The 55,008-nt window shown below is 36.2% G+C and overlaps 2 protein-coding genes and 6 non-coding genes across 8 annotated transcripts; 6 read left to right on the forward strand and 2 right to left on the reverse strand.

The window, feature by feature from the left end:
• Window positions 1-967: 967 nt before the first annotated feature.
• Window positions 968-1,952, reverse strand: LOC112024909 (probable lipid phosphate phosphatase beta). Its single transcript, XM_024057558.2, has one exon. It carries the CDS (start codon window positions 1,921-1,923, stop codon window positions 1,189-1,191), a length of 735 nt encoding a protein of 244 aa, XP_023913326.1. The 5' UTR covers window positions 1,924-1,952; the 3' UTR covers window positions 968-1,188.
• A 6,771-nt stretch (window positions 1,953-8,723) lies between these two features.
• Window positions 8,724-8,795, forward strand: TRNAP-UGG (transfer RNA proline (anticodon UGG)). Its single transcript has one exon. It is a non-coding gene; the product is annotated as a tRNA-Pro (tRNA).
• A 17,529-nt stretch (window positions 8,796-26,324) lies between these two features.
• Window positions 26,325-26,396, forward strand: TRNAP-UGG (transfer RNA proline (anticodon UGG)). Its single transcript has one exon. It is a non-coding gene; the product is annotated as a tRNA-Pro (tRNA).
• Window positions 26,397-28,619: 2,223 nt separating this feature from the next.
• On the forward strand, window positions 28,620-28,691 carry TRNAP-UGG (transfer RNA proline (anticodon UGG)). The gene has a single exon. It is a non-coding gene; the product is annotated as a tRNA-Pro (tRNA).
• Window positions 28,692-30,098: 1,407 nt separating this feature from the next.
• On the forward strand, window positions 30,099-30,170 carry TRNAP-UGG (transfer RNA proline (anticodon UGG)). The gene has a single exon. It is a non-coding gene; the product is annotated as a tRNA-Pro (tRNA).
• A 1,037-nt stretch (window positions 30,171-31,207) lies between these two features.
• TRNAP-UGG (transfer RNA proline (anticodon UGG)) lies at window positions 31,208-31,279 on the forward strand. Its single transcript has one exon. It is a non-coding gene; the product is annotated as a tRNA-Pro (tRNA).
• An 11,967-nt stretch (window positions 31,280-43,246) lies between these two features.
• On the forward strand, window positions 43,247-43,318 carry TRNAP-UGG (transfer RNA proline (anticodon UGG)). Its single transcript has one exon. It is a non-coding gene; the product is annotated as a tRNA-Pro (tRNA).
• Window positions 43,319-53,992: 10,674 nt separating this feature from the next.
• Window positions 53,993-54,456, reverse strand: LOC136067188 (ADP-ribosylation factor-like protein 8b; the record flags this gene model as incomplete). The annotated part of the gene is given in 1 exon segment (XM_065772690.1): window positions 53,993-54,456. A coding segment is annotated over 1 exon segment (118 nt), but the record flags the coding sequence as incomplete, so codon positions are not given.
• Between the last annotated feature and the right edge of the window lie 552 nt (window positions 54,457-55,008).

Genomic DNA, 55,008 nt, shown 5'->3' on the forward strand with positions numbered 1-55,008 from the left:
GGGGGGGGGGGGGGGGGGGGGGGGGGGGGGGGGGGGGGGGGGGGGGGGGGGGGGGGGGGGGGGGGGGGGGGGGGGGGGGGGGGGGGGGGGGGGGGGGGGGGGGGGGGGGGGGGGGGGGGGGGGGGGGGGGGGGGGGGGGGGGGGAGGAGAGTGCAATGACCCCCCTGCCCTACTATAGGTCTGTCCCTACTCCACACCCTACAAACATTTATACTTATGGAGTAACTATCGCACAAAAAATGTGTGGTGGTAGAACCCAATGAAATTGATGCTTACTTCCAAGCAGAAGTGTGGATTCAATTTGGCAAAGAATCTTAAATCTCATGCTAATTGGAAAAAGATTTAAATTGTAATTACAAATTTCGTAGTTTGGTGACATTTTTAATGATTTTCATTAATAAAAGTCTAGTATTTAAATTATATTGTCGGTGGGTATTATAAAAATATTCTTAAAAAGCGGAAGTACCCCATTGCCATTAGCTTGTCTTCCGTCGGGCTTATTGTGATCAATTTTGACGTTCAGATTCTTCTTAAAAATAAATAAATAATTTGACATTCAGATCTATTGATATTACCTACCAACTCACCTACCTAACACGCAGACAATCTACAAGCTTTCTCTAAGAAGTTCCTAGTCTTCATGATATTGCACAGAAATGCAATTTGTTGACACAAATTCGTACAGCTGACAAAACCTTAGTAGTAATTACTCTATTTATTTTTTTCTTAGGTGGGTGGTAAACTTGAATCTTTACATTTTCTATAATAGGAGTCAGTGGCGATTATTCCCCATCATTATGTGTGAATTAATTGGTTTCAACTTTTTTGAGAGTTAATTGGTTTCAACTCTGTGCTAGTATAAATTTAGAATTAGAACCGTGTAATATATTTCACATCTAATCACTTGTTGAAGATAGTTTGTAACTTATTAACTTGTTACTGTCCTCGATTTGAAGTCTGAACTAAAACAAAGAAAGTGTTATGATTTGCATAAATTATATAAAGATATCAAAAAAGGAAATATTACAATTATTCCAACCTCACTAAGTACTGGAAGGCAATGAAATAAGAATGCAAGCACACAGATTCTAATGCAAAGTAGCACACGTTTATTGGTCATCACTTACACAACCGTATGTATGACCATTGCAGAGGACACTGCTAGCATTTCTATACCTCAATATAGTTTTAGAACCACAGAAAGTGAAACGCAAACAGAGCTTCAAGAACACCAAAGCACGCCCCGGCAAAAACATCGAAGAAAAAATGCCTCCCAAGCACAACCCTAGAGACCGAAGTGGCAAGTGCCCAAAACCAAGCAACCCCAACAATAAAATTCACTGCCTTATTCTCATCCCAGCTGATCATCTTAGCAACAAAGCCATTATTATTAGACCTCAGCTCCACCAGCGCTGTGATAATGGCTTCTGCAGAGAGGTGCAAAAGGGCAGCGACAATGAAAACCCTAGACGCATGGCCACTGGGGAAGGAGTCCTGTTTTCTGTAGGAGAAAGCTGGGTTGGTGTTTATGTTGTAGTGAGGGCGTGATCGGTGGACAAGAGCCTTGATGAATCGAATGAGAGCAAGGTCGAGGAGGAGGCCAAGTGGAAGAGGTGTGAAGAAAAGGTGGCGGAGAAAGTGGAGAAGAGCGAGGGAGGTGATGAACAAGGAGCTGAAATCAGCTGAGAGTTCAAGGAGGATGAGAAAGGAGTGGGGAAGGAGGGGTTGAGAAATGGTGTGGAGGTGGTAGGAGAGGGTGGTGTCTAGGGTTATTAGTTGGCTAAGGAAGGATGGCACGGTGGTGGATGAGGTTGTTTTGGTGGTTTTGTGGGGTGGTGGTGTTGAATGATTCATATGTAATGAGAGAGGGGGGTAGGATTGGTGGGGGTTTGCGGTGTTGTGATGACTTAAGGTTTTGCACATAGCTAGACTCTGAAAAAGTCTTCAACTTCTCATCCAAAAGAATATATATATATATATATATATATAACTTAAGAATGGTCACACATCAAGTGGACCTATTTAAAATTAAGGAATAATGTTATTTACAATTCACATCGTTCTAAAGTTAAAGAGCATGCTTATCATATTCTATAGTAGAATAAAGTCATATGAAAGATTGATTATGTTATGGAATACTTTGAAGAATGATGTCTGTAGGGATAAAGGGCCCAAAAATAGGTATTGGATCGTGGGTCATGTTCGAGAATAGGTAGATACTAACAAAGGTATACAAGTTAGTGGTCCATAAAAGAAGTCTGGTTATAAGGGATTGGAAGTGTAGTTCGAGGAGAAACATCTCTTCGGCTAAGCAGAGAAGAGGTCCAAGGTCTGACCCTTTGTTAAGAACAAGGCCATAAGCAATCATGCTGGCAAGGATAAGCATCAGATAGAGATAAGACAAAAGAGAGCTCGGAAATATCTGGAAAGAAGCTGCTACCACCGCATTGAATGCTCTACAACTAACTCGTTGGCCACATTAATGTAGAAATGATACCTGAACAGTATCATTCAGCCTTATAACTACTCACAAAGATTTCAAGAATGTGCTGATGGGACAAGTATCAAAGCTAGTAACATGATCTACACGTGGAGGGATGACATGGAGTGAAGAAGGGGAATTTAAAAAAGAAAAACCCCATTACAAGTGGATGATCAGATAATCTGTAGAAAAATGACTGTACACTCAAGAACTATAAGTTCATTTAAGTCCAAGAGAAATATAAAAACAACCTTCCTTGGACTTTGCCGAGGAGGATTTTCCGTGCACAAAACAATTTATTTATACTTTCTAGCAACACTTAGCCTACTGTGATTGTTGTCTAACTCATTAGAGTTCAATTTGTAGCTCACTCTCTACAAATTCATTATTTGGGGCTCTATGGACCTTTGTCCATTTTACTTAGGCTTTGGAGAGCAAAATGTGCCCGTACAATGTCATTAAAAAAAAAAAAGTTAATAAGAATGATATTATATGGCATTACTTTGGATTGGGTGGTTTTCTAAGTTTTTTAAAAGTTATATAAATTGAAAAACTCAAAATACACATCTCAATTTATTTTCTTTTGTTAGTTGAGGTGGTGTCATTATTTTATTGTATGTTTGGTTAGGGTGAAAACATAGAGGATGAAAAACAGGGTGAAAAAATGACATTTTTCATTGTTTGATTAAGGAGAGAAAACAAGAGAGACAGAAAATGGGAAGGAAATTTTTCCCTTTCGGCCCACATTTTTTTATCCTCCCAATTTAAGAGGAAAATGAGAAGGAAAAAGTGTTGAATGATGTACTTTACACAAATACCCTCACTTTATTCATCTCACTTACCCCTCACTTTTTTCATCACCTGTGAATGATAATTATTATTTTTTTCCATTATCACCAGAGGTCTTCACACAGCACGTATATAATATAACTAAACAATAGACACAAAAAGTGCAAGCCAATAATTGTTTGTTATGTCATTTCGTTGTTGTTGTTGTTGTTTTTTTTTTTTTTTTTTTTGGTTGAAATTGTCTTCCCAGGCAGTGAGCAGGAAGGGGGGGGGGGGGGGGGGGGGGGGGGGGGGGGGGGAAGAAAAAGCTCCTCGGCCACGGGCCGAGGAGCATCCCCCAGTTGTAAATTGGTATTAGTATCTTTCAATAAAAAAAGGAGTTCATGCCTGGTGAAGGCCGGCGAGCGCCTAAACCTTCGATCCACTCTCTACAAATTCATTGTTCTGGGTTCGTTGGGCCTTGGGAACCCATATTTTTTGGGCTACAAAAACGGACCTTACATGTCATAAATTATTTATTCTTAAAGAGTTTTATTTCATAATTTTAGAATAACATGTGAGACCATATCATAAATATTCATTCAAGTGAGTTATTATATATAAAAACCAAAGAGTCTAAAATAAATGAATCATAAAAAAAAAAAAAAAAGTACTTCACAATAAATTTTTTTTTAAAACATGGATAATTTACATTTTATACTTAATAATATCCTTACAAAATTTTTTGAAGAGTTAACAAAATATAAAAATGACTATCAATAATATTTAAATTATATATATATGAATTATATTGTGCATTTTATTGTATATTTTTAAGTGTATTTATGTATATGCATGGGGTTACAAGCTAGTTAATATAATGCATCTTATATATTTTTCTAAGTTTTCTTTGGTCTTAAGTTTATATATGTATAACATATAATCAAGCACAAATATGTATGTAAATGTTGCTCCCTTGAATCAAATCCTAACTCTGCCACTAGAACCATGCAATGATCTTATCCTCATTGCGCACAATTGCTAGAAGAAAAAGCTTAATGTCGTCCTTCAAAAGTCATTGTCGTGTCTAGCATAGTTCTCAGAACCAGACTGGACCGTGAGGTCGGACCGTGAAAACCGTGATGAAAACCGATTTTTTAAGCATAAAGAACCGGGCATATGTGGCAATTCCGTGAACCCCTAAAACAGGGGTTGGACCGTACGAACCGGTCAAGAACCGTGCGGTCCAACCCTTTAACAATTTTTTTTTTTTTTTTTTTATAAAAACAACTTAACACAATTTTATTCTACTTAATTAAATTATCCATCTCTTACAAGGAATAAAAAAAATTATAATTAAAATCCTTCAAAGATATTCAACTTTACTTCAAAAATTAATCATAAATTTTAATGTTTTCATGGTTATTATTTTATTTTATTAACTTTCTTATTTAATTATTAAATATATGCTTGAAAATCATTAAATTTCCTCACATATATAGATATATTAGTCATTTTGCTAGTTTTATAAATTTACTACCTATATTTAGGCTTTAATTAATTATTAAATTAATTATGACGTCATCACGGTTCGATCCCGGTTCGACCTCGGTTCAACCTCAAAACCTTGAACCTCTCCCTTTTACGGTTTAATGAACGGTCCGGGTCTGAAAACCTTGGTGTCTAGGTCCTCATCGAGGAAAATGATATCCTTTGCAACAATATGAGAGAGAGAGAGAGAGAGAGAAAGAGAGTACATTAAAAATGAAAAAGAAAAGAAAAGAAAAGAAAGTGATAGAGATTAGATTTCATATGAATAAGGTGCAATTCAATCTACCAATGTACATGTGTACAAAATTGTATGTATTTATTTTGGTCCTTTTTTCCCACTTAATTGCTTAACTAGATTGTTTCAAAATTTTACTCAAAAAAAAAAAAAAAAAGATTGTTTCAAAATAAATTTCGACGAGGCATCGTTCAAGTTGTAAAATTAAGCTAATTAATTTAGCCTTTTAGGAGTGGTTAACTGGTTATTCAAGACAACAAAGGGCGCGTGATTGCATCATTCATTATCAGAGAAAATTGCTCTACCTCATTCAAAAGGAAGCTCTAGTAGCTATGCAAGTTCTTTCTCAAAAAAAAAAAAAAAAAAAAGTAGCTATGCAAGCAATCAAATTCTCACTAGAAGTTGGATTTATTCAGATGTGCTTCAGGGAGATTCTGATATGATAATACACGCCCTGGTGGACGATAATGACTTTATGAAGAATTTGATCCTTTTGGTCACCTTATAAAAGACGCAAAATTTTTAGTAGCAGACTTCAGGAGCATCGGATTTTACAAGTTTGTTGTCAAGGTAATGTTGAAGCTCACAATCTTGTTGAACATGTTATACATGTCATAGGTTATTCTGTGTGGATGGAAGATGTCCCTTCACATCTCACAAATATAATTCAAGCCGTTATGACCATTCTTTCATAATGAAGTTTCACATCCTTCCTCCTAAAGAAAAAAAAAAAAAAAAAAAAAAATCTAGGGATGCTGATGAGAATGGAAATTGTCATATTTTTCTCCCTTAATGTTTAGTCTTTTATACTTATTTGGTGCTTAAATGTATTCATTATTCTTATATTTTGATTTAGGATGCAAATGGAGGCGTTAAGTGCAAAACGTAGCTAATTGGGCGATTATGGACAGTTTTGACATCGCTTCGTAATCTGAGTATAACTCTCTCATTAGAGCTTCGATTGAGATGATTCAAGATGATATGGAACGCCAAGACAAATATCTACAACTTCTATTTTTTGAGTTTTGAGAGATATGGGCTGCATCAAGGTCGAAATCGGGCTTGAAGTTGCTGCACTTGCACTTCTAACGTTCTAGAATGTTTCTTTGCCTGAAATTCTAATATTTGATGTGGTTTATTTTCAGAAGCTTCCAGATCTGACGCACAAAAATTTCAGCTGAAAAACATTACTTTCCTAGTTATATTAGGACTTTGTTTTATTTTTAATATTTTCCCTTAATTAGTCAGATTTGGATATAATTATTTAGAATATTTTTAGGAGATTTTGTAGGCTTGGGAAAGGGGGAATTAACATGTAAAAGGGGGAGGAAAAATCAGACTTCACACACGCCTCTCTCTCCCCTTGTCTCTAACTTTTCCTTTGAGTTTTCATCATGGCCTTGCGTGGCTAAACTTTTATACTTGGTCGAAGGAAACTGAAGTAGCGGAATCAATAAAATTGTGAGATCTAATTTGTTTTTATTGTTCAATTTTATGCTTTGAATATCGGAAGTTCTTCTGTGCCTATTTTCATGAATGTCTCATTTAATTACTAGGAGACCTACTAGTTTATTATTCATTGCAATCTAATGCTAGGTTAGATATCAAATTCATAATTGTTTGATCTCTTTGTGAAGCAACCAAGATTTAATGAATTGCTGCGTTAGAAATTATTAGATCTTAGAAAGAACGCTTGACTAAATTAAATACAACTGCTTCTACTTGTGTTGTTTAGCTTCATCGATCTAGTTCTTAAGGTTGCTACTAAATTAAACCTTTAGTGCTTGTCTTGGGTTGTTTAGTAGTTAGGGTTAATTAGATTGCTTGTTTTCTAATTAACTGCGACTAAGGAGAGATAGGAAAATAGTTCCAACGATGAATATTCAAATTGTGAATTGATATATACTTGCATCGATGATCAGTTATAAAATTCTGGTGGTGGATGTTGACTTAGACCAAGGTTTGTTCTCTTGATTGAATTTGATACTTTAATTTGAATTGTTCCTTAATTGTTTTTTTTCTTAAAATTGTTTTCATTATACTCAAACTCCCCCCCCCCCCTCCTTGTTCATTTAGCATAAAACTAGGCTAGATACTCTTCGTGGGAACGATCCTTACTCACACTACTACATATATTTTTAGGAGTAAATATTTTATTTTTGGTTGCCTGCGACAGCACACCAGATGCATAATCACCTCTAAAACATATAATAAATAACATTTGGTTAATATAAAATTCTGTTTGTGTGATAAGAATAAAAAGAAGGTAAAATCCAACTATAAAAGTTTTAAAATATTAATCTAATAAAAAATTATAAAAATAGAGTAACATTGATTAAACTGTTTTGTCATTTGAATTCTTGGACGTTGGATCTGATCTTAGTTTTCTGAATATCTAAGAAAACTTTTCATATTTATTTTATATATATATATATATATATAAAGAACTCCTTCAATACTAAAACTATTAGCTTTTCTTTTCTTGGTAAGATGAAACAAATGTGAACATACCCGTGTTCTAGCAAATGAGGAAATAAACTCCAAAATATGCCATTGTAGTATCAATGTAAGATTTACATTGTAAACTAAACAAATGTGGACAATATTGTATTTATAAGTGCTCTAAAAGTAGAGGCCTAAGCCTAATTAGAATAGTGTTGCCTTGTCCTTCAAATTCAAGCCCAACAATAGAATTTCTTTAGAGAGTGGGAAAACAATTCAAGTGCAATTCTAATATGAATTCAAGTCAAAGATTGAAGAGTCTAGAATAACAGAAAGGGTTAATGCAAGTATACGATAATAAAAATAGCCCTCCTCGGGCAAATCCAAGGATTAGCCTCTTGTATATAAGGTCTAAGTTTTACACCAAATAATGCACTGGATACTTTCTCTTTTTTCTAGTTTTCTCCACCAAGAAAGATCTCCCCCCTTTTGGGAGACTCCTCTCCTTTTATACCCCTTTTTCTTCATATCCTAGACCTCCATCTGTATGCCTTCAGGCGTTTCTAAGGACACTTGTCCCATCAACACTCTGTTGAAGGTGGTGGAAAGGGCTGCTAGCTGTGAAGATACTATTCATGAGTCATTCCCTCATTAAATGCAATTGATGTTCTAGGACATTTAATGTGGAGGGGGAAGGTAAACTTCTCCAAGAAGCTTCCTCCCACCGTCACTGCCCCCCTCATGGTCCTTTCTCTTCTACATGGGTTTCCATGAAGCGCTACTTCGTGTCCCCTCCCATGCTTGGGTCAATGAGGTCCTCGGGGTTGATGTATTTCTATGAGTGTGTTTGTGCAAAACATTTCATATTTTAAACCTCCTCGGTCCTTGGATCCCGCATAGTATTTATGCAGATGTGTACAATATTATTGTACACATTTGCATAAAAGTGCCAACTATCAAAGTAGGCTTGCTATAACCAGCTTAACCTCTTTAGCTTGACCAGTTAGTCACAATTTCAAGATCTAAAGATCCTACCTACCTGAAAACACCAAGACTGTTAGATAGCTCAATTTTACCTACATTTCCTGTAGCAAGCTGTAATCATTATTATTATTTGGTAATCCAGCAACCTTGCATTTTTACAAGTATTTTAAGTCCCAGCCTACAAGGTAGGGTGGGGGAGGGGATATTGACTTTAACGAAAACTGGTCCATTAAAACTTAAGCACAACAAGTACCAACAAATGGGCATTTGGTCTAGTGGTATGATTCTCGCTTTGGGTGCGAGAGGTCCCGAGTTCGATTCTCGGAATGCCCCATTCATTAAATTTTTTTTTACTAAAATTTTCAAAACAGATTTTAAGAATTAAGTTTTTAAGTTCAGTTTTTAATAATGCTTAAAATAAATTGAGCAAAGTCAAGTCAAGAACTGCAAAATAAGAACAATAAATCCAAATATATCTAAAATATGACAAGACTTTTCATTAATGAATAATGTAATAAATTAGGCTTTAGAAGATGGTAAATCAAGGAAGAGGAGCTACGAAACAACCCAATTTATCATAATTTATTTCCTGAGGTGGTTATTTACTAACAAAGGTCATGCAATTAACTCACTGCCTCCACATGCAAAAGATTCAGTTCTTTCTTGAATGATGGCATTTTGTGGTGATTGGCATTTCACATAATTGTTATCCCCCTCACCTCAATATTCTAGAATTAGTGAATTATTAACAAAAATCAATCACTCACCTGTCAAGACACTTCAATACTTCATCAATAGGTAAGCAGCCAGAAGCAAAAGGTTTCAAATTTTGTACATTATAGTGGACAAAACATAGGATTGTTGCACATCTTGATGTAAAGTATTTGGAACGGGCATCTTATGAGTTATAAGTTTAGAATTCAGACTTATAAAAAAAAAAAAAAAAAAACAGGTTTAGACTTCAGTAAATGAGAATATCAGAGATTAAAATTCTAGTGATTGCAGCAACTGCACTTGTGCCAAAACAAACATAATTAGTTTTTATGCTAGAATTCATCTTCAACATGAGTAGTGGTCTTATTTTATCAGAAACATCTTCTCCTCGGAAGGGATTGTGGGAATGATATGTCACGCAAGAAATAAATAATCAGCTTTTACAAAGCTATCAAGCAGCAAAGGTGGTTGCATCCTTTGAGGCTCCGGGTCCAAATGGCATGTCTTGTCTTGTTTCATCATTTGGCACATACTTTATTGGCACACAGGTAGTACTCTTATGTTTGAATTCAGGTATAGCACCTCGGAGAGACTCCTATGGGGGGATAATATAACATATATGTTTGAATTCGGGTATAGCACCTCTGAGAGACTCATATGGAGGGGATAATATAATATATAGAGAAATCACTTGACCAAAAAGCCTAAGTCCATTAAGTATTAACTACTCACTCTTGTTATTAGTATCCTATGTGGGACTTCAATACTTAACTAACTACACAACTCACACAAGAATATTCCAACAGGGTAATATTCTCCATTTGTCAAATTATTATCATGTTCAAATGTCATAGCTAACTATCAAACTAGGCTCACAGCTTACTATAACAAGTTAAGCTCATCTCTTTAATTTGAGCTATAGGTCACAATTCCAAGATCTATAGAACCCTTGATTAAAACACCAAATTGTCAGGTACTCGACATTTCCTGCAGCAAGCATTAGACATTAGTTTTTGGTAAACCAGCAACCTTCCATTTTTACAAGTCTTTTAAGTCTCAAGCTACAAGGTAGGGGGAAAAAAGATCAATTGACTTTAGTGTAAATGGTTGATTAAACTTAAACACAAGATAGTATCACCAAATGGGCATTTGGTCTAGTAGTATGATTCTTGCTTTGGGTGCGAGAGGTCTCGAGTTCGATTCTCGGAATGCCCCATTATTTAATGATAATTTATGATAATGTTTTTCAGTCCAGATTTTAATATAGCTGAAAAATAAATTGAGTAAAGTCAAGTCAAAAACTGCAAAATTTGGTCTCAATAGATCCAAACCCATCCAAATATATTTTAGATTTGACAAGACTCTTATTAATAAATAAAGTAATCAACTAGATTTCAATAGATCCAAATACATCCAAATATATCTTAGATCTGACAAGTCTCATTAATAAATAAAGCAATAAATTATGTTGCAATAGATCCAAATCCATCCAAATATAGCTTAGATCTGACACTATATTTGGTGAATGAATGCATCAATCATTATTGATTATTCCTTATCTTTGTGTTCTGTTGGAGTTGGATTCACGTATACATAATGCTCCTTTAGCAATACAATGGATTTCAATTTTTTGACATATGGTTTTTAATTTGTAATTGAACAATAAAAGTATGTTGGGAGTCAAACAAACAAACATCAAAAGCCTATGATGAAAGTGGTTAGCATAATAGATAGCCAAAACTATCAAACCAGGCTTATAGCTTACTATAACTATAACTAGCTAATTTCTCCACATGTATCTTAGATATGACAAGACAATTAGGTATCAGATTCAGAAGGAAGATAAATGAAAGCAGGAAGGAAGGAAGGAGAAACAATTAACAAACCCAAATTAATAATAATAATCCTTTAATTTTAATAATACCACCACCACAAGTATAAATTAAATAAAAGTCAACTACTTGACCTGCAAAAACACTTAAATATTCATCAATCAGCAAGAAGGCAAAAGGTTCTCAAATGCTGCTACCGAATGCACGTCCGCCCGAAAATTTGAGAACCTTACTAATAAATGCTTTTTTTTTTTTTTTTCAATCCTTATAATAAAAGTACGTCGTTTTGGATATGTCATAACGTTCTCTCTGTGACGGCGCTATTTTGGTATGTTCTTCTCTGAATCTTATTTTTACTTTAATTAATTGTGAGTGAGTTTGTTTGTTTGATTTTGAGTAAAATATTTATTTATTGTTGTGTTATGCTTGGTGCTTGGGCATTTGGCGTTTGGCAGCAAAGAAAGAAACACTCTGACTCAGTCTCAGTCTCAGTCTCAACAATTCAATGGCTAACGTAAGTAAGTTAATTGAACTCACACTCACATATTCCTTCCTCTGATCTGATGAAAAGTAGTAATACGGACTCGTCTCAGTCTCAGTCTCAACAATTCAATGGCTAACGTAAGTAAGTTAATTGAACTCACACTCACATATTCCTTACTCTGATATGATGAAAAGTAGTAATACGGACACCGACACCGACACCGACACCACCACCACCACCACCACCACCACCACCACCACCACCACCTAGGCTTCCAGTCAAAACAAAAGGTGACTACTACCACCTAGGCTTCCAGTCAAAACAAAAGGGCTGTGGTTGATTTTCCTTCACCCACTACCTAGGCTTCCAGTCAAAACAAAAGGGCTGTGGTTGATTTTCCTTCACCCAATATAACAAAAGAAATGCATGTATGTAGGCCATTTAAGATCTACCATTATTGGGGACGGGGACACGATAGCCCGTTTGCTTGAGTTGAGTTTTCACACGTCGGACTTCTTCGCCGAAACCATGATGGGCTGTTGTTTCAAAAAATTTCTATAACTATCATATTATATTCAAAATCTTTCCCTTTTTTTCATCGGTACCATTACCATAAGGCTGAAAATTTTCCTATGTCTGTTGCAGTTTGGCATGTTGAAAAGTTTTCAAACTGGGAAGATGTTAATGAAGCAGCAGCAGCTATTGGAGATCTACGTACAGGTAACTTTAAAGTTGTGTGGATTGTTATTGGATCTTTCCTTATTCTTTCACTTACCTCATATATATTGCTCAGATGGCATCTCCTCTCCTTATAAGAACAAGGTAGCTAGGTGGGGTGTCAAGACCCATTGGATGTGTGTATATTATAATTACCAATATTAGAATTATTTATTCTACTAGAAGGTGATATTAGGGAGATCAGACGGAATTATTTTTTTAGGAAATTTATCTCACCACCTTTCAGTTGCAGTTCCTACAAAATGAAACTTGGACTAAGATGTCGTCAAGAAAGAATTACCTTCATTTTAAGTAATATTTTATATTACTGTATTTTTCACTGTATGATTCTTATACTTTTGAGTTCTTTTACACGGGCATTTTATAATGAATGATTTTGTGACACATTACAAAAATGAAAAATTAAATGATGAAATGTGATTCTAACTTGAATGCTACTTGTTAGGAATTCTATAAAGAATAAAAAAAGAGGTTTGACAGTGATCCTGATTTTAAGGAGAGGGCACAAAGGTAGTGGTTCGGCTCCAGGTGATTTTTTTTTTTTTTTTTAGCTTATGGACTGAGGTTAATCTCTCAGATAATGCAAAATCTTAGGTCACTATTAAAATTTTGAATATCTAGGCTTTACATTATGTTTGTTGAGTTTCTCTTTTACTAATTTTTCTTGGCTTAACTTTCTACAGGGTGGGGATCAGAAATATCGTAAGGCATGGACACATACTTGTGAAATTAGTCAAAATGAGTTTAACAGGGTTTATCAATGCCTTAGACTTCAGTTAGAGGAAAAGGTATGTGAATTTCAATAATTCTATCCCAAAATATATATATATATATATTTTTTTTTTTTGGGGATAAAATTACCACTTAGTGTTAGTTTGGATAGTAATATGTTTGTGTTTGTGCTGGCGGCTGCGTTTTTTGGTTGGGACCTGTGCACTGTTCATAAGATCTACAAATATGAAAAAATGTAGATCTAACTTTAAAACTACGTTCAGCGGTACTATTCACACATTTAAAAATTATTTTGCTACAGTGTTTTTAGTTTTCAGTAATAAATGGTATCCAAACAGACACTTATAATATTTATTCAATAAATTGAAAATGAGGATATAATAGATTTCATTAAAGTTGCCTGAAATGCAGATGGTCCTTGCTGCATAAAGACTGCAAAGATCTTTGTTTATATGTAGTGAGGTTTCCAGAAAATTAGGCAACCAACTGACAGTTATACTTTTCTTGCTGACAGGGGGAAAGCTTCTACAATCCATATATTCCTGACGTTTTGAATGAATTGACTAGTAAAAATTTAGTTGAGGACAGTCAGGGGGCTCGTGTGATCTTTCTTGAAGGGTTTAATATACCGCTTATTGTTGGGAAGAGTGATGGTGGTTACAATTATGCTTCAACTGATCTAATAGCTATTTGGTTAGTAGTTTTTACTACTATTATCTTAGTTTTAATAAACTTTGAAGTTGGTGATGCCTTAGTTGTTAGTTTTATGATCATTTAGCTGTTCTCATATTTGCATCTGTTTCCTGTAGACTTTGATTTGCATAATTTACTAGGGCATCTTAAATGTTAGTACTGCCAAAAGAATAAAACTGACGTTATAGTTTCCATGATCATCCAATAATAATTAATACTTTAATGCATGAGTTTTGTTTTTATTATTATTTGTATGCAAGTATGTGTACCAATATAGCGGTAAGCTTTTATTTATCCAAACTTCTACTGTTTTGTTGGCTCAGTTCCTTTCGTTTCCTTCTCATACTTCTCATTTTATAAGTGCTATCAATCGGGCTAAAATAATTCCATCTTGTTTTACTGTTGTCTCAGGCCGCCCAATTGACCCATGTGGTGGAGGGTTGACAAAAGGGAGCACTGGAGGAGGCTGATAAAGAAAAGGTCATCAAGTAGGTAGCCGAGGCCATCCTGTGTGAGAAAACTTTGGGCTAAATGTGATGGAGCGGTAGGCAACTACTGCCGAGAAGGTGTTGGGGCTCGCCGAGACAGCTAGCCTCCTTTCTACTTGGGACAAGGAGCTCGCCGACCACAAAGGCACGAAGAAAACTCAGAAGCAGACCTACTACAACAAAAGTTTTAGGGATGCCAAGAATTTAGCTGGTCCCATGACCTTTTAGGCTCGAAAGTTCGGGTTCATGGAGGGCTGAATGGCTGCAATTAATGCCGTCGGCCTCCCCGAGGACTCTCCTTTCAGGAGTGTTGACCAAGTCCCGTTGCCAGAGGACCCTGAGGTCAAGACCCAGGCTACAGAGCAGGGCGAGGACAATAGCGATAAAGATGAGGGTACGGAGAGCCCAGAGACTAGGGAGCTATTAGAGTAGATTGACTCCACATGTAATGGTGCTCGATGATGACAACTCGAGAGCCGCTACTACCTTATCAAACCTGGACGCTACGCAACCCATAGTCACCTCAAATCCTCCGTTCACTAATCCTCCAGCCAGCCAGGAAGCACCCATAATAACTCCCATAGCCATATATATATATGTATATAATTTTTTTTTTCATTTTTTGGTGGATTTTTTTTCTTACATCTCTACTTTAGATTGATGATTTTTTTTTTTTTGGGAACTTTACTTTGAGTTGATGTGATTAAGTTGTGTTTTTAAGTTGTTATATATATTTTTTCTCTTTAATTTCAAAGATCTTATCCTATTGCATTATATATAAAGATAGTATAAAAGAATATAATGTTATTTTATTACATAACATAACATGACTTAGATAATTTGGTGTTTATTACAATATTTTTTAATTTTTACTTTTTTCTTCTCTTATTATTTTCTATAAATTTCTTATTATTCTCTCTCTCTCTCTCTCTCTCCTATTCTTTCTTGCAACTCTACTTTATGTTGACGAATCATTGTGATTTTTAAAAACTCTATTTTGGATTTATACATTTTGGTATTGTATTTTTTAGTTCCCCATTACAAGTAGTATATCTCTTTCGCTCTTATAGTTATGGTTGGTTTGATTTTGTTTGAGTTAATAATTGATTATTTTGGAAGTAAGAATTTGAGTTTATATCAAAACAAAATCTTGGCTATGCTAATAACAGATCGGTATTCGGTCCACTCCATCAATTCGGTCTATTTCAGTCCACTTCGGTCAATTTGGGTCCAATTCGATCTACATCAATCCACCTCAATTAAATTAGGTCCATTTTGTCTACTTCAGTCAATTCAGCCTATTTCAACCCATTCGGTCCAATCATTCTGCTTTGGTCCAATTTGGCCCATTTGGTCAATTCAATTAACTTCAATCTATTCGGTCCATATGATCCACTTAGGTCAATTCGGTCCATATGATCCACTTAGGTCAATTCGGTCCACTTAGGTCTATTTGGTCCATTTCAGATCACTTCAGTCCAATTCGGTGTACCTACTTAAGAATGGCAAAATACAAGTTTGGGCTGAGAGTACTATTAAGGGTCTATTTAGATACAGCTGAAAACTGAAAATACTGTAACAAAATAATTTTTAAATGTGTGAATAGTATCGTGGGACCGATTTTTAATGAAAAAGTTGCTGAAAAGTGATATTTGTGGGTCCATAAACAATGCATAAATGCACTATTGACGGTTGAAAAGTCAGCGTTTGCGGCTGAAAGCAAAAAAAAAATAAAAAATAAAAAGCTGAAACGCGTTTTGCACCCAGACGTGGATGCAAAATGCAGTACCCAAATGGGTACTAAGTATTAATTATTTGAGTATCAATTGTAATTACATAATAAGTTTTGATTATCATAGTAATCTCCTTAAGAGAATGAAAATTTGAATAAAACTTTGAAATTTAAAAATTTTAATTTTACCAAAAGAAATTAGGAAAACATAATTCATAATAAAAATAGTTAGAAGAATATGACAATTTCATAAAAGAATAACAATTAAAAACATCAAAAATGATAAAATTATATATTTGTAAAAATAGAGTGATGGAAATTACTTTTTGAAATTGTTTAATTTTTTGGAAGAACAAATTATCTACAATAAAATTTAGAAGAATAAATTATATATATTCAATATAAGTTTGTTATGAGTTTTGATTATCATAATAATCTCTTTTAAGAGAATAAAAAATTTGAATAATTTATTTAAATAAAAATTATACATACATACATTTATTTATTTTACTTAAAAGTATAATCAACCTTATGCAATTCATTTAAAAGTAATAACATTAAAACAAATGAGTAACTGCCCTAAATATTATATTTATATATTCATAACCTTAAGGTTTAGAAATACTTTCACTTAAATTTAATTGAACCGAAGTATACTGAGATGTTATATTAATGTGGCTCAACAAAAGTATAGCAACAATAAATGTTATGTAGGTGTCAATTCGGGTTAGCATGTTAGGTTTGTGTCGTGTTAAGGTAGGGGTATTCGACTAAATGGCTCAACCCAAACACAACCCATTTAATAATCGTGTCTTGATCCTTCAACCCTAACCTAACTTGTTAATAAGGCAGGTTAACTGAGGGGAACTATCGTTACACGGTGATGCCCTTGGGGATGAAGAACGCGAGGCCTATGTACCAACGAATGGTTATATGCATGTTAACGGAGCTGATCGATAAAAAAATGGAGGTCTATATCAATGATATGGTGGTGAAGACGAAGGAAGGAATGGTGCATGCCCGTGACCTGGTAGATGTCCTTGATATTTTGAGGCAACATAAGTTACACCTTAATGCGAAGAAATGTGCCTTCGAGTTAGGATCGGGCAAGTTCGTGGGATACATGATCACCACGCGCGGCATAGAGGTGAACCCCGACCAAATAACGGCCATCCAGCAATTACACCCGCCTATAAATCCAGAAAAGGTCTAAAAGCTTACTGGCATGATTGCCGCACTGAATAGATTTGTGTCAAGATCAGTGGACAAATGCCGAGCATTTTATCAGTTGTTGAAAAAGTGGAAGGTTTTCAATGGATAGAAGAGTGTGATTCGGCGTTCAAAGACTTAAAGTCCTATCTAGCCAACCCGCCTATTTTATCCCAACCTAAGCCAGAGGAGGATTCGTACATGTACTTGGCAGTCTCTAACCATGGCGTTAGTTCAGTGTTGATTAGATAGCATGAAGGGACTCAAAGGCCTGTGTATTACCTCAGCAACAATTGGGTGGATGTAGAGACTCGGTATTTGCCATTTGAGAAAATGGCCCTGGCCCTAGTACATGCCACAAGGAAATTATCGCACTACTTCCAAGCTCGCACAATATGGGTATTAATCGAGTACCCTTTTGCGGCCATTGTTAAGAAGGTCAGACTTCACAGGGAGGATAGCAAAATGGGGTATGAGACTGGAGACGTTTGACATACATACAAACCAAAGAATTCCATTAAGGGCCAAGTGCTTGCAGACTTTAAGCTAAGTTTACCCCTCCTCCACAGGGCTTTGTAGAAATATGTCAGGTCACAGTCAGATGTTGGAAAGTGTTCGTGGATGGAGTATCTAATGCAAGAGGGTCAGGGGTCGGGATAGTATTGGTGTCACTCGAAGGTGTAAAGTTGGAGAAGTCACTTAGGCTAGGCTTCCCGGCCTCAAACAACGAAGCCGAGTATGAAGCCTTCATCGCTAGGCTGCGAGCAACGAAGAAACTTAAAGCTAAGGAGGTGGAGATGTTCTCAAATTCAAGGTTGGTGGTAAGTCAAATAGATGGGAGTTTCAAGGCAAGGGATCATCGTATGTCACAATACTTAAAGTTGTTTGGGGATCTACAATCAAACCTCCAGAAAGTTAATGTGGCCAGAGTGTCAAGAAGTCAAAATTGTCATGCCGATTCTCTGGCTATGTTGGCATCCTCTTTAGATGCCTACATTCCCCGAATGATTATCGTAGAACTGTTGGAGCAACCGAGCATTGAGCAGCAGATGTTAGTAGCGGCTACGTCAAAGCTGGAGCCAAGTTGGTTGGATCCATATGTAGCCTTTTTATCCAACAGGTCCTTGTCGAGGGATGTCAAGGAAGCTAAGAAGGTACAGAGAACATCAACTCATTTCTAGCTATTCAAAGATAAGAGGTTGTACCAGCATTCGTTTAGAGGACCATACTTGCTGTGTCTTCATCCCAACAAAACCACCGAATTGTTAGCTGAGCTTCACGAGGGAATATGTGGTGGCCACTTAGGAGTTAGGTCACTCGCACACTGAGCTACAACTCAGGGATTCTGGTGGCTGAATATGCAACGAGAAGTGGTTGACTATGTTAAAAGATGTGATCAATGCCAAATACATGCACCTATCTTGCACCAACTAAGGGGAAATCAAAACACTATCCTTAATCCTTGGCCCTTTTCCCAATGGGGGCTAAATATAATCGGGTCGTTCCCTTGGGCTTCATAAAACAATAGATATGTGGTGGTANTTAATGAAATTTCCAATTCATAGGATGGGTAATGGCATAAACTCGGCCTTTAATCACCAAACGACCAAAGATGAACTTGTCCCCGAAAAGAAAAATCTATAGTAGGTTAGCAGCCTGATTAAGGAATATAAAGTGCATCTTCAGTATTACCTAGGACACCTGAGAACAGTGAACCATTGGCATCAAAATTACTTATTGTGTTACCGAACGCTAATACTTAAGCAATTTTCAGTGCTAATATCAAAATGTTGATGTCATTACCGAACGTCTAAATTATTGCGTTACCCAACTCTAACACTTCAGCAATTTTCAGTGTTAATATCAAAATGTTGATGTTGTTACCGAACGTCTAAATAATTGCATTACCGAACGCTGACACTAAAGCAATTTTCAGTGTTAATATCAAAATGTTGATGTTGTTACCAAACATCTAAATTATTGCGTTACCTAACATTAACACTTAAGCGATTTTTAGCATGAACGTCAAAATATTGATGCCATTATCGAATGATTAGAAACTCGAAGAAAGTAAATTGTTGGTATTAACCCTTCTCATACAATCAGGATAGGATTAAAAAAAAAGTGAAAGATGAAGCAAGAAAAAAAAATTAAATTAAAACCATCAATTTCACATAAACTTCAAAAAAAAAAAGGGGGGGGGTAGAGAAATAATACAAATATTCATAATAACAGAGTCTAGATGCTCGAGTTATCAGTATATATATAGAGAGAGAGAGAGAGAGAGAGAGAGAGAGAGAGAGAGAGAACCTTTTATGTGTAGAAAAACGATGTATAGAATGAAATGGAGATTTGTAAATTCATAGTAAGAGAAGGGGAATAAGAAAAGTCAAAAATAAAGGAAGATAAAGGTTCAAGAAAAGTAATATTAAGATAGATAATAGTGGGGATATGAAAAGGTAAAAGGGAGGGGAAAAGTTGGAGATATAATAACATTAAGTTGGAAAATTTATAAGAAAAAAGACAGTTAAAAAAGAGAGAGAGAATGTTGGAAATTGGTGGATAATGTGACCGCTAATGTAGTTCAACATGAGTGTAGTAACAATAAATGCTACGCTTCAAAATTTTTTTTTTTTTTGAAACTGGAAACAATTCATTCATTAAAGAGAAATATGACAAGAATCAGAGTACAAAGCATCTGTGGCCAGAGGTGGGTCTTCCTCCAACCAAACCATTTCACCCACTATCAACCCAGCATACTCAGCAAGTGAGTGTGCCACAGTATTGGCTGTCCTCTTCACATGGTTAGCATGAAAACTTCTAAAGCCCCTCCCCATGCATCTGATATCATCATACACAAACCCAAGCCAAGCTCTATTAATACAAGCTTAGGAAATTGAGTTCATAACAGAAATGTTATCTCCCTCAAGTGTGACATCCCTGAATCCCAAATCCATAGCAACTTCCACTGCCTTCCTGCAAGCCAAAGCTTCTGCCTCCTCGCTGTTCTGAACTGATGGCCCTCTTGCTGAGACAGCAGCCATAGTCTCTCCCCTTTCATTGCGAATCACAACCCCAAACCCCGACGACTTCTGCCTTGGGAATATTGCTGCATCGACATTTATTTTATAGTTCAGCCCCGTAGGTGGCTTCCATCTCTCCAACTGTTGCACCGATGAAGATGGCAGTGAAACAGAGAGATGAGACTGAGCATCACGATAATCATGTAGCATTGTTTCAGCTCTTTGAACCAGCACAGATGGATCCTGAATTGTACCTCCATGCAAAATAGCATTTCTTTGATTCCACAAAACCCAGCACTGAACTAAAATAGCTCCATATCTTCCTCAGCTAACCGATCTACTAACCACTCAAATAACTTCACCATATCACCCATTAACGGGGACACTTTTGCAAACTGATCCTACTTCCAGCCCAAACATCCTGGGTTACACCACACTCCGACATCACATGTATTACTGATTCCACCTCTTGCTTGCATGCCTCACACCCCCTATCCTCCACAACCTTTCGATTAAATAGGTTCTCCCTTGTAGGCAGAATATTTTGACACATTTTCCACCAAAATGCTTTTATTTTATTTGGCACCTTATAATTTTGGCCATACCATCATCTCACCCTTCTTCAAACCCGATCCTTCAAGTTCTCCATTCTCCTGCTGTTGCAAGCCACAAGCTATATAATATCCCGATCGCACTGAATAATATCCGTTTTTGGTATAGAGCCACATCAAGGTGTCCTGCACCTGCCTTCTACTCAATGGAATTCGTAAAATGGCCTCCATGTCATCTTGGTGAAAATTGGCAGCAATAAGTTCCCTGTTCCAGTCATGAGTACTCCAATCTATAAGATTTGCAACTCACCACTCCCATTCCTCATCAAGTGGTGGGTGCAAAACCTTATTTTTTGGATAGTTCGGGATCCACCTATCCTTAATCACCTTTATGCTAACTCAATTTCCCACCCTCCAACAACAACCTTTCTGCAAAATTGGTTGTGCTACTATCAAGCTTTTCCATACATATGAACTATTGGGAACATCAGTAGCCTCCAAGAATGTACTTCTAGGAAAATATCTAGCTTTAAAACATTCATATAACAAAGACCCATTCTCCTGCAATAATCTCCACCTTTGTTTTGCCAGCATAGTTAGATTGAAGCACCTTATGTCCTGAAAACCCATGCCACCTTCCTTTTTTGATTGAGATAGGGCCTTCCAACTTTTCCAATGTATTTTTCTTTCACTACACACCTGCCCCACCAAAATCTAGCACACATTGCATTTAAATCATCACAAAGCTTCTTAGGCAACTGAAATACTCCCATAGTATATGTAGGTATCGATTGTGCAACTGCTTGCCTGCTCTTGATAACAATTGGCCCTTCCAGCCTTGAATTTTCTTCCAAACTCTATCCTTAAGATAGGAAAAAGCTTGATTTTTAGATTTGCCAATCAAAGTAGGAAGCCCAAGGTATGACTCAAACTGGTCCACCTCTCTAATGCTCAGTGCTGCTTTAATTCTCTCCTTCTGATCCACATCAGTATTACTGCTGAAGAAGACAGAAGACTTTTCAAAATTAATGCCTTGACCTGAGGATGTTGCATAAACCTGTAACACATTAGAAATAGCTTGGACTTCCTCCTAGTTAGCACGACAAAATAATAACGAATCATCAGCAAACAAAAGATGGCTCATTGTAGGAGCTCTCCTACAAATAGACACCCCATGAATATGCCCCTTCCTTTCAGCCTTTGCAAGTAATGAGGAAAACCGTTTTGCACAAATCAAAAACAAGTAAGGCGACAAAGGATCACCCTGCTGGAGTCCTTTAGATGGTGTAATACTACCATAGGCTCTCCCATTAATCTACACTGAAAAAGATGGGATCATTACACAAGTCATAACTCTATCCACCCTAACATCAGGAAGACCTAGTCTAACCATCATACCCTTCAAAAAATCTCACTCTACCCTATCATATGCCTTACTAACATCCAATTTCAGGGCCATAGAACCCCTTTTTCTAGTCCTTTTACAATGCATGGAATGCAACAATTCATATGCAACCAAAATATTATCACTGATCAAATGACTAGGAACAAAAGCACTTTGAGTAGGTGATATGAGTTGAGGCAAAATAATTTTTAATCTGTTTGCCAACACCTTAGAAATAATTTTATAGATGACATTACTTAAACTAATGAGCCCATAATTAGACATTTTTTCAGGTGACTTGACCTTTGGAATCAGAACAATGTGTGTATAATTAATATTAGATGGCATGGTAGTAGAATGCATAAAATCTAATACAACAACAACCACATCAGTATCCACAATATGCCCAAATTTTTGATAAAAGAGAGCATTCATACCATCCGGTCTAGGAGCTTTTATTGGTCCCATCTAGAACAACACTGCTTTTGTCTCCTCTGTTGTATAATCTCTGGACAACTCCTCTAGCATCTTCGGAGTAACTCTGTGGTTTACTGTGTTAAGACAGTCATCCATCTACCCATTCTCCTCTGAATTAAACAATGTCTCAAAATAATCAGTCGCCACATCTGCAATGTCTTCAATTTCTTTAACCCATTGTTATTGATTATTGTGAAGGCCATGGATCAAATTTCTTCTTTACCGTTGAGTGGCCTTTGAAGGAAAAAATTTTGAATTCTTGTCACCATGTTTCAGCCATGATACTCTTGATTGTTGGTGCCAAAAAAATTTCTTGTTTAAGGAGAAATCCATCCAATTTTTTGCTTGCCTCCAAGAATTCAGCCTTTGCTTCTTCTGTTTGATCACCATAAAGTAATTGCTCCAACCTTTTTTGCAAACTTTTAATTTCCTCAGTCTCAGGTTGCATCTTTGATGAGCCCCAAGCATTCAAACTAGCCCCACATTCTTTTATTTTTTCTTTAATAGTCACCAAGGTTGACTCCAGCCTCCCTCCACCAACTCATGCCTCCTCCACAACCTTTTCACATTCATCTAACATTAACCAATTCTCCTCAAATTTAAAGCTACGTGCACCCCTACCCCTTAACACCTTATTCATTTTTGTTTGCATAAGCAAAGGAAGATGATCCGAAGCATGTGTTCCAAGATGAGTTACAAAGCAATCCGAAAATCTTCTTTTCCATTCTATGTTGGCCACTACTCTATCTAAACAGAGCCTAGTATTTGCATCCCTCGGTCTCCTATTTGTCCATGTAAAAGGAAAACCATGATACCCTAAGTTAGCCAAGCCATTCTCCTCCAAAGCACACCCAAATTCCTCCATTTACCTAGCTGACGGTGGACATGCACTCTGTTTTTTTGCTGCATAAAGAATGGAATTGAAATCACCTATACAACACCAAGGGCCTTTTTCAAACATAGCCAAGTGAGAATGCAAAACCCATGACTTGCTCTTCTAATCAGATTCAGGCCATCCATAAAACCCCGTTAAAAACCACTCAAAACCATCATCCTCCCTGACTTTGACCAAAATATGATGCTCAAAATAATTTATCAAATCCAATTGAATATCCTGCTTCCAAAGCAAAGCCAATCTGCCTCCTGCATTTGGTTTCTTCACAGACAACTTATTCTTAAAAGGTAAATCCCTATACAAATCATTAAAACCATCCTCATCTAAACATGTTTTCATAAGAAAACACACGTTGGGAACTTGATCCTTCACAAATTTGAGAAGGCTACGACCTGTCCAAGGATTTCCAAGTCTTTGGCAGTTCCAACTTAATAGCCTCATTGTGATCGGTGAGGGTGATTCGACACCCCGGCTGCTGTAGTGTTTTGTGATTGCTACAACTTAGTCTTCTTCTTTTTCTACCTCTGTTTTGCATGTTCTTTTCCTTCATCATCCTCTTTCTGGTCCGTATCTCTTTTACCCAATACAGTAACCTGTTTTTGATCACTATCACTCAGCCCACAAACCATCCTTGCTAACCTCTTCCAAGTGGGCTTATTTTTAATTTCAAGAAGCCCAACCAAAGCCTGACCCTCCACCTATCCTGTCTTCTTAACCAGCCCAATACCCTCTTCAAGCGATTATGGTCTTGCCACATCATCCTTGTTTAAATTCGAAACCAGAGAAATATTAGTAGCTAGCACCGAATCTTTAATTTCCATATCCAGCCCCATATCTCCTTCTTTTTCGGCACCAACATCATCCAATCCCGAGACAGGTCTTGCATTCACCTCCTGTCCGCGTATCGTGTTTTAGGGTAACTATCTACTTCTCTTGCTCCACTGCTGCAGCCACCACACCCACCTCTGCATTCGCACTATTCTCTCCACTTTGTTCCTCCATAGCAGCCTATTTTAGCTCAGGTTCTCTCTTAGGTGGTGATCAAGGACGCCACCACTCGCCTTTAACCATTCACCGTACTAACAGACTACCTCTCCAGTCTTGGTACATGCAAAGTAAGATGCACAATGCTTCAAATCATGGCCTAACATACCGCAGACGCGACAATGCATTGGCAATCTCTCGTATCTAAACTTTACCCAAACTCTTTGTCCACCCGAGTCTAATGAATAACCTCCTCGCCGCAACGATTTCTCTAAGGGAATGGCCACTTTAACTCTCATAAAGAGGTTTTGCACAATATGCCCTCGCCGTCGCTCAACTTCAACAACCCTTCTCAATCTCTGCCCCACCTCCTCCGCTACTTGTAAGCACACCATATCAAACGGTGCATCCCATATCTATATTCATATAGGCAAGGAGTCAAAGCGCACATTCTTCGCCATCATCCCTACTTCCCAATGACATAATAATAAAACTCGATTATCAAACACCCACAAACTCTATTTCAAAATCCGTTCCATATCAAACTTTGTTTGGAACAGATTCGATCCCACTTCGCTGACTACAACGCTATCTTTCTAGCCCCCACACTCTCACCAACGTACTCAGCGCTGCCCTCTTGTTAAATGGTTTACATGTAAGAAACTTCTCTATCAAGCTTTGAGTGCAGCTCTCAATTTCCTCACGTCTACCTTCCTCTGATATTGGTATTACTTCCTCTTCCTCCGCCGTTAACTTCATATTCACAAGCCCATTAATCACATCATCTGCCATCCTAAGCAATAAAACCACGAAGAAATAAAACGAACAGAAAACTCAAGCCCCTAGAAACCCGAAGGGAAATAGACCTCGTATGCACGAGGTCTATATGTATTCAACTCACTGCTCTCACAAGCAAAAGATTCAGTTCTTTCTCAAATGATGGCGTTTTGTGGTGATATGCATTTCACCTTATTGTTATCCTTACCTCAACATTTTAAGAATTAGGCCAACTACTTACCTGCAAAGAATCAATTGGTAAGCAGCAAGAAGGCAAAGGTTTTAAATTTTGTACAATATAGTGGACAAAACATAGCATTGCCGCACATCCTGATGTCAAGATATTTTGAAAGGGCATCTTATAAGTAATAAGTTTAGACCTCAAAGAATGAGAATATCATAGATTAGAATTCTAGTGACTAAAGCAATTACACTGATATCAAATAAAATATGGTTAGTTTTTATGCTAGACTCCATCTTCAGATGGAGAAGTGGGATTATTTTATCAAAAATATCTTCTACTCTGAAGGAACCTACAGGTGGTTCAAGCCTTACATCAGACATGCATCCTTCCAAGTGTTCCTTGTTCTAGTTGGTGGGATTCACTAATGAATACTTGCCCAGTTGAACCATTTACTCTAATATCACTTGTTGGGTGAGATTGAGGGGTTAATATAACACATAGGGACATCATTTGACCCAAAAGCTTAAGCCAATTAACCACTCACTCTCGTCATTAGTATCTCATGTGGGACTTCAACACTTAACTAACCACACCACTCACATGTGAATATACCAAAAGTGTAAATTCTCCATTCATCAACTTATAATCATGTTCAAATGTCATAGCCAACTATTAGCCAGCTATCAAACTAGGCATACAGCTTACCTATAACCAGCTAATTCTTTAATTTGAGCAGTTAGTCACAATTCCAAGATCTACATAACCCTACATGAAAAACACCAAACTGCAAGATAGATGACATTTCCTGCAGCGGGCATTAGACATTAGTATAATTTGGTAAACCAGCAACCTTCCATTTTTACAAGTATTTAAAGTCTCAGGCTAAAAGGTAGGAGGGAAGAAAGATCAATTGACTTTAATGAAAATAGTTTATTAAACTTAAACACAAGATAGTATCACCAAATGGGCATTTGGTCTAGTGGTATGATTCTCGCTTTGGGTGCGAGAGGTCCCGAGTTCGATTCTCGGAATGCCCCATTCATTTAATTCTCTTTACAATGTTTTTCTGTTAAGATTTTAATATTGCTGAGAAATAATCTCAGCAAAGTCAAGTCAATAACTACAAACTTAGGTTTCAATAGATCCAAATATATCTTAGATCTGACAAGACTATTCATTAGGTAATACTTATAAAAAAGAAAAGAAAAGAATAAAGTAATAAATAAGGTTTCAGAAAATACTGAATCAAGGAAGGGGGGCTACTTTGGAGAGAAGGAAGATGAGCTGCATAATGAACCACAAGAGGTTACAGTTGAAGAGAAACAGCTGTGGAAGGGAATTTGGTCAATGCATGTCCCTCCTAAGGTGAAAACACTACTTTGGAGAGCTTGCCGAGAAGCCATTCCAACGATGAGTGCTCTGTTCCGCCGCACCATCTCCACTGGTTCATCATGTGTCAGGTGCCACGCCAATTCAGAAGATTCGAAGCATGCATTGTGGTCTTGCCCAGAATTAGATGCGGTGTGGGCAGATATTGAGCTGTGGAGTTTTCGGTCTTCAGTTCAGTTCATGACTTTCAAGGAGCTGCTATCGTGGCTAATTAAAAACAACCATCAGCCAGAGCTCTTTGCAGTCACGGTTTGGACAGTCTGGAACCAACGGAATAGAGTTCGCCTCAACCAACCAGCGGACTCACTTCATCAGATTCCAAATATTGCAAAGTCCTGGCTAGCTGACTATCACGCGAGACAATTGGCTTCTGCTTCTCCAGTGCAGCGGGTTCACAGCTCCAGACCTCTTTGGCAGCCACCACCAGCTGAGCTATTCAAGATTAACTTTGATGGTGCCGTTTTTCCACGTGATAAAAAATCTGGTATTGGAGTTGTAATAAGAGACCACCAAAGCGGACTCACTTCATCAGATTCCAAATATTGCAAAGTCCTGGCTAGCTGACTATCACGCGAGACAATTGGCTTCTGCTTCTCCAGTGCAGCGGGTTCACAGCTCCAGACCTCTTTGGCAGCCACCACCAGCTGAGCTATTCAAGATTAACTTTGATGGTGCCGTTTTTCCACGTGATAAAAAATCTGGTATTGGAGTTGTAATAAGAGACCACCACGGTTCTGTGATTGCTTCATGTTCAAAACCGGTACACCAGTTATTATGTAGCAATGATATTGAAGCAAAAGCAGCGGGCTGGGCTCTCTCCTTTGCTTTGGATGTGGGAGTGAAACGGGCTGTGTTGGAGGGTGATGCATTGACAGTTATTAAAGGGTTAATGGAGGATGAGAGTTTGCTCACACCAATGGGTTTGCTCATTGAAGATGCAAAACAGTTGTCTCAGCATTTTGAAGAATTACTTTACTCTCATGCAAAGAGGGATTGTAATGTTTTAGCTCATAATCTGGCTAGACATGCCGCTGGCATTCTAGATTTGTTAGTTTGGATGGAGGAGGTTCCGTCACATTTTTATGATGTACTACAAGCCGATTTATTAGGCTTAGCTGAATAAAAGCAATTTCCGTTGTTCCTCAAAAAAAGGAAGGGGGGCTACTAGCTAGGAAACATTTACCTCCAGAGGTTGTGTATTCATTTCACTGCCACATATGCAAAAGTTTTAGTTCATTCTCAGATAATGACAAAACATAGCATTGCTGCACATCCTGATGTAAAGGTATTGGAAAGGGCATGTCATAAGATATATAAGTTTAGACTTCAGAGAATGAGAATATCATAGACTAAAATTCTAGTGGCTGCAGCTTGCAGCAACTGCATTGATACCAAATCAAATATGGTTAGTTTTTATGCTAGAACCCAATTTTCATCTTATTTTGTTTCCCTACAGGAGAATTGTAGTTGTTACTAGTAAGAGATATTATGGCCTAAAGGAGCCCGAAGTACAGTAGTCCTAGATTAGTCTAGGATTTACCTAGCTTTTCTATGAAAAGAGAGAGAGAGAAGTCAAATAAAGAGAGCTCAAGTAGTAATTGACATTAGGGGTACTTAGCAAAGAAACAATAATTGACATAGGAAACCGGTAACGTAAACATGTGCCAGAGACAACTAACCTCAAATACATTGATTTCTGAATTAGTCAATTACAGCTCATGGGTGAAGAATATAATATGATAATTCTACATCATAGAGATTATGTCCATCTATGAAGAATATAATATGATAATTCTGCATCATAGAGATTATGTCCATCTATGACAAATCATAAATTAAACTACTTAATGGAATTAAATGATCAAATGGTAGGGCATTTGGTCTAGTGGTATGATTCTCGCTTTGGGTGCGAGAGGTCCCGAGTTCAATTCTCGGAATGCCCCATATTTTTTAACTTGATTTTAAATTACAAAATTTTCCATTTGGAATGCCCCCATCTTATAACCTGATTCTAAAATCAACTTAACCACACTTTATTCCATTTATCCTTAAAGAAGTATAGAACCATGGGATAGGAGCATATTTCATAGGATCCTTGATTTTTGATTACTCAGTCAGCTGGAGTGAACTAAATTACTAACAATTTGGGATTTACCCCACAAAAAAAAATTGTATAAAATAAAAATGGATAGCTCCTAAATTAGGAGTGAACTTAGCCATGCAATTCAGTCAAAGGATAGCCAGCTAGACTACACAAAACGAGGACATAGCTTTCACAAATAAATATTCAACAGAACCAGTAAATTATTATGAAAACTATTAGTATTACCAAGTAATCAAAATTTTTTGGGATTTTCAGCTGCTTAAAATTTTTAGAAAGAGAATAAAATTTGATTTTATGCAGTAGTTAGACTACATTAGGAAAATGCTTGGTTGAATTAAGATATCACCTCCACTTGAACGCAGATTGTAATTGCAAAATCTTCGAGACATATCGCGTCTGCATTAATGAGTAATCTAATAGGTAACAAGTTTAATCTTCAAAGAATGAGAATATGATAGATTAAAATCCTAGTGACTGATGCAACTACGCTGATATCAAATCTAATATGGTTTAGTTTTTATGCTAAATTCCATCCTCAACAAGAGAAGTGGGGCTTACTTTATCGTAAATATTTTAGATCTGATAGATCCAAATCCGTCCAAATATATCTTAGATCTGACACTACATTTGGTGAATGAATGCATCATTCATTGTTCCTTATCTTTGTGTTCTATTGGAGTTGGACTCACATATACAAGAAAATGCTCCTTTAGCAATTCAATGGATTTCAAATTTTCAACATTTGGTTTTAATTCGTAAATGAATAATAAAACTATGTTGGGAGTCAAACCAGCAAACATCAAATGGATATGATGAATGTGGTTAGGTACTTAGATGAGGTTGAACTACTAGACACTCGATCTAGTGGTATGTATGATTTATGCTTCAACAATGAGAGGTCCTAAGGAGTTCGATTCATAAAATGTTCAGTTTCTAATCTGTCACTTTAAATATCAGTGCCAACTATCAAAGTAGGCTTACTATAGCCAGCTTATAACCTCTTTAGCTTGAACTGTTGGTCACAATTCTGAGATTAAAGACCCTACCTGAAAACACCAAACTGTGACATAGCTCAATTTTTCCTACATTTCCTGCCGCAACTGTTACACATTAGTATAAGTTGGTAATTTAGCAACCTTGCATTTTTACAATTCAAAGTCTCAACCTAGAAGGTAGGTTGGGGGGAAGATATCAACTTCAGTGAAAATGGTTAATCCAAACTTAAGCACAAATAACACCATCAAATGGGCATTTGGTCTAGTGGTATGATTCTCGCTTTGGGTGCGAGAGGTCCCGAGTTCGATTCTCGGAATGCCCCATTCATTAAATGTTGTCTACTAAAGTTTTGAAGTATTTCAGTTCAGTTTTTAATAATGCTTAATATATACTGAGCAAAGTCAAGTCAAGAACTGCAAAATTAGGTTTCAATAAAGCCAAATATATCTTAAATATTACAAGACTATTAAGTTATGAATGAAGTGATAAATTAGGCATCAGAAGATGCTGAATTAAGGAAGGGGAACTAGGAAACAAACCCAAATTTATCATACTTTATAACCTGAGGGGGTAATTTCCCACCGGAGGTTATGGAATGAACTCACTGCCTCCACATGCAAAAGATTTAGTTGTTTCTTGGATGATGGCATTTTGTGGTGATTGGCATATCAACTGATTTTCCTCCTAACCTCAATATTCTAGAATTAGGCCAATTACTAATAAAAATGAATCACTCACTTATCAAGACACTCATCAAGAGGTAAGCAGCTAGAAGCCAATGGTTCCAAATTTTGTACAATCTAATGGACAGAAGATAGCTTTGCTGCACATCTTGATGTAAAGGTATTTGGTAAGGGCATCTTAAAAGTTATAAGTTTAGACTTCAGACTTACCAAAAAAAAATGTTTGGACATTAGAAGATGAAAATATCATAGATCAAAATTCTAGTGACTGCAGAACTGCACTGATTCCAAATCAAATATAATAAGTAACCTCGCCACTCAGACATGAATATGCCGACAGGATAATATTCTCCATTCATCATGTTTAAATGTCATAGCCAACAATCAAACCAGGCTTAAAGCTTTCTAAAACCAGCTAATTTCTTTAATTTTTGTTGGTAGTCACAATTCCAAGATTTAAAGAGTCCTTCATGAAAACACCAAACTATGAGATAGCTTAATTTTACCTACATTTCCTGCAGCAAGTATTAGACATTAGTATAATTTGGTTACCCAGCAACCTTCCATTTTTACTAGTCTTTTTAAGTCTCAGTCTACAGTCTAGTGGGAGAAAAGCTCAACTGACTTTAATGGAAATGGTTGAGTAAACTTAAAACACAAAATAGTATCACCAAATGGGCATTTGGTCTAGTGGTATGATTCTCGCTTTGGGTGCGAGAGGTCCTGAGTTTGATTCTCAGAATGCCCCATTCATTTATTGTTCTTTACTAATAATTTTTTTTTAAGTTCAGATTTTAATATTGCTGAAAAATAAATTGAGCAAAGTCAAGTCATTAACTGCAAAACCAGTTTTCAATAAATCCATATGTATCTTAGATCTGATAAGACTATTTATTAATGAATAAAGTAATAAATTTGGTTTCAAAAGATGCTGAAACAAGGAAGGGGATACAGGAAACAAACCCAAATTTACCATCCTTTATTCCTTTAATGCAACCAGAGGTTATATGTATTCAACTCACTGCCCACACTTGCAAAAGATTCAGTTCTTTCTCAAATGATGGCATTTTGTGGTGATATGCATTTCACCTTATTGTTCTCCTCACCTTAACATTTTAAGAATTAGGCCAATTACTCTCAACAAAAACCAACTACTTAACTGCAAAGACACTTCATCAATAGGTAAATAGCGAGAAGGCAATGGTTTTAAATTTTGTACAATGTAGTGGGCAAAACATAGCATTGCTGCACATCCAGATGTAAAGGTATTTGGAAAGGTCATCTATAAGTAATAAGTTTAGACTTCAAAGAATGAGAATATCATTGATTAAAATTCTAGTGACTGAAGCAACTACACAGATATCAAATCAAATATGGTTAGTTTTTATACTAGACTCCATCTTCAACAGGAGAAGTGGGCTTATTTTATCCGAAATATCTTCTCCTCTGAAGGAACCCACAAGTGGTTAAAGCCTTAAATCAGATGTGCATCCTTCCAAGTGTTCCTTGTTCTGGTTGGTGGAACTCACTCTTGTCATTAGTATCTCATGTGGGACTCCATCACTTATAACTAACCACACCACTCACACATGAATATTCCAACAGGGTAATATTGTCCATTCATCAACTTATAATCATTTTCTCATAGCCAACTATCAAACTAGGCTTACAGCTTACCTATAAACAACTAATTCTTTAATTTGAGCTGTTAGTCACAATTCCAAGATCTAAAGAACCCTAGATGAAAACACCAAACTGAGAGATACCCAACATTCCCTGCAGCAGGCATTAGACATTAGTATAATTTGTTAAACCAGCAACCTTCCATTTTTACAAGTATTTAAAGTCCCAGGCTAAAAGGTAGGAGGGAAGAAAGATCAATTGACTTTAATGAAAATAGTTTATTAAACTTAAACACAAGATAGTATCACCAAATGGGCCTTTGGTCTAGTGGTATGATTCTCGCTTTGGGTGCGAGAGGTCCCGAGTTCGATTCTCAGAATGCCCCATTCACTTAATTCTCTTTACAATGTTTATCTGTTCAGATTTTAATATTTCTGAGAAATATACTGAGCAAAGTCAAGTCAATAACTACAAACTTAGGTTTCAATATATCCAAATATATCTTAGATCTGACAAGACAATTCATTAATGAATAAAGTAATACTTTAAAAAAAATGAATAAAGTAATAAATAAGGTTTCAGAAAATGCTGAATCAAGGAAGGGGAGCTAGTAGCTAGGAAACATTTACCTCCAGAGGTTGTGTATTCAACTCGCTGCCACACATGCAAAAGTTTTAGTTCATTCTCAGATAATGACAAAACATAGCATTGCTGCACATCCTTATGTAAAGGTATAGGAAAGGGCATGTTATAAGTTATATAAGTTTAGACTTCAGAGAATGAGAATATCATAAACTAAAATTCTAGTGGCTGCAGCTTGCAGCAACTGCATTGATACCAAATCAAATATGGCTAGTTTTTATGCTAGAACCAAATTTTCATCTTACTTTGTTTCCCTAAAGGAGAATTGTAGTTGTTACTAGTAAGAGATATTATGGTCTAAAGGAACCCAAACCTATTGTAAGCTTTTGTACTTATAGAACAAGTACAGTAGTCCTAGATTAGTCTAGGATTTACCTAGCTTTCTATGAAGAAAGAGAGAGAGAAGTCGAATAAAGAGAGATCAAGTAGTAATTGACATAAGGGGCACTTAGCAAAGAAAAAATAATTCACATAGGGTAACATAAACATAAGCCAGAGAGGACTAACCTCATATACCTTGATATCTGAATTCGTCAGTTACAGCTCATGGCCTCACGGGTGAAGGATCTAATATGATAATTTAACACTGTAGAGATTTAGTCTATCTATGACAAATCATAAATTAAAAATTACATAATAAAAATAAATGAACAAATAGTAAGGCATTTGATCTAGTGGTATGATTCTCACTTAGGGTGCGAGAGGTCCCGAGTTCAATTCTCGGAATGCCCCACATTTTTAACTTCATTTTAAATTACAAAATTTTTTATTTGGAATGCCTCCGCATTTACAAATTATGTTGTTTACTAAAGTTTTGAAGTATTTCAGTTCAGTTTTTAATAATGCTTAAAATATACAGAGCAAAGTCAAGTCAAGAACTGCAAGATGAAGATTCAATAAAGCCAAATATATCTTAAATATGACAAGACTCTTCATTTATGAATGAAGTAATAAATTTGGCATTAGAAGATGCTGAATTAAGGAAGGGGAGCTAGGAAAAAAACCCAAGTTTATCATACTTTGTTACCTGAGGGGGTAATATGCCACTAGAGGTTATGTAATGAAATCACTGCCTCCACATGCAAAAGTTGCAGTTGTTTCTTGGATGATGACATTTTGTGGTGATTGGCATATCACCTGATTTTCCTCCTAACCTCGATATTCTAGAATTTGGCCAATCTCTAACAAAAATAAATCACTCACCTGTAAAGACACTTCATCAATAGGTAAGCAGCTAGAAGCCAATGGTTCCAAATTTTGTACATTCTAACAGACAGAAGATAGCTTTGCTGCACATCTTGACGTAAAGGTAATTGGAAACGGCATCTTAAAAGTTATAAGTTTAGACTTCATACTTCCTAATAAGCCAAAAACGTATTGACCCCTTGTGATAAATTAACCAATTAATTAAGTTAATTAACATGCAAACGTGTGGTAGCACAAACAAATCACCAATAAACTAATTATGCATCAGAAAATAAATAATACGGTGAATTGTTTACGAATGGGGGAAACCTAACGGCAAAAAACCCCACTGGGTGATTTTCAGGTCACCATTCTCAAAATTTCACTATTATTATAACAAGCGGTTACAAGTAAAAGAATTCCAATATCTTATACCAACTTACAGTTGAACCCTTATCCCAATACCCAATTAGACTTGTTCTATAGTGACAATTTCTCCTTTTGATACACGACTTCCAAGTAGATGACTAACCAATGCGCGGATCCCAGTACACGACTTCAATTACCAACTGTAGAAGGTTGTTGGCTGCAAAATTCTTCAGTTCATCCCAACGATGAAGATCAAGAAGATGCTTGGTCATAAAACCCAAAGGTGCACATACACAACAACTTCTTCAAGAATGATGAATTAGGGCAAAACTTTGTCTCCGGTCACAAATTTCTTGAACAGACTTTGCTCAATACTTGTGTAACTTGTGTACTTTTGATGGTCTTTAAAACAATCATTTTATATGTCTAGGGTTAGGAGAAAAGAAGGCCCAAACACATAAACATGGATCTTAAGAAAATCATATCAGAATTTTGAATTTCATAAACCTCGACAGATAGGAGGTGTCGAGCACACGGGGCTGGAATAGCTTTCTTAAGCTCAATAGATGCAGCTGTCAAGCTTTAATGAACTTGCACTTTCTCAACTTGTTTCTTGGACAGACTTGATGACTTCAATGCTTAATCTTGAAACCTTGTTTCTTGAAGTATTAAAACACCTAGAACTACCCAATTATAAGTAAAGTGTGTTTTGTTAAAAGATTAGCCAATTACATAAAAGAATGACATATGTTTTTAACAAGTGAACCACATATGTTCTAACAATCTTCCCCTTTGGCAATTCCTGACAAAACCACAACAAACAAATGAACATATGAGAGAAGTCATAAATTACTCAACTCATATTTACTTGTTGAATACACTAAAATCTATCATAACACAAACTCTTGAAAATTTTTGCAAGAAGAGAGTTTATGGCAAGTAGACTTTGACAACCTGTATTTTTGAAACACTTTAAACAAAACTCATCAAGACATCTTAGTGTGAAATAAAAATAATAAATTGCATACAAGTATAAGAAACATGTGTATAAAGAGAGAAAAAAAACAACACATGTAAGGGTTAGGTGAAAGAAAAACATACATCAACATATAAAGAAGATAAGTACAATGTATGTGTAAAAATGGTCACAAGACCCAATGTACAAGAACAATGTATCTATTAAAGAAAGAAAAGAGAAGATATATAAAATCCTCACTACATCCCTCATATCAACACTCCCCCTATCAAAATGGTCCTATACTAACTCTTCTCCTAAGAATGACTACTCTCATATCCCAAAACTACTCCCCCTTTTTGTCACGAGTGACAAAGGGTAAGAGTGTCAAGTAGACATCTCATTGGTAGAGCTAGCATCTCCATCATCATCATCAGAAGCATCATCGTCATTGCCATCATCATCATCATCCTCAGTTGCAGAATTAGAAGCTACAGGAGGTGGTCGAGGAGAAGTCTCAGAAACAAAACCACCCATGGTCGCCTGTCGTCGTACAATACGACCAACACGAACATTCACCTGATACAACTCAGTAGAGAATGTATCAAGGCGAGCATCCATGCGCTACAACTGTGCCATGATGTCTCCTAGAGTCACATCACCCATGGAAGAGGAAGGGGCGGATGTGGATGGAGCAGAATGAGATGAAGGAGCCGAATGGGAGGGAGGAGCTGCTGACTCCTGTCGTGACCTAAACTGTGCCTCACTACATTTTATGATAGCAGCATCTATGACACATATAACAGTGAAATGGTCGAACACCGGAAAAGAGACGGAGAAATGGTGTAGAATCCTCGTGATAGCGGAAGGGAAAATGAGCTTATCATGGGATGCCGAATCTAGATGAACATTTATGATAAAAAGAATGAAATGAGAAAGAAAGCCTATAGTAAGATGCTCAAGTAGGGACAACAAAAATCAAGCACGAGGCTCAGTAATGGAGTTGTAAGGATGGAGTACAAAGGTCATCATCATGTTCAAGAATCTAAGACCTTTAGCAAAAGGCCGACATGGTGTAAACTGACGCTCACCCCAGTCAAAAGGATGTTCACAGAAAGCGGACATGAGCTCATCCTTGGACACAGTCCTCAAACACTTACAACTAGGGATAGTTAGGAAACTCTATCCTAGGAACCCGAAGCACATCCGCAACAAGTTGCGGTGTGACAGGAATGCGCATACCTTGAAAGCGAGTGAAGAAAAGAAGTACTGAACGATCAATCCCATGCATGTTGGAGTAAAACTCCTGGATAAGCACGAAAGGACAGGTGACCGGGACGTCACACAGTGACTCCCATCCCCGACTGTGAATGACAGTGGAAAGGTTAGTGTCAGCAAAGTCTGCCAAAATGACTTGTCGTTCTGAATGAACAGTCTAGAAAAGTTTTCAGAGAAAGCCTTTCGGGCATCCTTATCACGGAACTAAATGTTAGAAGGAGTAGGATTAGATGAAGACGAGGCCCTGGAACGAAGAAGGTTCCGAGACGAAGCAAATTTATGCTTAGGTGCTATAAACACGACCAATGTAAACAAAAAGAGAAGGAGAGAGAGAGAGAGTCAATCTGAAATGTCCCAAAGCAATTCAAATATAACAAGTATATTGAATAGAGAGTATGTATGCATGGGAAATGCATGAACATTTGACATGCAAAAGAAATTTTATCATGGGCTCAGCCCAATCCAATTCTACCAGCATACAAATAGATTGCATACATCTAAATGCATGAAAATATTGTTATAATGCATATGTGATGCAATGCATGAGATTTTAAACTCATTTAAGTGAAAACCCATCCCAAAATTTTAACAAACACTCATCAATTTTGAAAAACCCCAAAATTTTTCAAAAACCCCAAAAACCTAGGTTTCAAAATATGAAATGCATGAAGAATAAGAGATTAGAAGCTTACCAAGTAATGAAAAACTTGAAAATCTTGAGGAAACCTTGAGAACAAGATTGGAGTGAGATGAAAGTGTTTGGGAGAGAAAAAAGAGAGCCATCAAGAGAGAGATCAAGAGAAATGAGTTCTAGATCGCATGAGGAAGAATATATAGATCCTTAATAAATCTCAACAAATGAAGGTATTGAGGGGTGTCGAGCCATCTGTCGAGGAATTGATCGTTGACAGATGAAGGTGTCGAGAAGGTGTCGAGGAACAAACCACTGGGACCAAGAACAGAAGCTCGATCTATCGACCCAGCTATCAAGAAGCTATTGAGGAGGCAGAAATTTTCTTGGTAGATCCACCAGGTATCGAGAAGCTGTTGAGATTGTAATAAGAAAAAGCTTAATAAACTCAACGGATAGCTAGGTATCGAGGAGGTGTCGAGCCAGCTTTTGAAAACAGTTTTTCAAGAAGAGAAAAACACAGACATGAATGCAATCCAACATGCAACTCAACCAATAATCCAATCAACATATTAAGCTCTCAAAAACATCTCTCAATAAAAATTTTAAGCACATGGATCTCAAAAACACACACACACACACACACATAACAAGTCTAACCAATTTTATATTTTAAAAACAAGTCAAGACAGTTTAGTAAGTATACATTAACACATATAAAACTTTGCGATGACCAAATCACATTATACCTGCACATGTATCAAGAGCAGCAAAGAATATTGCGTGTTGTGTGTGAAAAACATCGTAAGATTGCATAAGTATATACATGTTATGACGATTTGAGATATGAGAAAATCACTTTAACTTACACACAATCATAACTGTTTGATGGGGACTATAACTTTCGAGGTACATCCTATAACTCCCACATCTCCTAGTAGGGGTAGAGCTACATTACTCCTTGGCCCCCCCAAATTTTTTTTTTCTCCTACAACTATACTAGTAATAGGATATAGCCCTCCCAAAAAATTAGAACTGGCCCCTCGAAATATATCTAAGATTTCTAGTTAGTCCAATGGATTTTTTGTTGGCCTTCTCAATTGTTCAAAACTTTATTACCTGTCCACCCCAATTATTCCTAAGATTTATAGTTAGTCAAAAAGATAATGACTAATAGTTGATCTTCTCCACTGTCCAAAAAATTTATAATTAATCCAATGGATAATAACTCACTCTCCAGCATCATTGACAACCCATTTTCCAACATAGTTTCAATTTTTTTTTTCATCTTTAGGTACCTACAAAGCTTTGTTGTAGCTGCTAGTGCCAGCCCATTTCCCCATTTTCTTTCTTCTCAACACAAAAACTCCTATCTTAACCAAAATTATTAATCTATTTTTTTTTCCTGGTGCAACATCATCTTCTTGACTCTTTAAAGAAGTGAATATCCAAGTTCATTTTCTTTTCTCTCTCTTTTATCAATCATCATTATTATTTTACTATTAGTATTATTTTTGTTTCTTTCTTCTGCCACTATGTGTGTATTGATATGTATAAGGGTATATAAGATTTTTTTGTTCACATTTTTGTATTGCTATCTTTATTCCATTAAAGATTGTTGGGCATAATTTGGATGTGAACTGTTCTTTTATTGGAAAAAAAAAAAAAAAAAAAAAAAAGTATTTGTATTTGTATTTGTATTTGTCTATAATAAACTATATAATTTTTGTATTTTCATTTTTTTTTTAAATCTTTTTGCTTTTTATTTTCTTTGCATTTTTTTTGTTTTTAATTTAGCATATCATGGACGTATAAGAGAGAGAAAAGAAATACCCAATGACATTTGACATTTCAATTTTGCTATACCGAAGCACACAAATGTCATTGATATCACATTTTTGCTATGCTGAAGCATATAGATATCTTTCATGATTGGCAGGCAACAGTAGTGAGATGGTTATTTATGCCTTTCTCTTAGGATTTTCTAATCCTTCCCGTCAAAAAGAGTGATACGAGTGTTAAGTCCAAGAGATAACTTAATCTTACTATTCACAAATAAGAGCCACAAAACTCACTTGCTTAGTTGTGCATAAAGATGGTCATCTAAGCTACAAGAGATACAAAATTTAGAAAACTTTGTTTCAATGGCCATCCAAGGTATACAAGTACCAATGTACACGAAAAATACACTGTTTTTGTATTTTCTGATTTTCTGATTTTTTTAATTTTAATTTTAATTTTTATATGAAAAACAAAACATAAGCAAAACTGAAAATAAACAAACAAAAACATGTTAAGCAAAGCAAAACATAAAACTAGACTGACTCAAAACAGTAAAGCAAAACACACAAGTAATGCAACAAACAAAAACAAGAAGATAGAAGAAAGTGATAGAATCACTTGGAGTCCTTTTTTTTCTACACCTTGGAAGAACCTTTCCATTGATTAAACCCTTGAACCAGCGGTGAGGGAGAAGAATTGAAACCGTTCAAGTTCGAAAGGAACATGAGGGTTTTGAGAAGATCTCTAAGAGGAGTAAGAGAGGATTGAAGCTGATTTTGGCTTCTAAATGCTATCATGTCGTTGCTCTGTTAAGTGGCTAACCACTTATAGCAATTTGGTCGAGTATGACTGGCAGCTCCACAATGATGACAGAGATGCTGCTTCTTCTGTTTAGACTTTTGAGAGTTAGCCTTCTTAGCCCTAGGGTTTTTAACATCTTTCTTATCCTGCTTTGGGAGTGCTTCTAGGATAGATTTACCCTTGTCTAAGTTCTCACTAGCTAATTTAGTTTTAACACCATTGTTCTCAATTTCAATATTATTAGTAGGGGGAACAAAAACAGTATTACTAGTAGAAGCAATATTAGAGGAAGAAATACCATACCCTAAACCTGTTCGATCTGAAGCAAATTTTTGAATGCTGAGCATCTCATCAAGCTTTACACTTGAAGTCCTCTCCAATTGAGCTCTAACTTGAAACAAATCCGCTTCAAGCTTCTTGGTCTTCTCAGCCAAGAAATTGTTCTCAAACCTCAGTACTCTAATAGTTTGATTAGCCTCATCAAACTTTGTGGACAACTCTTCACGGTTAAGTTTCACATCACTGAGTTTCTTGGTGGCTAACCTATACAATTTCTCATGTTTCTCAAAAAGCTTGTATAATTTCTCATAGACTGTATGGATTTCATCTTGATCATCCATCTTCTCACACTTAGAATCCACCAATTCTTCTTCTTCGTCCACGTCTTCAACAATCCCTTCAGTAGGATTGACTGTGGCAGTGAAGGCATTCAAGATTCCATCATCCTCATCATCAGAATCATCCTCAGGCTCAGTGTCACTCAATGTAGCAGCAAGTGCCTTGCTCTTCCCAACACTGTTGAGATATGTGGGACACTCTTGCTTCATGTGACCGAATCTATGACACCCAAAGCACTTAGGTCCTGCGGGAATAGTGTACTGACTGCCATCCCTTTCATCCTTCTTCCCTTTATCTTGACTCTTGAACTGAGAAGAATTGGATTGCCTACGGTCCTTATCAAAGCTCTTTCCGTTGGCATTCTTCATAAACTTCTTGAACTGCTTAGTAATGTAGGACTTCATCTTGGAATCTTCATCGTCGGAAGAATCATTTGTGTCATTGCTCTTGACTTTCAAAGCCATGCTCTTGCCTTTAACTGACTTGCCAATTCTCCTAGCTCGTAAGTTTGTAGATTACCAACCGGCTCTACCAACCGGCTCTGTCAAAGGAATCTTGTTAATATCCTTTAACTCCTTTATTGCCATAATCTTGGTATGGAATCTCTCGGGTAGAGATCTGAGCACCTTCCTCACAATCTTGGGTTCAGGAATAGTTTCTCCAAGATTGAAGGCTGAGTTCACTATGTCCTTTAGCTTGACATAAAACTCATCAAACAACTCATCCTCCTCTATTTTTATTTCTTCAAAACTTGTAGTGAGCCTCTGAAGTTTTGAATCCTTGATAGCCTTTGTACCCTCATAGATTGTTTGGAGGATGGACCATGCTTCCTTAGTAGTTTTAGTTGATGATATTTTCTTGAATTCCTCATTGGTGACCGCACTAAATAAAACATTCAATGCCCTACTGTTGAAGTTTACCGCCTTGATCTTTACTTCATCCTAATCGGCCGGGGCTTCCTTTGACTTAGTCCAACCAATCTCTACAGCTTGCCACACCTTCTCATCCAAAGACTGCAAGAAAGCTCTCATGCGTACTTTCCAGTATGCATAATTAGTGCCATCAAATAAAAGAGGTATAATTAACGACTGTCCTCTATCCATGACAAACAGAGGTCAATGGATCAACACAGCAAAGATTAAACCTAATCAGAGTATGCTTGCTCTGATACCACTTGATAGGCCAAAAATGTATTAACTCCTTGTAATAAATTAACCAATTAATTAACATGCAAACGCGTGGTAGCACAAACAAATTACCAATAAACTAATTATGTAGCGAAAAATAAATAACATGTTGATTTGTTTACAAATGGGGAAAACTTAACGGCAAAAAACCCCACCGGGTGATTTTCAGGTCACCACTCTCGAAATTCCACTATTATCGCGGTTATAAGTAAATGAATCCTAGTACTTTATACCAACTTACAGTTGAATCCTTACCCCAATACCCAATTAGACTTGTTTTGTAGTGACAATTTCCCCTTTTGATGCACAGCTCCCAAGTACGTGACTAACCAATACGCGAATCCCAGTACGCGATTTCAATTACCAACCGTAGAAGGTTATTGGCTGCAAATTTATTCAGTTTATTCCAACGATGAAGATCAAGAAGATGCTTGGTCACAAAACCCAAAGGTGCACATATACAGCAACTTCTTCAAGAATGATGAATTAGCACAAAACTTTGTCTCCGGTTACAAATTGCTTGAACAGACTTTGCTCAATGCTTGTGCAACTTGTGTACTTTTTGACGGCTCTTAAAACAGTCCTTTTATATGTCTAGGATTAGGAGAAAAGAAGGCCTAAACACATAAACATTAAGAAAATCATATCCGAATTCTGAATTTCATAAATCTCGACAGATAGGAGGTGTTGAGCAGGTGTCGAGCACACGGGGTTGAAACAGCTTTCTTAAGCTCGCTAGATGTAGCTGTCGAGTTTTAATGAACTTGCACTTTCTCAGCTTGTTTCTTGGACAGACTTGATGACTTCAACACTTGATCTTGAAACCTTGTTTCTTGAAGTATTAAAAACACATAGAACTACCTAATTACAAGTAAAGTACGTTTTGTTAAAGGATTAGCCAATTACATAAAAGAATGACATATGTTATTAACAAGTGAACTACATATGTTCTAACACTTACCCAAAAAAAAAAAAATTAGACATCAGAAGATGTAAATATCATAGATTAAAATTCTAGTGACTGCAGCAACAACACTAATGCCAATTCAAATATAATAAGTTTTTATGGATGCCAGAAATGAATTATCAGCTTTTAGAACCCTATCAAGCTGCAAGGGGGTTCAAGCCATACTCTTGTGTTTGAATTCAGGCATAACACATTGGGGAGATTCCAATTAAGGGGATAATATATATATATATATATATATAAAAGTATAAGCCAAATTAACCACTCACTCTTCTCATTAGTATTCCATGTGGGACTTTAAGATTTAACTAACCACAAAACTCACACATGAATATGCCAACAGGATAATATTCTTCATTCGTCATTTTTAAATGTCATAGCCAACTATCAAATCAGGCTTACAGCTTACTATAACCAGCAAATTTCTTTAATTTTAGTTGTTAGTCATAATTCTGAGATTCAAAGAATCCTTCATGAAAACACCAAACTGTGAGATAGCTCAATTTTACCAACATTTCCTGCAGCAAGCATTAGAAAATAGTATAATTGGTAACCCATCAACTTTCCATTTTTACTAGTCTTTTAAGTCTCAGGATACAAGCTAGGGGGAGAAAAGATCAATTGACTTTAATGAAAATGGTTGAGTAAACTTAAAACACAAAATAGTAACACCAAATGGGCATTTGGTCTAGTGGTATGATTCTCGCTTTGGGTGCGAGAGGTCCCGAGTTTGATTCTCGGAATGCCCCACTCATTTAATGTTTTCAAGTTCATATTTTAATATTGCTAAAAAATAAACTGAGCAAAGCCAAGTCAAAAACTGCAAACTTAGGTTTCAGTAGATCCAAATATGTCTTAGATCTGACAAGACTATTCATTAATGAATAAAGTAATGATAAGGTTACAAAGGATGCTGAATCAAGGAAGGGGAGCTACTAGCTAGGAAACAAACCCAAATTGGTTATGCTTTATTACCTGTGAGGAACATTTACCACCAGAGGTTGTGTATTCAACTCACTGCCCCACATGCAAAAGTTTTAGTTCGTTCTCAGATAATGGCATTTGGTGGTGATTGGCATATCACCTAATTGTCCTCCTCACTTCAAATGTTTCAAGAATTAGGCCAATTTCTCTTAACAGAAACCAACTACATACCTGTAAAGACACTTCATCAATAGGTAAGCAACAATAAGCCAAATTTTGTACAATGTACTGGACAAAAATAGCATTGCTGCACATCCTGATGTAAAGGACTAAAGGTATTTTGAAGGGGCATGTAACAAGTTTGGACTTCAGAGAATGAGAATATCATAGACTAAAATTCTAGTGACTGCAGCAACTGCATAGATACCAGATCAAATATGGTTAGTTTTTATGTTAGACTCCATCTTAAGCTGGAGAAAACATTCGGTTGATTGGCACCAAAACAAAAGAACCCAATTTTCATCATACTTTGTTTCCCTACAGCCTACAGGAGAATTGTAGTTGTTACTAGTTAGAGATATTATGGTCTAAGGAGCCCAAACCTATTGTAATTTATTGTACTTGTACTGTAATCCTAGATCTAGTCTATGATTTACTTTAGCTTTTTTATATGAAAAAAGAGAGCGAAAAGTCAAATATTGAGAGCTCAAGTAGTAATTGACAAAACAGGCACTTAGCAAATAAACACAATTAACATAGGTAGCCGGTAACATAAACACGTGCCAGAGACGACTAACCTCAAATACCTTGATTTCTGAATTCGTCAATTACAACAGCTCATGGGTAAAGAATATAATATGATAATTCTCCAACTATGAAAAATCATAAATTAAATTGCTTGATTGAAAAACATGATCAAATAGTAGGGCATTTGGTCTAGTGGTATGATTCTCGCTTAGGGTGCGAGCGGTCCCAAGTTCAATTCTCGGAATGCCACATTTGTTTTGCCTTCATTTTTAAATTACAATTTTTTCCATTTCGGAATGCCTCCAATATTTATAACCTGATTCTAAAATCAACTTAACCACACTTTTTTCCATTTATCCTAAAAGAAGAAAAGAACCATGGGATAGGATCATATTTCATAGGACCCTTGATTTTTTATTACTCAATCAGCTGGAGTGAACTAAATTACTAACAACTTGGGACTTACAAAAAAAAAATGTATAAAGTAAAAATGCATAGCTCCTAAATTAGGAGTGAGCTTAGCCATGCAATGCAATTCAACAGAACTAGCAAATTATTATGAAAACTATCAGGGAAATGCTTGGTTCAATTAAACTATCACCTCCAATTGAACGCCGATAATAATTGCAACATCTTCGAGATATATAGATTATAGCGGCTGCATTGCAATTTCAAAAAATTAAAAAAAAAAAGGGAGGGGGGGGGGGGGAGGGGGTGAAGAGCGGTTATATAAATGAAAATGCATAAAAAAATTGATGTTGGCAGCGGTTAGTAAGTTATTTGTGTGATGCACGGATAATGTTGTAATATTTTATGTAAGATGGTTTAGGAGAATATTGTATATGTATTGTAGCATAATTATTATATAACTTTATTAGTAATGAGTTCATCATAAAAACAATAATTATAAATTGCATATACATATTCATTATTATTATTGAATTGAAGTAATGAGGAAAAAAAAACTTTGGAGGAATATCATAGAATAAAAGTTGATATAGAATGTGGCTTTCTTTTTCTCCTTAATTCTTAAAAAAAAAAAAAAATTAAATAAATAAATAAAACCACATTCCAAACACCCACAGTCAATTACATCATTTATAAACCTCACAAATCCACAATGTCTAACCTTAATATCAAAATCGTAATTGCCGTTGTCACTTAATATAAAATGTAAGCCCCCCTTTCTTGGTTATAGCCAACTCATACGGGTTAGGATTAAATGAAACAACAATGTTAGAGCTAAGTAAGTATCATCGAAAGATTGAAGGTAAATGACATTATTTTTTGTCTGTGTGTATTTGACATGGAATGACATAAAGGGCTATGAGTAGGTACTAGGTGAAAATTGTGAATTAAAAAGAAAAGACTTTTGTGTGTATGTGTGAGGGATGAAAAGTCTTGAAACATTGAACTAAAGAATACAAAAAATATTTATTTTTAAATTAGAAAAAACTTGAAACATTGAAACAAAAAAGTCAATATTTAATTTGTTCTTATTTTTTATGTGACACTTGATAATATTTTAATTCTCTTTACATAGAACGCACTACTTGGCAAAACTTCATACTTTCCCACATGCAGTCTCTGCTTTATATATATATATATATATAATAGAGATTGATTGCGTTTTTAAAACTAGGAGAAGGTATTTTGAAATAGCAACTCATGGGATGCCTTTTCAAAATCGCTAAAAAATTGCGCTTTTAAAACTTTGAATAGTCCTGACTATAGTTGTCGATAGGTTTGTCCATGGGTTGATTTAAGCTAGGTTTGTGCTCAACTTAGACCCCACCTACTCACATTGAGTGGCAAAAGGAGAGAGTAGCCAACAACCACTAATAACCACAAGCCGAGTCAGTTTTGGTTCGGTGGATAACAGTCGAATTCAGGAAAAATCGATGAAAGAGTGGAGGTGAGGCGGGTTGCCAAATATCGAAGGATTTGGTCAAGATCTTGATGAAATCTCACTGGATCTCAACGAATTTGAAATTAAGAGAGAGGGAGGGCGTTAGTTGAGGGGGGGGGGGGAATGAAAGTTTTTTGCCAACTTGGGTTGGTCAGTTTAGTTTTCATTCGGTTTCAAGCTCCAAAACTGCCACTTGAGCTGCTCACATTGATTGTTGATCTCAAAGACTCGTCATCGAATAAAGTCGATTTCAGTTCGTTTGGCGCTAAGTTGGATGGTTTTGTCAGGTTACTGATTAATCTTGACAACCCTAATTGTCAAAATGTAAATCATATTGTGAATTGATTTTTTTTAATTTATCTATATCGTATATCGTAAAGTATTTGGAAAAGGCATCTTATAAGTAATAAGTTTAGACTTCAAAGAATGAGAATAACATATATTAAAATTCTAGTGACTGTAACAACTATATTGATATCAAATTAAATATGGTTAGTTTTTATGCTAGACTCCTTCGACTCTAATACCACTTATTGGGGAGATAGAGGATTTAATACATAGAAATCACTTGATCCAAAAGGTTAAGCTATTAAGCACTCACTCTTGTCAATTGTATTTCACGTGAGATTTTGACACTTAACTAACCACATCACTTACTTGTGAATATTCCTACAAGGTAATGTTCTTCATTCATCAAATTATAAGATTTTTTTTTTTTTTTTTTTCATTTAACATTAGATTGCTAAGGATTTCGTTAGTTGCCCAATTTCAAAACAAAGTGGAAAAGTAGCATCTTGAGTTTTTAAAACTCGAGTTCCAAGTAGAAATCGAGTTTCTAATACTCGAGATCCTGAGCTACCAAACATCTGATGTGGAATTTTTTCCACGTGGAGACACGTGGAATTGAGTTTCTAATACTTGATTTGTGATCATATTTCAAGCACAAACTCAACTTTTATTTCAAAATCTCACTCTCACTTCTCACTCTCACTTAAGCATCTAGAACACTTCACTCTCCTTCACACCCAAACATACAAACCCCAAACCCTCACTCTATCGGAGACAAACGCATCTCATTAGTGGTGGAAACTCTTGTCTCCTCTCATCGATGACCTCTCACTCGAGTTTTATAGCCTCGATTCCACTGGGAATTTTCCCCCCCCCCCTTAATTTCCACATGCCCCCAAAGCAGATACATAAACACTTAGGTTCTTTTTTGACGTGCAGGCAGCACCAGAAGCACGTAGAAGCAGCAAACCAGAAACAGGAAAATAGTGTAGATATATTTCAACAACAATTCTTGAAAGATAAACAATATTTTTCATACTTCATATTCATGCATTGAGTCATCATTGATGAATCCCCATTCCAATTTTTTTTAATCACCATTACCAAAAGATTGGGCACCTACTTGATTTTATTTTGGTAGAAATTGAGTCTTGCAAACTCGAGATCAGTGAGGCGCTAATTCGTTGTGGTAGTGTGGTGTGTTTTTTGACTCTATTTCATAAGAAATCGAGTTTTGGAAACTCGAGACATACCTCGAATCTTGTAGACTTGAGATCCATGTGGCATAAAACTGCCACATCCTCAAGAGAAACTCGAGTCTTGTAGACTCGAGATTGATACTGAACTCGAGATTTGGAAACTTGAGATGCTACTTTAAAAAATCTTTCAACTCACACGCTAACTTATAATATTCTTGCCCACCACTAAGCCAGGGGGCAAATTACCCCCAAATTATAATCATGCTTATAGCTTGCTACAACCAGCAAATTTCTTTAATTTGAGCTATTAGTCACAATTCTGAAATCTATAGAACCCTACACGAAAACATCAAATTGTAAGATAGCTCAATTTTACCTACATTTCTTGCAACAAGCATTTGACATTAGTATAATTTGGTAATCCATTAACCTTCTTTTAGCTTCGTTTTCTTGCAACAAACATTCTCAGTAAAATATTTTGAAGTGTTTGGTGTGACATTTAAAAATTTTCAATCATAAACCACCAAAATCGATGGCTTAGCTACTGAAGCCACCAATGTTGGAGGTCTGTGACCAGAGTGTCAACATGTCCACTAGACCAACATCACTTGCCACTAGACTGACAGCTTAGCCACCAAAGCCATCAATGTTGAAGGTCTGATGACCAGACCACTGGTTTGGCGGCTCTGTCGATCAATCTAGCAGCTTTAATCTAGCAGCTCCGACTACTAAATCATTGGCATTGGCAACCTAGCCACTAGATGGGAGAGGAAGAGCCAATGTATGTTTTTGTAAAATGTTTTACCAAGTTTTTAAAGGTAAACCGTTTTACAACGATTTACAAAGAATTTTACAATAAACTTGAAAATATTTTCAAATTTGACCACATTTTACAATGAAACAAAAAGAGTGAGAGGCTACAAGATAGGAGAAAAAAGATCCATTGACTTCAATGAAAATGGTTGATTAAACTTAAATACAAATTAGTATCAGCAAATGGGCATTTGGTCTAGTGGTATGATTCTTGCTTTGAGTGCGAGAGGTCCAGAGATTGATTCTCGGAATACCCCGTTCATATTCTTGACTAATAATTTTTTCCAATTCAGATTTTAATATTGCTGAAAAATAAACTGAACAAAGTCAAGTCAATAATTTCAATTATCAACTCACTGCCCACACATGCAAAAAATTCAGTTCTTTCTCGGCTGATGGAATTTTGTGGTGATTGGCATTTCACCTAATTGTCCTCCTCACGGACCTCACCTCAATATTCTAGAATTAAGCCAGTTACTAACAAAAATCAACCACTCACCTGTCTCATCAAATAGGTAAGTTGCAAGAAGCCAGAGGTTTCAAATTTTGTATTCTGTGGTGGACAAAGCATAGCATTGCTGCACATCTTGATGTAAAGGTATTTGGAAAGGGCTAAAGAACAACAGAGTTGATGACAGAATCTTCTCTGACACATTAGGAGAGAGCCGAAACTGTGTATATATAATATTTGTTCTACAATGGTAAAGATATTTTATAAGGAAAGTTAATTACTACATGGTCAACTATGATTTGAACTTGGACACAATCTGTCATAGTCCCTGATTCTTGTATTGACATGTACAGCTGTATATGGTCTGCAATTATTGTTGACAAGATTTGTGGGATTGGTAGAAATGTAGAGATAGACTTGTTTGAATTGTGGTACACGTGCTCCTCTGTATGGGCCATGGATGAAGCAACGGTTAATTCCTTATTATGTTGTTCCATCAACTCTGTTGTGTTACGATCCAAGTGTCCTACATGGCTTAAGTGAAAGCTTAACAGAGCACCCTTCCCTTGCAAGTATCAGAGCATCACCACAAATATAAATGTTTCACATAGAAGATGCATCAACGAAACCAAAAGCCATGATAATCTCCTCCAATGGCAAGGAAGAATCAATCCCAGCATTTGCAACTTGGAAACAAAATGAGAGACTCATAAGAAGTTTAGATTCCTTACTAAGGGCATCTTATAAGTAATAAGTTTAGATTTCAGGCACATTAAAAGAAAAAAAAAAAAGAAAAATCAGACTTCAAAAAATGAGAATATCATAGATTAAAACTCTAGTGACTGCAGCAACTACACTGATCCGAATCAAATATGGTAGAAGTGGGCTTATTTTATCAGAAACATATTTTTCTATGAAGGAGCCCACAGCATGGATGAAGTTCTAGATTTCGTGGAATGCCGTGTTACGCCAACAATGAAGTTCAAGCCTTTCATCGGATGCATCCTTCCAAGTCCTCATAACACCTTGGGATGATTTCAATATCGATAATGATTAATATAACATATAAGAACATCACTTGACCCAAAAGCTAAACTTATTAAACACTCACCCATGTCATTAATATTCCATGCAGGACTTCAACAATTAACTAATTACATCACTTACATATGAATATTCCAACAGGGTAATATCCCCCATTCATCAAATTATACACGTGTTTAAATGTCAGTGCCATTGCCAACTATCAAAGTAGGCTTACAGCTTACTATAACCAGCTAATCTCTTTAATTTGAGCTGTTAGTCATAATTCCTAGATCTAAAAAACCTACTAAAAACATCAAGTTGTGAGATAGCTCGATTTTACCTACATATCCTGCAGCCTACCATTTTAGAAGTCTTGTAAGTCTCAGGCTACAAGGTAGGCGCAAAAAAGATCAATTGCCTTTATTGAAAATGGTTGATTATACTCAAACACAAAAATGGTATCACCAAATGGGCATTTGGTCTAGAGGCATGATTCTCGCTTTTGGTGCGAGAGGTCCCGAGTTCGATTCTCGAAATGCCCCATTCATGTAATGTTCTTTACTAGTAATGTTTTTCAGTTCAGATTTTAATATTGCTTAAAAAAAACACTGAGCAAATTAGATCTGACAAGACTCTTCATTAATGAATATTCTAATAAATTAGATCTCAGAAGATGCTAAATCAAGGAAGGGGAGCTAGGAAACAAACCCAAATTTATCATCCATTATTACCTGAGGAGGTCATTTATCACCATAGGTTATGTATTCAACTCACTGCCCTCACATGCTAAAGTTTTAGTATTTCTAAGGCTGTGTTTGGCTCTCGTAAAATATTTTTCGGAAAATAGCATATTTTTCAGAAATGCTACTTTCAGGAAAGGAAAATATTTTCAAGTGTTTGGTTGCATAATGAAAATTGTTGTAGAAAATATTTTCATGTGTTTGGTTCTATTCTGAAAATACTATTTTCCTACACATTTTTCACATTTTCTTAGCTATTTTCTCAGCATCCAAACAAATTATTATTACAAAAAATTTCAAAATCACAGCAAACTCCAGCAATCAAAAGGAGAAACAAAACCAAAGAAAAAAAAATATCAAATCCGGGTTCGATTGGGTTCTGGGATCGATCGGTGACTGGGTTCAATCGGCGTGGTGCTCGGGGTTCAATTGGCGAGGGGTTTTGGGTTTGCCGATGCGAAAGCTATGGGTGTTCGTGGCGAGATCACGCGGTGCGGTGCGTGGCGAGATCGTGAGATCGAGCAGAGGCGATCGTCGGCGATCAAAGGCGAGATCGGCGCGGTGCTCGAGGTTCACCGGGGACATCTCCAACGTGATCTGGGCTCCTCTTCTTCCTCTCGTGCTCTCTCTCTCTCTCTCTCTCTCTCTCTCTCTCTCTCTGTTTTCCGAAAAACATTATTTGAAGTGAAAATAAAAAGGGAAATCATTTTCACCTTTGACTCACGGTCAACTGAAAATGATTTCAGGAAAATTGATTTTCCATGCGCAACCAAACACCCGAAATTACAAAAAAGCATTTTCGGAAGTGATTTTCACCCAAAACAAATGCAGCCTAAGATAATGGCATTTGGTAGTCAATGCATATCACCTAATTTTCCTCCTCAACTCAAACAAAAAACAACTACTTACCTGTTAAGACACTTCATCAATAGGTAAGCCAGCAAGAAGCCAAAGGTTTCAAATTTTGTACAATATAATGGGGGAAAAAAAGGCAGCATTGCTGCAGATTTTAATGTAAATGTATTTGGAAAAGGGCAAATTATAAACTATAATTTTAGACTTCAGAGAATGAGAATATCATAGATTAAAATTCTAGTTACTGCTACAACTGCACCGATACCAAAGCAAATATGGTTAGTTTTTATACTAGACTCCAGGTAAAATAGGAGAAAAATTAGGATATGCAAGCATTTTAGTTAAGCTTAGAATGGGCACCAAAGAACCCAATTTTTTTTTTTTTTTTTTTTGGAGAAGGAAAGACCCAAACCTAGTGCAGGTTCAAGTACACTTAGTACCGTAATCCTAGATTAGTCTAGGATTAATCTAGGTCTGCAATGAAAAAAAAAAAAAAGAAAAAAAAGAAAGAGAAAAGAGAAAAGTCAAATACTGAGAGCTCAAGTATTAAATGGCATAAGGGGTAATTAGCAAAGAAAAAAAAAATTGACATTAACATGAACATATGCCAGAGAGGACTAAACCCATGTACCTTGATATCTGAATTCGTCAATTACAGCTCATGGCCTCATGGGTGAAGAATATAATATGATTTTTCAACATTGCAGAGATTAAGTCCAACTATGACAAATCATAAATTAAATTAATTAATAGAAATAAATGATCAAATAGCAAGGAATTTGGTCTAGTGGTATGTAGGGATGTGTATGGTTCGGGTTGAGTGGATTGGGTTAGGTAAAAGGGATTTTTTGACCCAACCCATCATGGTAGATTAAAAAAATTCAACCCAATCTAACTCATCACATAAGTCCAACCCAACTCACATGGGTTGGGTTGAACCCATGGATTGGACGATTTTTTTTATTACTACTATTATTAAATTGAGCAAAAGAATATATATATATATATATGTGTGTGTGTGTGTGTGTGTGTATATATATATATAAATATAAATATATTAAAAAAACCCAAAGATTAGTATCAATGTAACTCCTTAAAGGCAAACAACACTAATGACTAAACAAAAATAGTAATTTACTAGGGTTTGTGTGAACTAATTGGCTTTTATATAGGATAGGAAGAGCTGATTATTTAAAACAATTTATTAATTATATAATATATTTTAAATACATGAGTGTGTCGGGTTGGGTTTGGAATTTTACGACCCAACCCCAACCCAACTCACTATCAAAAAAAATTTTTGTAACCAAAATTTTTTTTGTAACCCAACACAACCCAACCCACAAAGCCCTAAAAACGACCCAACCGACAGGTTGGATTGGGTCGGGTTAGTTTAGGTTAGTTGGCAGGTTGATTGCACACCCTTATTGGTATGATTCTCGCTTAGAGTGCGAGAGGTACCTAGTTCAATTCTTGGTATGCCCCATTTTTATTTCCCCCAACGACACTTTTTTCCATAGCTCCTAAATTAGGTGTGAACTCAGCCATGCAATGCTGCCAATGCAATCAAAGGATACTCAGCTACACCGCCTAGACGACACAAAACATGAACATAGCTTTCACAAGTAAATATTTAACAGAACCAGTAAATTATTATTAAAACTGTTACCAAGTAATCAAAAGTTTTAGGGATTCAGCTGCTTAAAGAAGGCAGAGATTAAAGGTAAAAAGAAAGAAAAAAGAAAAAAAGAAAAGAAAAAAGAGAACAAATTTTGATTTTATGCAAGAGTTATACCACATTAGGGATTTGCTTGGTTTATTCAAACTATCATGGTATCGCCACCGCTTGAATGCAAATTGTAACTGCAAAATGTTCGAGATAATTAGTGTCCACATTGCCATTTCACAGAGAAAAAGAACGATTATAAATAAAAACACAGAAAATTGATGTTTGGCTTTTCAAAATCACTAACAAATTGCGTTTTCAATTTTCACACTACAATTGTTTCTCACAACAATAACACTTTTTGCAGATTTTATCAAACGTTTGATGTTGCGTTTTTAAAACTTCGAATAGTCCCGACTAATGATGATTGAGACAAGATTCAGAATTCTAATAGTCCTAACTAATGATGACTGAGACAAGATTCAGAATTCTTAAAAACATGAAATGCTATATGTTTTCCATAAAAGAGCTCGGTTAAGAGGGTCTTGCTGTAGGACTACCTAATTTAGTCTATTGAGAGACCACCAAGAGGGAGACCAGGAATCTCACCATCATGCTCCCAAGACCCTCTCCGAGTTCCCAATTTTCAAAAACATGTATTCAAAACATGACTTTCAAAATCGCAATTTTTTTTTTACACTTTCAAACAACTAACCCTAATTGACAATAAACTACTCTAATACAAAAACATCAAGTCCCATCAACCTGCCAGCCCGAAATAAACTCATCCACCACCAAAAAGAAAGAAAGCGAAATTCATCCAGAGCTGAATACATTAATCCACTATTCCATTCAAAAGCGCACAAAAAAAAAAAAAAAAAAAAAAAATCTATGTTTACATTACAATACACACCAATCAAAATATATACAAGAAATAAAAATCACCGTGTTCCAACATCAAGACAACTCTGCAGCAAAACCCAAGATGTTAACCAACACAATAAATAATGTAACTGAAGCCAAGTAGAAAAAGATGATAATCAGACTGATCAATAAACCCAGTTAGACAAAACAGCAGAAGTGACTTCCATTTGTTTCATCCAGTCTCCAGTATTCATGAATGACAGATTGAAAAGTACAGGAGATGAGAATCAATTCATTGATTTTGAATGCTTTACAAGCCAATCAATGACTGAATCAATGTTGGAAGAATTCTTGCATGAAATCATAAAGCAACAAACTTCTCTATCAGTAATGTCCTTCAGCCCCCTGCACAGTGGAACACCATTTCAACACCAAACAGATTTTTTTTTTTTGGATGAGTAGCACTACAGAGAATTTACAAATTAAAAAACTTAAGAAGTAACTGAAACCCAAATCATAAAGGGCACAGGATGGACATTTGTAATCCATTGTTTAATGTGTTCTCTATTCTGATTGTTACTGATTGAAATATGAGAAATATAAATATGTTACAGCTAAGCAATATTGGGAAAAAGGAAATCTCTCCCTCTGCCTCTCTCTTGTTTTTTGGTCTAAGAAAAGGTTGCATTCGTTTTTATCTAATTTGGGGTGAATACACTTCACCTTGTGATTAGGGTTAATTTACTTTACCCCTTCATTTGAGTAAAGTGAAACTGTCAAACATTTTCATTACTCTTCATGCAATTACACAAGTGTGACACACATGTACTGGGAACACTAAGGCCCTAACATAAACCAAAAAAGTAAGAGAGTGAGTTGCACAAAAAAAAAAAAAAAAAAAAAAAAAAAAAAGAAGGGAAAAAGATTGTGCATAAATTTGTCCTGAAAAGCAAATAA

This window comes from Quercus suber, unplaced genomic scaffold, assembly GCF_002906115.3.
Source record: "Quercus suber isolate HL8 unplaced genomic scaffold, Cork oak 2.0 scaffold_62, whole genome shotgun sequence".
NCBI lineage: Eukaryota > Viridiplantae > Streptophyta > Magnoliopsida > Fagales > Fagaceae > Quercus > Quercus suber.

Bases quoted from the DNA above. Each gene is read 5' to 3' on its own strand.
- LOC112024909 (XM_024057558.2), bottom strand. From the start codon at position 1,923: ATGTGCAAAACCTTAAGTCATCACAACACCGCAAACCCCCACCAATCC.